The sequence below is a fragment of the Pelodiscus sinensis genome, chromosome 5, assembly GCF_052426305.1.
Source record: "Pelodiscus sinensis isolate ZL-2025 chromosome 5, ASM5242630v1, whole genome shotgun sequence".
Classification (NCBI taxonomy): Eukaryota; Metazoa; Chordata; order Testudines; family Trionychidae; genus Pelodiscus; species Pelodiscus sinensis.
In genome coordinates this window covers 62866857-62938173 of record NC_143056.1, presented here as the reverse complement: position 1 = coordinate 62938173, position 71317 = coordinate 62866857, and the positions used below count along the sequence as shown (strand labels likewise).

The 71317-nt window shown below is 47.2% G+C and overlaps 1 protein-coding gene and 1 long non-coding RNA gene across 3 annotated transcripts; one reads left to right on the top strand and one right to left on the bottom strand.

Annotated features, from left to right (window-relative positions):
- Positions 1-27981: 27981 nt before the first annotated feature.
- Positions 27982-63928, bottom strand: SPINT1 (serine peptidase inhibitor, Kunitz type 1). 2 transcript variants are annotated; one of them, XM_089778481.1, is made up of 11 exons: positions 63860-63928; positions 62886-63370; positions 40584-40735; positions 39113-39248; positions 37940-38110; positions 37255-37281; positions 36770-36895; positions 35386-35436; positions 32588-32758; positions 31615-31671; positions 27982-30467 (listed from the first exon to the last, which is right to left on the bottom strand). In XM_089778481.1, the coding sequence occupies exons 2-11, from the start codon at positions 63319-63321 to the stop codon at positions 30271-30273; spliced, it is 1524 nt and encodes a 507-aa protein (XP_089634607.1). In that variant the 5' UTR covers positions 63322-63370; positions 63860-63928; the 3' UTR covers positions 27982-30270. The 2 variants fall into 2 exon arrangements, with proteins under 2 accessions (XP_089634607.1, XP_075783233.1); XM_075927118.2 differs by having other exon boundaries at positions 63524-63922.
- Positions 63929-64691: 763 nt separating this feature from the next.
- On the top strand, positions 64692-67742 carry LOC112546721 (uncharacterized). Its single transcript, XR_003090437.3, has 3 exons — positions 64692-64747; positions 67089-67210; positions 67504-67742. It is a non-coding gene; the product is annotated as an uncharacterized LOC112546721 (long non-coding RNA).
- The last annotated feature ends 3575 nt before the right edge of the window (positions 67743-71317 follow it).

Here is a 71317-nt window from a genome sequence, read left to right as displayed (position 1 = left end):
CTTAGCCTAGTGTTGCCAGAGTTCACCAACAAATTAGTTTCCACAGCTCACCCTCTATAAGGGTTTGGCTTTATTGGTAACTCAAAAAAAAACTTCAGCCTAAAGTTTCCTCCCACACTTAGCTGAACTTAAGGGTTTCCTACAGGTGCTCATCTGTCATAGCCAGCTCTGTGAGAGGTGCCAGACCTTCTCACATCCTGGTTGGTGCTAACAAGAGCTCGCCAGCATTAATTAGCTGCAATTACTTCTGTATCTTTGTGCAATATTCCCAAATCTGAAGTAAGCGTGACTCAATGCAAGAGTCCTGTCTTCTTGTTACAGAGGTCCATGAAATCTCCTTTCTCATCACGAAAATCTGAAGCCCCTATAGGTCGTCCCATGCTTGAGAACAGCCTGGTTCCCACCACTTTAAGCTGTGGGTCAAGCTCCAAAGTGCCACTCAGCCTTGTGTTCCTCTCTGGCAGAACAGCATGACCCCATGGAGTCTGCAGGTGCTGGATGCAGGAGCCTTCCTCCATTTTATCTGAGTCCTGGCTCTCTGCATAGATTCGCATATGAACCATAATCACCTGAAGATCACATACTTCGCATACCTCATGGAAGCTTTTCAAATGCTCCAGCTCAAACTTTCTTGTTCCCCAAAGAGCAGAACATTCTATAAAGTCTTTGTCATGTTTGCAAGCAGGTTGGACGAGGTGCCAGCCCTGATGAGCTCTGGAATCTGTCTGTAAGGAACTGTGGGAATTTTCCAGGAGAGAGTAGGGGTTTATTCACTCCTCCCATAATTCTCATGCGCCTATGGAGATATTCCATTTTGCTTATTGTGATGGATTTGGAACTGTTCTGTAATAATCTATGAAATCTGAACATTCATGTGGCTATTGAGATATGTATTATATGAATATATATAATTTATTAGAGGGCTATCAGGAAAAACAAGAAGGAAGAAAAAAGAATGACTCTATAAGCTCCTTCTCTGCAAGTAGCTAGCGGTTGTTACAGGACAATGCATGAACAGTTAACTTTAAAGAGTTTACTCTTTCCGCTGCTGCCGGCAAAACTAATTTGGTCCAGAAAGGCCACTCCCATCTGATTTATGGTCTCCTCCAAGAGGCCTGTGGGGCTGCTTTCAAAGAGACCAAAAAGGAGACAGAGGTACAGCTAACTCTGTAGCCATGACAACTAAAAAAAAAAATCTCCCAGAACATACTGAATCTGGAAGCTGTGCCAGTGTAAGCGGGGGAATGATCACACTATTGAGGGGGACTTTCCTGGCTTATATATTACCCTGGTGAAATTGGCTAGTGAAAGGGTCTGAGTCCTTTTCCCAGAAGCCTGCCTGACCTTCCAGGGTTCCCCTTCCACTCTCCTATGTGGCAAAGTCCTTGTAACCCCAACAAAGCTGGGCCCAGGATTCCTGGGGGATCAGCTCCCAATCTTATTGTGGTCACTTAGGGCAGGGATAGGCAAAATGTGGCCCATAGGCTGGATCCAACCTGCCAAAATTTGGATCCAGGCCCTCTTGGCTGCTAATGTCCTATGACCCAGGGGTGTGTGCAGGCAGGCTGCTTGCCTGCCATAGCCCCACACGTGACTCAAAGCAGCCAGCTACCAGGGCAAGTGTGTGTCTGTGTGTGCACCCCTTGGAGCAAAGGAAGCAGTGGGTCTCCATGCCCTTCTCCTGCCCCCAGCATCCTCATCACAGCATCCATTGGCTAGAAACCAGATGCCTATGGTAAGCACCTCCTGGCCAGAGTCTGCACCTGGCACCCTAACCATCTGCCCCAGGTCACAACCCCCTCCCTGCACCCAAACTCACTCCCTGACCCTCCATTAATAGTAGAAAAGAGCAGCCTGTGACCATTCACCAAATACTTGGAGTGGTCCCTCTGCGAAAATTAATGCCCATAGCTGGGCTACCATGTCCTCACTTCGGGGTGCTCTCTCCACACTGAACACTTCCCTAGCCTACTAATTATTACGTATGGTTCAAACAGGGGCAAATTGGCCCCGCGGGATACCGGGAATTTCCCGATGGCCTGTCGTCCCGTGGGCCATTGTGTGCGCACACCGTTGCCCCTCTGAGCAGCTCCGAGTCTGCACTTTATGCAGCACACAGAGCCCGATCCGCCACCTGCGCCACGTGCCAGATATGACGCAGGGGGCGGGGCTTGAGGGGCACGTAGGGGGGATGTCATGGGGTGGGCCATTCTCAACCCATTTCCCGGGCCCATTTTGATTGCCAGTACGCTCCCGGGTTCAAAGCCAATACACTTTATTGAACAACAATTAAACAAATAAATGGGAATGGCTGGGGGACATCACAAACCTCAGTCACTGGAAGGCAAGGACAGGTCACAGTCTGTTCCACACATGTCCCGGGCCTCCTGCGTAGGCCCTGGCTGTGCTGCAGGGATGCTGTGAGGCAGACACTTGCTCTGGCAGTGACCCAAACACCTTCAGCTCTAGGTGGCAGGACTCTTCTTGCCAGCATCCCTTCCCCCACTTCGAGGTTACTATCCCCCTCCAGTCTAGCCTGAAAGGCCTCTTGTCTGGGGTGTCTCCTTGTGCTGGGCCCACTGCCCAGAGTACCCTCTCATGCTCCCCAGTTGCTCACTGCACCCAGATTGCTCCAGCCCCAGCTCTGCTCTGCCTCAGCATTGCTGCTGCTTGGCCTCCAGCGCAGCCCCCAGGCCAGCTCCTCTGGCTCTGACTGGTGCAGCTCTGCTCAGCTCAGGTTGCTCCTCTGGCCCTGGCTGCTGCCAGGGACTGATTAATTTTCGGCGGGCTTGGCATCAAGCACACTTGTACCCTCCTGGAAATGACTGTAAAAAGCAGAAACTGACAGGGTGATACCACCTGCCTTCCCATAAATGGGTGCAAGGGAGGGAAATAAATTAAAAGGGTTGCATGGGCAGAGGGCTCAGGAGTGAGGGGCACCACAGTGTGTGGGGAGAAGCCCAGAGCTTGGAATGCAAGAGCTGCCTGGGGCTGGACCTTGGAGTGAGGCAGAGGCTAGCTAGGGCCAAGAACACAGCAGCACATGGGCGGGGCAGGATTGGTCCCCAGCTGCAGCAAGGCAGGGGCTGGGGGCACAAGCACAGCAGGGTGGGGGGCAGAGTCGGTCTCTGGAGTGAGGGAGGGCACAGGATAAGCACAGCAGGGCTGGGGAAGGGGCAAATCCCACTTCCAACCACCCACCCAGAACTGATGCTTACCTTTCCCACCGGTCCTAGCCTGTTCTTTGTCTCTCTCTCACTGAGCTGCCCCTCCTGCAGCAGCTTCCTGTCCTCAGGGCTGGTGGTAGGGAGTGGGGGTGGGGTAGGCTGACTGCAATCCATTCCTGTAACAGGACTTTTAGTTTCCGGTCAGCACTGCTAACTACGGGTCTACTCTCTGGCTCCTTCTGTGGCTTTGCTCCCTAGGCTGCTTCTCTGCAGTTTGTTGCTGCAGCTCTGCTCCCAGCACTGACCTGCTCCTTGGGCTGCTTCTTTGACTCTTTCTGGCTGGCACAGCTCCGCTTGGGTCCCTGCTCTCTCCTTAGCTGGGCTGCACACTGTCTGACCGAGGCAAATCCAGCTCACATCCCTAGCCTCCTGACTGCCTCCTTCGCCTGCCCACATTGTCCATCAGGCTGAGCTGAAGCATTGGCCTCTCCCCACTTCTCATGACAGTCTCGGGGCCCTCATTTTCCATCAATCCTTCCCCTTCCTTTTGGTGATGGGAGCTAGCCACTCCACCCCCCTCCTCCCCACACACACCCCCCCACACACACATATATGCACTAAGTTTTAGTAAGGGACCAACAGTCCCCTTACATCAAGAATGGTGGGCTATGTACTCAGAAATATTGGGCCTAGATGGATCAGCGGAGCAGCAAAGAGATGCCAGGCAAAAAAGCAGATGTCTTAGCACAAAATATTACAGCTAGCAATGATAGGCTCAAGTGTTTGTGCTCCAATCAATGCAAAACAATTGATTCTTGTATAGAGAATTGAGCTCCCCAGTGAACAGGAGACAGAGTTTGCTCAAAGGGCAGAATAGAAAAATGAGATGCGTTTTGTTAATAGAAATACTTTTTGCTAATTTGGATTGCCAGCTATGGAAGTGTTTGGGTTTTTGTTTGTTTGTTTTGGTCAGAACAGCCCTTGTTTCTTGTGGACAAGATCTTGATTTTGATCTCCTTCTAATAGGCATCACCTGGATGTTGGGAACTACTATTTGTCTTGTTATAAAGGAGGCAGCCTGTGAACACTAAGTTTGTCTTACAGCACTAACACATCTATCGTGACAGTACTTGGATATGTAACACCACATTGCAATATACATTGGTCCAATATCATTGGGTTGAATCAAAGAGCCATTGCAGTGCAGATGGATGTTGTGTCAGACCGTGATCCTGGTGCATGAAAGCCCCCGTTTACGGAAAACTTCCCCACCATTGTTAACATCAGTTCAAAGGAACGTAAATTAGCCATGATGGGAGCCCTGTTGCAGGCAGCTCACCAACCACAGATCCAGTTATCTGCACTGCATCAGTTAGACTTGTTCCTGCATGGGACTAGAGGATAATACAGTGACATGTTTGTGTTATGCTGTGAATCTCTTTGGGGCTGTTTGTTCTGTGTTCCTAGTACAATAGGATCCTGGTCCATGTGCAGGGTTCCTAGATGCTACTGCAATACTAATAATAATGATGGCAGCAGCCATTGGGCTCTCCAAAGATCCAATCCTGATTGTGTGACTTGAGGCTGAACCTGACAAGATGTTTTACAGCAGGAGCAAATATAGGGCAGGGCGAGCGGAGCGGCCGCCCTGGGCCCTGCGCTTCGAGAAGCCCCACGCATGCGCCGTGGCACCACCGCGCATGCACCGTGTCAAAGGGAGGCCCTGCGAAATTGTGCTGCCCTTGGCCCTGCAAAATCGTCATCTGCCCCTGTTTTGCAGGCAGTAATTCCAAGATCTGCTGGAACTTTGCCTGGGGGCAGAGCTTCCTGCCATCATCAGGAGGTTCCAACCAAAACTCTTTTCAAACTTCATTAGCGGACAGGTCCAGCCAGGCTAAGAAAACATCTTGATGCTGGAGTTTAAAGGTTCGCCTTTCCTTCACTCCATTTGTACTACAGCTAGCAATTGACCAGCCATTCAAAAAAGGCCATCAAGCGTGCTAGAACTGAGCTCAGTGCCTGCCTCCACTATTCTAGGAGGAAGCTGTGGTTTCTTTGAACTTTGGGGACAGCTTTGTCATTTTGTTTTTAATGGTTGCGCTAGTCCAAACCTTAAAGAGGACTTTCTCAAATCTCCTTCCATGTGAGACCAACAAGGGAAGCACCAGACTGCTGTCTTTTTACCACTGGGTCATCAAATCTTGCAGGGTTAGAGGACTTGGGGGCAAAATACAAGTGGCCAGGCCTGGCTATACTAGTAAGTAGCAGAGAAGAAAAGGAACAAGTGGAGAGAATTGGAGAAAGTTCTCAACACAGACATAGCCAGTGACTATTTGCGATAGTGGATAGTGTGGTTTTGATGGTATGGCTTCTGACTGTGTTAGATGGAGGACATAAATTCTGTCTACATGTTTGAAAATGGTTTCAAAGGCCTAGTCTACCTTACAATTATAGGTGAGTAGAGAACACACCCAAGGTCTTAGCCCACTTGTGCAACACTTAAGGTCCTACCACATTACAAATTTGCCCCATGTTGTAAGTGACATCCATGACTTCATTGTAATTGCAGCATAGGCAAGCAGAAACTTGATTACAAAGCCTAATATGGATTATTTCACTGCTAACCTCTGCTCTCCAGCTTTCAGTGGCTGATTGTATAAAGTTCCCACGTGGGAGCTCTTGGTTCCTAAGGAGTCTAGTATCATTATTCCTAACCCTTTTCACCTGGGAAGGTGTGGGACGCAGGCAAACTAAACAACGAGTTATCTTTCTGGCTGGCTGCTTGGCCTAGGGCAAGATCTCTGCTGCCATCAGTTACTCAGGGACATTTAGGTACTGAACAATTAAATTTAACCTTTAAGATAGGCTGACAAGACAGTCCAGGAGGTAAGGATTTAGGAGAGGTGGGAACATCATCTGACCAAATGTGTGTGTCAGATCACAGGATGGAGTTGTGAGGAACATTTAGAATGCACCAGGATTCTGTCCAGCGGGTCACTTGACTCTCCATTCTCAACAATTGCACCATGAGGAGGGTGAGTGCATGTGCACCCCAGCTTGGAGCACAAGGGAGGGAGGAGGGCACGCGGCCCAAGTCTCCCCAGCCCCAAAGCACAGGCAAGACAGGCGCTCCGCAGCAGCAACACTCCCCTTCTGTACACCTAGAACAGTCATTCGGGGGGTGGAGTGTGGGTGGGGTCATGCCTGACAGTTTGGGAAAGCCATGCCTTCCCCCACCTAGGATATTGGACACCCATGAAAAACAGTGAAAACATACAAACTCAGTCTTGTGGTTAGTAATGCTCTGAAGGCCTTTTTGTAAGGAGGGCTCACCCAAGTGCTCGAGCACATTCCAGTGTGGGTTAATTGCATTATGACAAAATTCTCCAACCAGTTCACACTGGAGAAATCAGTTTTCACTTCTCCTGAAACCCCTATATAGCATTATGGGTGCAGAAAGTGTGCTGGGTTTGCTGGCTGCACTGCTATGGTGTCTAAGGTGAAGAAGCTATACAGAAGGCCCCTGACTTGCGATGCGATTGGTTCTGGGGGAAGTGTTGCAAGTCGGGGGCATTGTAACTCGAACCCTCATTTACGAGAGGCACTGTGCGCCATCGTAAGTGCGGGCCAAGGTCGTAAGTCAGGGGTTTTTGGCCCCTTCTGCACTTACAAAAATGGTTGTAAGTACGGGGGGCCGGAACCCAGGCAGTCGCAAATCAGGGGCCTCCTGTACCTTGTAATGTGAGTGAGATCCTTCAGAAGGAAAGGTGCTGCACAACTAAATAGTGCTATGACATGCTCGATTGCACTGAGCACTCTCTGAATGGTTCCAGACTTCTGGGTGGCATATCAAAGTTCCCTCCTCCTCTGGGAAAAAAAACAAAACATGTAAAGGGAGCCGGCAAGTCAAACAAAGGCAGAGTACATGAGAAAGTGAAGGGGAGAGGGGGAAACAAGGGAAATAGGAAGCTATATTTTAAACAAGCCCAGTCATGCTCCGGGTACCTGTTTTACCTGCCCTAAGTGTGACCACAGCTCAGTTTGCCCAGCAACTGTCTTAAGAACTGGGACAAACCAAGAGGAGAACAAAGATTAATTTGCTGGGTGACATCACTGTGGAGCTGAGCTGGCCAATCTCCTGTGTGATGAATGCATTAGTCATCTAGCAGCTCTCACCAAAGGTCTCTGGGTTGGCACTACACAGGAAAGGAAGCGATTGTTTACACATGACTTCTATAGAAGCTAAGTCTTTGCAAATGACTGATTATGGGGGAGATGAAAAGAGTGAAGTTAATACCCTGCATCCAATCTACTGTGGCATCTATCTGCACAACCCTACAGGCACAGCAGGTGCTTGTGCAAGCAAGCCAGCACTATTTCAGTAATAACCCAGCTGGCCCATAGATTATTTTCACCTAAGGGAGTTTTGAATCTGCTAGGAGCTTTTGGACAGAGTGATCTCTCTGGCTATGTCTAGACTGGCATGATTTTCCACAAATGCTTTTAACGGAAAAGTTTTTGTGTTAAAAGCATTTGTGGAAAAAAGCGTCTAGATTGGCATGGACGCTTTTGCACAAAAGCACTTTTTGTGGAAAAGAGTCTGTGCCAATCTAGACGCGGTTCTGCGCAAGAAAGCCCCAATCGCCATTTTCGCCATCGGAGCTTTTTTGTGCAAAACAGTCCTGAGCTGTCTACGCTGGCCCTCTTGCGCAAATACATTTGCACAAGAGGGCTTTTTCCCTGAACGGGAGCATCATAGTATTTGTGGAAGAACACTGACAATCTTACATCAGATCGTCAGTGTTCTTGCGCAAATTCAAGTGGCCAGTGTAGACAGCTGGCAAGTTTTTGCGCAAAAGCAGGTGCTTTTGCGGAAAAACTTGCCAGTCTAGACGCAGCCTCTGAGTTTTGGGAGAGACAGAAAATACAAGAGAAAGACATCCTTACAAAGCAGCTGAATGCACATTGTCTGATCTTGGGAGAAAACTGGAGAGAGATTTTTGTGTCAGACCGAAAAGAGCATTCCTGGTCATGTGAGCAAATGAAGCAGTTCCCTGCTATTGATTCCTTCTGTGTTCAGAAATGCTGCACTTTATACATTATTTGTAAGTAAATAAAACTGTCAGAGAAGTAGAGGACCTGGATCACCTCTATTTTCTACAACCAGCTAGAACACACAGGGGCCCTAACAACATGAAGTTATTTAAGGAAAGGACTGAGTCTTGGTATATGTGTATTCAACTCCTAGCAAGGAAAAGTTAGGGAAAAGGAATTTGAAGACTCTACATTCCAAGGACCTTCCCAGAGCACTAGGATACTTGGATTTCTAGCTATCATTAGGAACAAGAAGTCTGTGCAGAAACATTACTGTGGCCTAGTGTTTTTAGCACAAGGAATAGGGGGCCTGATTCTCCACTGCCTTGAACCTTGTGTAGTCATTTATGTAAAATGGTATTACTAGTGTAAATAAGGGTGAATTCTGACTTGGTAGCACTTCATACTCATTTTATGTAAGTGCAAGTGACTTAGCCATGGAACAAATCAGAAAGGAGTCAGACCATTGGCAGGTGAGAACACCTCAGTTCTGTTCCTAGCTCTGCAGCTGACTCACTATATGGCTTTAGGGAAATACATTCAAAGGCGGTCTTTGATTTTGATGTCTCACAATTGTGTACCGCAAAATCATGCTGCCCAAAACCAGAAGCCACTTCTGAAAATATCAGCTTTAAACCTTACTGCACTTCACTTTTCCCATCCATAAAATTGTGATTCTTTAATATATAAACTTTTCTTACAAGAATATGAAGAAATGCTGCGTATCAAGTTTTAGTTATCTGTCTGCTATGAGGATTTCAGTAAAAGCTCCTTCTCAAAGGGTATGTCTACACTACAAAGTTAGTTTGAACTAACGGACGTTAGTTCGAACTAACTTTCATAGGCGCTACACTAGTGCTCCGTTAGTTCGAACTTAATTTGAACTAACGGAGCGCTTAGTTCGAACTAGGTAAACCTCATTTTACGAGGATTAAGCCTAGTTCGAACTAGCTAGTTCCAATTAAGGGCTGTGTAGACCCTTAATTCGAACTAGTGGGAGGCTAGCCCTTCCCAGCTTGCCCTGGTGGCCACTCTGGCCAACACCAGATTATTTTCACCTAAGGGAGTTTTGAATCTGCCCCCATCCCAGCCCCGGAGCCCTTAAAGGGCCACGGGCTGGCTACACAGTTTGTGCCAGTTGCAAGGCTGCCAGCACCCAGCCAGCAGACCCTGCACCTCCCACAACATGAGCCAGCCACCCGAGGACACCCAGCCCTCCATTGCTCCCCAGGACCAGCCTGGCGGCTCCCAGGAGCCTGCCCGGGGACGCAAGAGGCGGGCGCCCGCTTGGTCAAGTGCAGAGATCGTGGACCTCATCGAGGTTTGGGGGAAGCCTCCAATGTCCACGATCTCCGCACTAGCCACAGGAACGCGGCAGTCTATGGCCACATGGCTGCCAGCCTGGCCGCCAGGGGCCACCAGCGCAGCCGGGAGCAGGTGCGCTGCAAGATCAAAGACCTGCGGCAGTCCTACTCCCGGGCCTGCCTGCCAGGGGCCGACCCGGAGGCGTGCCCACACTTCCACACCCTGGACCGCCTCCTGGGGGCTCATGCCGTCCCTGCCCCCCGGGACGTGATAGACCCCGGGGCAGAGGGACCGCTCCAGGAGACGGAGGAGGAGGAGGAGGAGGGCTCCGAGAGCCAGGAGCCTGCCGGCAACCTGCCCAGGACCCAGGACCCCCGAGGCACGCCACAGAGCCGCTCGCCTGTGTTGTCCGAGGCCGGGGAGGCGTCCACCTGTGAGTACCATCGTGCTCCCCTTATGTGTACAGGGGGCTGGGGCAAGAGGGAGCCCCGGGACTGTGCGCCTGGGCCTTGCCCACCACGGAGCAGCAGCTGGGGATCCTGCAGGGGCCCTGGCCTTGCAGAGGGGAGCTGGGTTTCACACACCTGGGCCCCTGGGGTAATTGACCGCTGGTCTTGTTGCACCACAGCCACAGCACCTGGGCCTGCAGGGTGCACCACACCACCTGCAGCAGCTGCCCGTGCCCGGGCAAGCAGGAGAGCCAGGAATGAGGAGGACTACCAGAGGCGGCACCTCCGGTTCCTGGATCACCAGCTCTGCACCCAGGACCACTGGGTCCAGGAGGACCTGAGGCTGCGCCGGAGGAGTTTGGAGGCCCTGGAGGAGCAGGGCCGTGCCCTGCGAGGCCACCTCCAGAGCCTGCTCGATCGCTTCCCAATTCCTCCTGCTCCTGCTCCCCCTGCTCCTCCTGTTCCCCCTGCTGCTCCTGCTCCCCCTGCTCCCACTCCTGCTCCCGCTCCTGCTTCCTCCACACCCCCGTCCCTCCTGCCCCCCCCCCTCCACCATTCCCCACCGACGCCCTCGGACCCGCAGTGTGGCGAGACGGGAGAGGCAGCCGGACTCCCACCCCTGAGCTTTCCTTTCCCTTCCTCCCTTCCCTCCCCTTCCAGCTCCCTCATCCCAGGTTTCCCCCTCCCCTCTCCCACCCTCATTCCTCCCTTCCCCCACCCCAGTTATGTGAAATAAACATACGTTTTTGTTTGAAAAACAGGTGTCTTTATTTTACAGTAGGTGGGGAGGGGAAAGGAGAAGGGGGGTAGGGTGGAAGAAGGCCCCAGTGGGGCATGCAAGGGAGAGGTCAGTCCTCCTTCTCCACCTGGAAGCTCTCCCGCAGGGTTTCCCGGATCTAGACGGCCCCCCGCTGGGCTTCCCGGATGGCGGCGGTGCAGGGCTGACTGTAGTGTCCAGCCATGTGGTCAGCCTCAGCCATCCAGGCTGGCAGGAAAGCCTCCCCCTTTCGCTCACACAAATTGTGGAGCACACAACATGCTGCCACCACGGGAGGGATGTTGTGCTCAGCCAGGTCCAGACGGGTGAGGAGGCATCGAAAGCGGGCTTTCAGTCGCCCGAAGGCCCCCTCCACCACGATGCGGGCCCTGGTCAGCCTGGCATTGAAGGACTGGCAAGAGGGATTGATGTGCCCCGTGTAGGGCTTCATCAGCCACAGCTGCAGTGGATAGGCGGCATCCCCCACCAGGCACACGGGCATGTCCACGTCCCCGACCCTGATGTGGCGGTCGGGGAAGAAGGTCCTGGCCTGCAGCCGCTGGCATACGGAGGAGTGCCGGGCGTCGTGTGCTTTGCTGGACCAGCCCACATTAATGTCCGTGAACTGTCCCTGGTGGTCACACACGGCCTGCAGGATCACAGAGAAGTACCCCTTGCGGTTGACGTACCGGGACGCCTGGTGTTCCGGGGCACAGATGGGGATGTTCATCCTGTCGATGGCCCCCCCCGCAGTTGGGGAAGCCGAGGGCGCCGAATCCCCGGATGACGGCGTCCGGGTTGGCGAGGCAGACCACCCTGCGGAGCAGCACCCAGTTGATGGCCTTGACCACCTGCGGAGAGAGACACAGCAAAGTGCCAATCAGTGGGGCACCCAGGTGGCTGGGAGCGTTCGTGCCCTGGCAGTGCCCCGCGCCCCACTCCCAGAAGCAACCCCCCTGGTGGCGTGTAGTATGGCCGGGACAGCCCGACCCCTCCGGTGCGGGGCGCTTTCGCCTCCTCCTGCCCCCCCTTTGTCCCTGGGGCGGCCCATCCCCTCCTTGCAGCCCCACTCCCCCCCAGCTCAGTGGCTGACGAATGCCATACCTGCATGAGCACCGCTCCGACGGTGGATCTCCCCACGCCGAACTGGTTCCCGATGGATCGGTAGCTGTCCGGCGTGGAGAGCTTCCAGAGGGCGATGGCCACCCGTTTCTGGAGGGGGATGGCGGGTCTCATGCGAGTGTCCCTTCTGCGCAGGGCAGGGGCGAGCCACTGGCAGAACTCCAGGAAGGTGTCCCTCCTCTTCCTGAAGTTCTGGGTCCATTGTCGGTCCTCCCAGCGCTCCAGGACGATGCGGTCCCACCAGTCAGTGCTGGTGTCCAGACGCCAGATGCGGCGGGGCACACCGGTGCCGGGGCGCCGCCGCGGCTGCTCCACGTCCCCCAGGGTGGCCAGGCGGAGAGGCAGGGGGCTGACGTGCACCAGGAGGTGCCAGGCAGCCTCGAGCCATTGGTGGCAGGCTTGCAGCAGCAAGTCCAGAAAGTGCACCAGAAGGTGCAGGGCGAGCCGTGGCTCCATGTTGCCACCTGCGGCTGCCCCCCCGAAGGGAAGCACCGACACAGACGGGCACAGAGACCAACGCTTTGCTGTCCCTCGGCGAGGTTGGCAAGGAAGCAGGAAAAGCTGAGAACCGGCTGTCCAGGGGGGTCCCTTTAAGCACGAGCCTCAGATAGCCTCAGACAGCAGCCACACAAAGCAACTACTGACCAGATGCCCTGCCAGAACCGGTTTCAGCCGCCCTTAAATGTCCCCCTGCGTCCAATCAGTGTGGACGCGCTAGTTCGAATTAGCTTAGTTCGAATGAACTAATTCGAACTAAGTTAGTTCGAATTAGCGCTGTAGTGTAGACGTACCCAAAGTCATTTAGATGCATTCTTTGGTCTGGGATTGCTTTTGCTCTTCCAAGAGTAGAGGAGACGGTGTGGCTGGTCTAGGCCCCAACTCCAAGAAGCAGCGTCAGTCTGCTGTATGTAATTTTTAAAGTTATTTTCCTCATTTTCAACTTCATTTCTGTGTCTGTGCCCTTCACACCCAGCTGTCCTGGACTGTGGAAATCCAAGCTGCCAATAAAAAGCTCCCATGTGTCTCTGAATCAGCTGGTCTTTAGCTCCCTCTCCACCATAGTTTACCCAGTGATTTCAACACACATCTTTTGGAACTGGGCTGGCTTTAATTATAGGTTTCAGCCCATAGCCAATTAATCAAGGAACAAATTAACACAAACCAACTTCACTGAGGAAAGTGAAGGCTGGAAAACCCCCTTTTCCTCACAGCTGGATCAGGCACTTTACAGAAAGTCCAGGCCAAGGAGTTGGGGACAAGGGGATCCTTCCTGCAGTTGTTGCTGGACTCCATATGGAAGGAGGGAACCTATGGCAATTTCAGAAAAGTTTTTCATGTGGTTTCAGCTCCACTGCCATTGTCAAAATCAGGAGTTTCCTAGGACAGACATCCTGTCAGCTCTCACTACTATTTGAAACACTGCAGGGGAGGCTTTCAAATATAAATGTCAGTAATAATAAATACCTAGCTATTGTAGTGTACCTAGTGTACAGCACTTTTCATCCCGAGACCTCCAAGTGCTTTATCCCTATTTTACAGATGGAGAAACTGAAGTACAGAACAAGGAACTTGCTCAACTTCACTCAATAGGCTGCTGACAGAGCCAGCATTAGACTTCCACTGTCCTGAATCTCGGTCCACTGTTCTCTCTACTAAGCCACACTGCCTCACTTAGGCTATGTCTAGACTGCAAGCCTCTTTTGAAAGAGCGTCTAGACTACAACAACTTGTACTTCCGAAAAAGCAAGCTACTTTTTCGAAAGAGAGCACTCAGGCAGCCTAGATGCTCGCTTTCAGAAAAGCACAGTTTGCATTACATAGCACCTTTTTTCAAAAGTGCACTTTCGAAAAAAGGCATTCTTCCTCCTAAAACGAGGTTTTCCATGGTTGAAAAAACTGCTGTGTTCTTTCGATTTACTTTCAAAAGAACGCAGCAGCAGTCTAGATGCAGAGGAAGTTTTTTTTGAAAAAGGCTACTTTTTTCGAGAAAAAAAACCCTGTAGTCTAGATACACCCTTAGTTTCAAAGTCAGTTTACCCCTGTCTCAGTCAGATCTGGATGAGCAGGGTTACATGGCATAGGCTACATCTAGACTGCAGGCTTCTTGCACAAGAAGCTTTTTGTGGAAGAGATCTTCCGCAAAAACTTCTTGCGCAAGAGAGAGTCCAGACTGCATGGATGCTGTCTCGCAAGAAAGCTTTGATTGCCATTAACAGAATGGCCACCAGGGCACTTGTGTTTCTTTCAATAGGCTGTTTTGTGCAAAAAAACCCGTTTCCCATCCACACACACCTTTTTGTGCAAGAGCTCTTGTGCAAGAATAACTATTGCGCAAAAACCCCTCTCTTCTTTTGATTTACTGTAAATTTTCTTGTGCAAAAACGTGCTTGCAGTGTGGGTGCTCCGCCAGTTTTTGCGCAAAAACTCTACAGTCTAGACGTTGCCCTAATGATAAAAATGCTGTTGGGAACGGCGTAGCCATGTTTGTTTGTTTCAGCAAAAACAACTAGGAATCCAGTGGCACTTTAAAGACTAAGAACGCTTATGCCTCTTTGTTATGAGGCTGGAAGCACAGCTGGGCCAATCTCAAGTGACACGCTGACATCCCGAGTGCCAGGAAACAATGCTTAGAATGGGAAGCTGGGCCCAGTCTTGTGAGACAAAAGCCATCACTATGTGGAGAGCATAAGGAATGGTCATTCTGCAAACTCACCCATGAGTGCATCCCACTGCTGTGGCTGTCGGACTTGACCTTTACCTCCCACCCCAATAAAATGATATAACACAAAATTCCCAGAAAATAAAATACAAAAATAAGAATTTCACAGGGCTCTAGTGATAAGTATCAGCCAAAATGGCTTCATCAAAACAAATCATGGCAAACCCACCTAATTTCATTCTTTGACAGGGTTACTGGCCGTTTTTGACAGTGTTACCGGCCATATGGCTCTATTTGTAGTATCTCTCAATTTTAATAAGGCTGTTGACACATTCCAACGTGAGCTTCTCATAAGCAAACTGGTGCAGTGCAGTCTAGATGAAACTACTGTGGTTGAGCCTATAATTGGTTGAAAGACTATACTCAAAATAGTAATCAATGACCACTGTAGTCAGAGTAGTAATCAAAGTGTGGGAGGGTATATCTAGTGGGTCCCACGCGGGTCAGGCCAAGGCCCAGGTTCTTAATGGCTTGGCTAATGGAGAGAAGAATATGCTGATAAAATTTGCAGATGACTGGAGAGGGGTTGCAAGCACTCTGAAGGACAAGATTAGAATGCAAAACGACCTTGCCAAACTGGAGAATTGATCTGAAATGAATAAGATGAAATTCAATAGAGATAAGTACAAAGTACTACACTTAGAAAGGAAAAATCAAATGCACAGCTACAAAATGGGGAAAAACTGGGCAGGCAGTAATTCTAATGAAAAGGATAATATGGTAGCAGTGGATCACAAATGAACATGAGCCAACCATGTAATGCAGTTGTGGAAAAAAAACAATATTTTGGGTGTATCAGTAGGACTGTTTTGTGTAAGACACAGACGGTATTTGTCTTGCTGTATTCAGTATGAGGCTTCAGCTGAAGTATTGTGTTCAGTTTTGGGTTCCCCACTTCAAGAAAGATGTGGACAAACAGTGGCAAATCCAGAGGAGAGTGAAATAAAAGATCTGTAAAACCCGACCAATGGTGAAAGGTGAAAAAAATCTGGGCCTCTTTTAGTCTTGAGAAAAGACGACTCAGGGGGGACCAGATAAGTCTCCAAATATATTTAATGGCTGTTAAAGAGAACGTCAATCAATTGTTCTCCATGGCCACTGAGGGTAGCACAAGAAATAATGGGCTTAATCTGCAACAAGGAAGAATTAGGTTAGATATTAGAAAAAACATTTCTAATTGTACAGATAGTTATGTACTAGTTTCGAAGAGAGGTTGTATAATCCCGGTCATGTGACATTTTAAGGTTAGGTTGTACACACACCTAATCAGAGATGGTTGTTAGAAAAACACTGCCCCACCCCAATAAAAAGTTTGGCCAAGCCACTCTTGCTATAGTGGGCTGCAGTACTCCTTGGGAGAAATCGGCCGCACCCTTCCTGCATACCATTGCCTTTAGAAAAAGGGAAGGTGTGAAAAGGGGAAAATAGCCTCAGACTCTACCACCCGTCACCTTGGCGTGAGAACTGCGGAGCTTACCTGGTTGCATGAAACCTGCAGTTTCGGCCCAACCCCTGGGACACAGACCCCCACTTGGTGACCATTGGGCCAGATATGATAATATGCAAGCACAGGAAAGCGATGTGCAGATTTGGGGATAAGTACCCATCGCTCAGTTCGCTCTAGGAGGTCTTTGCAACACACGTACCACTGTGCGTGTGCCTTCCCGTATACTTCAAAGTGCTGCCGGCCTGATCAACCGACCAGCCACCTCCCCCGACTCTCGGGCGTAATCAAGGCCTTCGCAACCGAACCGATATCTTTGAAATGTTCCGTGTGCTGTGTAAGTTGGTATGTATGATTTGTTTTTTTTTTAATTGTATAAGCTTAGTGTTGTAGTTGTTTTGAGTAGTACATAGAGTTTGTAGTTATCATTTATTTAATTAGTGTAGCTGGATATTTTTAGACTAGAGACTATTCCCCTTGCCATTCCCATCCTTATAGCTCTGACACATTTAACTAGAAATCATAAAATAAATATAATAAATACTGTAAATTCATTATTAACACGGTCTATTAAAAATCTTAGAATAAATACTATAAATTCATCATTATCATAAATAAATTTTTTTTTTGCTAAAACAGTCCACCTGGTTCTGTCCTTCCCCCCTTGGGTATGCACCATCGGACTGGTGATTCTCGCGACAATGGTCTGGGTTTACTTGGTCCTGCCTCTGTGCAGGGGGCCGGAATAGATGATCTCTTAAGGTCCCTTCTAGTTCCACTTCAGCGCTACATGTCTATGATTAGTTGACAGGATACAATTCAAATCCACAATCAGGAACAGTTTCTAAGCTAACAAGAACTAGTTCAAACTGGTTCAACAAAAACTCCACCCACCAGAAACCTTTATCAAGATCATTAGGATACAAACCATCACATCCTCAGAACCAGTTGTTATTGTCTGATTCCTGATCCAGAAGGCAGGACACACTTCTGAAGGTATCTGGCTATATGATTAACTCTTTCATGTGTACCCCATAGGCACATCATTATCTATGGATGTTGACCTGTGGTGACCTCTGAGCAGGAGAAAAAATGGTTGTACAATGAGGCTTCAAATGCATTGGTGCCAGCTCTCACAATTTTATCAATACTTGTTTTTCTTAAACCCCCAGCTCTTGAAATCATGTGATTACATGAGCATTTCACATTCCCTCTAAAATGAAGAAAGTATGGTTCCAAAGCTCACAGGCGCAGAGGACATCTGGAAAATGCAACCGCTAAAGAAGGTTCAAAAGCCCAAAAATCCTTAATATATGTTATTTTTGAAGTCTTATGATTTTTGGAGTCTGACTCATGATCTTTGAATGTGCTGGGCTTGAAAATTGTAAGGCCGTGGCTACACTACAGAATTTTGCTGATGCAAGTTAACATAATGTGCAAATCACCACCAACCTGGAGAATGGAAGGAGAGGAGGTGCAGTGGTAGCAAAGTGCAAGCCTGGGATTTGGGAGACCTAAATTCAATTTTCTTCTCCACTCTAGAAGCATATCCTGATTTTGGTTTTTCTCTGTCCTCTGAAGCATCAGGGAAGACCATGGCTGGAGATGTGACATTGGGCCAGGTAGGCTAGAGAGCTAAGGTGGCACCAAGCATTCTCTCTTTCAGGTGTGCTTGTCTGGCTGCTGTCTCCTGCTCAGGGTCAGGAAGGAATTTTCCCACAGGTCAGATAGGCAAAAAACCTCCAAGGTCATTGCCATTCTCTGCAGTATATGGGTGCCTGTCAGTTGTCATGTTTTCTGGGTACATTTCACTTAAATAATTTCCCTGGTGCATCTCAGTCCCTCCTGTTCTCTGCCAGTGGCACATAAAAGTCATGTCTCCTGGCTGTAGGTCTCATTTCCAACGTTGAGATTACTGGGCAGGTAGTGGGTGGTGTTGATGGCCTGTGATACACAGGAGGTCAGGTTAGAATGATTGAATGGACCCTTCTGTTCTTAAGCTCTATGACTTAGGGTACATCTAGACTACAGAGCTTTTCCAGGATACCAGAGGTATCACGGAAAAGCTCTGCCGCACCCAAGAAACGTGTCCACTTTTCTAAAAAAAAGTCAGAAAAGCGGATGCGTTTTGTCAGCATCCCTGTAAACCTCATTTTACGAGGAAGAAGGGATGTTCTGAAAGAGGGTTTTTTCCCCTACATATGGCACCATGTAGACAGGCCCAATGTCAGAAAAGCCTCTTTTGGAAGAAAAGTAGAAAAAGATATGCAAATTGTGAACCACAATTTGGGTAATATTTTCAAACTTTTCTTTGTAGTGTAGACATAGCTTACTCTCTGTGCCTCAATTCCTCATCTGTAAGATGGAGTAATAGCAGTTGCCTACCTCACAAGAGGTGTTGAGAGGATAAATACATAACACAGGGTGGTGTGCTCAGATACTATTGAGAAGCAGACTACATAAATACTTCTGTTAGAAAGAAGGATGCAATAAGGGGGATGGGTTGGAATGAGAGATTGTGGCTCCCTGAACCTGAAGAGATAAAAGACTGCACTAGTCTTCATTAACCCAGGACCTGCTGGGTGGGGAGGTGAGTTTCCCATAGGCTAGATTCGGTGTAATGAATGGTTGGCTGGAAGTGTATGTACATACAAATGACAGAACAATTTGCTGTAAAGAGCAGAATTTCTGGTTTGGGGAGTTCAGAAAACTCCAATTCTCAGGCTAACAGAATAAAAGTTTATCTTCAAAAATGTTTGTGTGTGTTTTTCAACAGACCAGAGCACCAGGGAACTGCTTGGGTATACCAGAACTGAAAACAAAGACTTAGACACTTTACACAGAGGTTTGTGAAAGTTTCCTATAATTTCTGGAACACTGATGTGGCTCCACCACTAATCAGGGTGAGGGGAGCATCAGTGTCCAATATTTACTGGCATTTAAAACCATCATGTTCATAACAACTTCATAACCACTGGATCAACTTAGACAACACACTGGTAAAACAAACATGGGGATGTTTTCATGAAAACCATGTTGTGGATGCAGTCAGAAATGGGCATTTCTGAGTGACATTCAGTGACAGAGGCTCATAGGGACTCCAGACACACCTAGGTTGGCATATGGCCATAGAAACCCAGTCATATTTAACTTTATTAATGCTAAATTTAAATTATGTAATAGATTAAGAAATGAAGTTTCTGTACATCTGGGTATTATGCCTAAATTATCCAAAAGTACAAAGGTTGATATAAAGCCATATAATGCATATACTGCATAACATATAGTACCTCAAATTGAGGTTAATAAACTCTGTGATACAGATAAGTAGTAGCATGCAATTATTCAGCTACTCCATTGATAAAAGGTTATATACTAAGAGTAGCTTGTGGAAAACAAATATAGCATTGAATGAAGATTGTCCCTCAAGTAACTGAGAATTTAAAACAAACAGGTTGTATTTTTTTTCAGTCACAACCTATTATGGAAGTATTTGAGTTAATTTCCCAACTTTCCTTGTCATTGGTACTCCAGCTCATCTCTCCTGGCATTGCCAGTGTTCTGTGATGTGTTCTAGATAGGTGTTCCTCAACTACCTGATAGTGTCTGACACTACGAGTAGCCACATCTGTTAAGCATGATTCTGCATTCCCAGAGTCAACCAAATCCTTCCTTGGTAAAAGATACTCTGATACTTGATATGGGCCAAAGTGATAATGAACTGCAGAATTCTGTAGCTTCTTTTTAATAGAAAAACCCACCCTATATTATATACTAGCACATTTACCTGGCTTGCTCGGGTCTTTAAAGAGGGACTTAGGACTGGGAAGTGTGGTGGGTGCAGAAGTCAGGATTGGTGGGGGGTGAGAAGCTCTGGGCAGAAGACTCATATGTGTAGAGGGAGGATGGTGGGCCAAAGCCGCCTCCCCTCAAGATTCACACCAGAGCTACTTGTTCTTCCCCTTCTTGTCTCTGTCAGGGAGCAAAATGCACAGCTCCCCTTCCCCCTGTGCTCCCCTGCCACAGTGAGGAATGCAACAAACTGTGCACTTTCCCCTTGATCCCTGACGAAGGGGAACAACCAGCAATGTCCCTGTATGAATTTTGGGGAGGAAAGCTTCAGTCCCCTGATCTCCCTCAAGGGCAACTGGGGGCAGGGAGGCTGGGGACTGAGGCAGTCCTGGATGAGGTATGTGTGCCCCTAGATGGCCCCTTTCACCTGCCTGATGATTCTGTCTCTTTTCTGTATGGTTTTATGAGAAGCAATCCCATTTCAGGCACACCCCATTTTCCTGGCACAACCAAACACATACCTTGCTTTAAGTTATAAGAGGAAACTGTATACCAAATTTGGTGGTCCTAGCTCTTACCAATTAGAAGTTATTGAACAATTAGACAGACAAATGTATCCACCATATATGTAATGACACACAGATCTATTCCTGATGACCAGGGGGGCAATATTTCTAAGCATTTTCTCATCACTACGGGGAATGAAGGCTTGTTGTCTGCATAGGGGAATTGATCAGAAAAGTTCTGTGTGTTGACACTTATTCTGGAATAACTTCCACATGCAAGCAATCCCTAAAATAAATCACCAAGAAATAAGGGGTTTAAGGTGCAAATTAGCAAAAAACACTCCTTCAACATCATTAAACTCCAGCTCTGAAGTCACTGACAGCCATATATTAAACCATACCCTGTTCAGTAACCTCACTGATATTTAAACACCACAGTACTGAATTAAAGAGATGGACAAGAAGAGCAAAGTAATGGGTGGAAGATGCCAGATGAGTACCACACCCTGAAGAGGGCTTGTCCAAATAACTGAGTCCCCTAACTGATATCCAAACTCACAAGTGTGCAGTCAATATGTTACCACAGCTGAGAAAAAACAGGAGCCTGATGAGTCATGGTTTGACCTATTGGTTAGTGAAAGTACATCAGCATCAAAGTACATCAGCATCCTCTAGTGGTTGGAATCAGATTTACATAAATGTGTCATAGACCCTACACTGCTCACCACCAAGACAGATTCCTCTTTAGCTCCAGTGATGGATGCCTGTGCTTTTGGAATCCATCATCAGGAATCTCCAAGTAGTGGACATTGTTTTGCTTTCCTCTGTACTTTTCTCCAAGGAAACTAACATTACAGATCCCTGTAAGTTAGCTTCCATCCCACACTGGACATGTCTACACTACAATTTAAGGCCAGGGTTCAAACTCAGGCTCACACTGAACCCCTGTTCCATTTATACAGAAATCTTGCTAACCCGGGGCTTGAACACAGAGGCCCAGAACTCCATGAGGATGGAATGGCCTGAGTGAAGCTGGGATCTAGGTTCAAGCCCTATTGTTTTTGCCATGTAGGCAGAGCCCCACTGGCCTCAGGCTCTGGGAGTCTGCCCAAAGTATTCTACAACCGGCTGGCTGACTTTCATTGTCCTCTGAACAGTCGTGTGTGGTGAACATTCCATTTGTCTCACATTGAACCATGGAAAAGGCTAGAGCAGCCACATTTTGGGAAGGCACCTGCCAGCCTGGGATATGGGTGGTACATTGTAGGTGCTAGTGCCACAGTTTGGGACTCAGGTTTCAAAAGTTCCTAACCTGAGGTTACAAATGTGTGTAAATGCTTAAACACAAGGTTAGCAACCCCAGGGACTCCGGCCTCAAGTTCTACTCATCTCGCTGAGATAAGAGAATTTCCAAATCACTATTCCAAGCAAAATGACCCTTTTCATCATTTCCCCCAGTGCTGAGAGAAAAGGGGTTTTCTTTTGTGTTCATGACTATTAAAAAGGACAAGCCTGAGCTTGTGCCCTTTTTTGCTCCTCTGTGTTGGCTGAAGAAGGCCTGAAAACCTACACCTTACAATTCTTTTCCCCTTGTAAATTCAGGTCTTCTCTGTCAGATTTTCTGGGGGAACTAACAGAGTTATGCCATCACACACACACACACCCAGTTGCTTGAAACTCTGCTTTTGTTGACATCTCTTTTACTATTGCACTGTGACAGATTTAAGACCTATTTCCATTCAACCAAGAGCTAAAAATGTTCTCAGCTCAAATATGAATCATCCCAGGAATGCTTCCTCAGAAACAGGCAAAAATGAGCCTCTGAATTCTTAAAATTTCTAAAGGTAAACACACAGAGTCTAAACAAACATGATTTTCAGACCTTTTACAAAGGGCCAAAAAGAACATGGCATTCCCCTTGCCCTTGAAGTCTAGCGAAACTGGCATCCACCTTGAAACCAAGAGATGTTTGAAGAGTTAGACATCTAAGTAGCAGGTCAGCTTAGTTGTTTCCCCTATTGCAGTGATGTTGTAGCCATGTTGATCTCAAGATACTAGAAACACAAGCTGGAGCTATGTCTACCCTACGGGGTTTTTCCGGGATACCGGAGGCATCTCGGAAAAACCCCACCATGTCCAGGGAACGCATCTGCTCTTCTGCTCTTTTTTTTTGCAGCAGAGCAGAAGTGCTCTTTCGGAAGCCCTGTTTCCCTCATTCCATGAGAAAGAAGGGCTGTTCCAAAAGAGGAGGTTTTTCTGAAATTTGGCCCAGTGCAAAAGTCTCTTCCAAAAAAACTATTGGAAAAAAGTACACAAATTGCACAGCACAATTTGCGTACCTTTTTCGAATAAATCATTGTAGCCTAGACATAGCCTGGGTGAGGTAATACCTTTTAACAAAAGCTTGTCTCTCAGCAACAGAAATTGGTCCAATAAAAGGCATTACCTCACCCACCTTGTCTCTTCTCAAGGTGAAACCCTCCCATTGTCATAGGACGGTTTGCTGGTTGGTTTGTTTATTTGCATAGCCATTATGCAATAGGGAATTCAGACAGACTTAAGCACAGAGACTTACACAGAGAACAGGTGTCCCTCCTCAAGCAAACTGATTTAACTCACCTTCTCCTCTCCCCACTGCAGTGGGACTTTTCGCCCACTTCCAGCAGAGTAACCCACCAGGACAGGGTTAGACTGTTTTGGTGAAGCACCATGAGCAAGGAGTTTCAATTCCTCTCATTCCAAGAAGGCACAACGCCTCTAGGCCTGGGAGAGGTTGAAGTTCATTAATGGAGCAGGGTGGGGAAATCCAGGACGGACGGAACCAGCAGACAAATTTGCCTCACCACAGCATAGTCACACCATATTTATGAAACCCTGTTACATAAAATACAAGATGGTTTCTTTAAGATTAACTGGTGCCTGACCCTGCCTAGAGAAATGGTGACAATCTTAACCCACAGTGCATACAGGCCTTCATTAGCCAGCAAGGTCTGGAGGCCAACTCACAAGCAGTTCCAGATTCTACCACCCCTTCCAGAACCAAACAGAAAACTAATAAGCTGCGACTCAGCAAAGAAGATTCCTTAAAACACGGTTCCGTTTCCACAGCAGTACTAACATAGCTCACAGTCAGAATAGGTGCAAATCTGTCTAAAAAGTAACATGAAAGAGAAGGTAGGTGAATTCTCTTTTATTTGGGCCACCTTCTGTTGGTGAGAGAAAGCTTTCAAAGGATCATCAAAATTGAAATATTTTATAAGAATGTGTCAAAATGGAAGTAGAAATTTTGGATAGGAAAAAGGTGAAATGAATTGTTTCAATTTCCTCATTTCAATAAGGTCAAAATAAAACATTGCTGATTGTTTTGAAGTTTAGAATATATTTAATATTAATTTGAAAACATTAAATGTTATGCTTCAACATTATCAACATATTTCAGTAGTTTTGAATCAAGTTTTCAGAATTTTCATTTCCCAGAAAGTTTAGAAAGGTTTACTTTTTGTTCTACTGTAGAATGAAAAACAAAATGTTGGGATTTCCCCACAAAACAGAAAATCGAATTTCTAAGCAAGCCTACGGTCAGCTGCTCAGAACAGTACAGCTATGTGAGAATGGCAGAAAGATGTGATTTCATCGTTCAGAGAGAATATCTAGCTCTCATGAGAACTCAAGTCATGTTTACTCTAGAGGTGCTACATTTGCAGCTATGATGCTGCAAGTAGTGTAGTGTAGGCACTGTCAAGAATTGGGGCCTGCAGTGGCTTCAGTCTCCAGGCAACCTAGTAAGTGCAGCTGGCCTGTAGTAGACTGTCTACCTGGCTACATTGCCTGCTTTTGGAAGAGTCAGCAAATGGGCTCTCACGCCCAGCAGCAGTGGCAGTTCAAGTGGCTTCTCAAAGCATTTGCCCAATGCCCATGGATGTGATAAATCCTGCCCTTGATTGGTCCCAACTATGCCCCCGCTGCCTATCTCACTCCAGGTAACTCAGTTTTGATTCTTGGCTCTGATCCGGTCTCTGACCAGTAGGGATGACTGCCCACATTCCAGTCACTGACACTTTCTTTATATTGATGGAGGGGTTTTCCATGGATGTAGATAATCCATCTCTGCAAGCAACAGTAATGAAGTGGACACCAGAGGTTAGGTTTTTCTTAACTAGGGTGCTCAGGCATGAGTTTTCTCCACACCCTGAGCAATGCAGTTAGATCAATCTATGCTTAAAAAGTTTAAGCCAGGGCTCAGCAATTCCTGCAAATACAGAAGTTACTAAGCCTATCCCTAAAAAGGTCTATCCTGTCATCTGAAGAAGTGGGTTGTGCCTACAAAAACTCAGGATACCATCTACATGTTTGGTTAGTCTTTAAGGCGCTACTAGACAGAGTATTTGGGTTTTTTTACATTTTTCCTGTTACAGACTAACTCGGTTACCCCTCTGAACGTAACAAGACGGTAACTTCATGAGCTCCACTGGGGACACTGCATGGACAAACTGGGAACTGCAATATTCTGAAGCTTCTCCAGGCCTGGGCCAACAACAGTGCCTGCCCATTTCTGAATGCTCAAGAGGACTGGGTTTCACATGCTGGAAACCCACAGCTCCGGCTGAAATCAAAGGGAAGTAGAGGTGCGGAGATCTGCTAGCTCATCAATCTTGCATGCTCTATAAAATTCAGTGTGCCACAATTATTTGGTGGCCCTTTCCCCATGTCCCCTCTCTTCCTAGCTGCGGGGAGGAAATAGAAAGGATGTCTGCTGTGCTGCTTATGTGCTCTCAAACGTAAGGAGAAAGTATTTTATGTGCAATGAGGGGTCCCAGACATGGGGACTTGTTCTAATCGGAAGAAGACTGTTCAGACATGGCAAAGCCGGGGACAACATTAGCATTTGGGGAAAGGCCTTCAAAACACTTTTGGCATCTGCCCCTCTGCCCACAAAACCAATTCCTAACTTTCCATGGGAATTGCAATCTCCTACCTCCACAGTCAGGGCTTGCCTGAGCATTTAGAGAAGGGTTAGTGAAACTATTTGGGGGGCTCCTCCCAAAACTTGGATGCCCCATTTAATATAGGCAGTGTCATCGTAGCCGTGTCGGTCCCAAGATATTTAAGAGACAAGATGGGTGAGGTCACATCTTCCATTGAACCAGTTTCCTGAAGAAGAGCTCTATGTGGCTCAAAAATGTGTGTCTCACCAACAGAAGATGGCCCATATAAGTATTTAACATGAGGGTGTAAGAAAGTTCAGCTTTCAGGTAGCTATAGGGTTCCCATTTACCAGTTTTTAAATGCATGTATCCTCAGTTGCTTGCCAGAGACACACAAGAAGTCTACAGTAAAGCAGGGCCTTGAAGCCAGGCCTCCCAAGTCCTAGGCTAGTGCCTTAACCACCAGCTCATCCCTCCTCATCTCCTACTGCTGGAAAGGGGCAGTCCTGCCACTTGTGCTGGTGTCTGTGCAGTTGGCAAAATAAGCCTCACAAGAAAAAGTTATTCAATGAGCCACGGGGTCTGTTGGGACATGTAACATGAATACAGGTCTGGGATGGTGGTAAGGATTTCCGCCACAACAGGCATTACCCTTGGACATGCTCTTTTTGCAGCCTTAAAAAAAAATAAAAATAGAGAAGCATGCTCTACTGCGTTGTGGCTTTTGCTTATCCTTATTGGTGCTGTATAAAACATTTTCAGGGTTACATTTCTTGTAATCTCTATAACCTGCTGATTTAGAAAGTGTTGATTAAATTAGAAATTCTGTAAATAGTAATTAGGGGTGGGTATAATTGTATTTATTTGCTTATTAATATTAGCTAACATTACTAAATAAAGCTGTAGAAAAAGTAGTGATAAACGTGTGAATAAACATATTACAATAGATAAAAGGATTTAACTAATGCTAGTTTATTGCCACTCCAGCTCCCATCCCACCTCCCTACCTTCATGGCATCCCGTATGCTGTCTTACTCCATCTCCAGAGCTTGTGTTCAACACATTGTGTTGAATGTCAGAGGTAAACGTGTGTAGGCAATAAAGCAGTTCTTTTTATCCCAGCCACTCCTGGGTCACAAGTTTCTTCTCTAACAGGGTCTATATGTTTCTAGGCACTCTGTGCACTGTACTGAATTACAACATCTGTAAAGTACTGCAGAAGTAACTAGTAACCACACGGTGGCAGGTGTGTAAGCTCAAAACTTGTCACTCACCCCAACAGAAGTTGGTATCGTACTAGGCCATCTCACTCTCCATGTCATCTTTGTTCAGTTTCAACTTGTTCTTCCTTCTGTTCCACCCTTGACCACCCCCCTTTCCCACCACAGAGCGCACTACACAAATGTATTTTCAATGGGGCAAGTATGAGCACCAGTACCTATCTTACTCACGGGTCAAAGCGCTGGCTTTCCTAGCAGGGTTTGCTCGCTTGTCATGTGCCATGGCTTGGGTATGTCTACAGACTAGGGGAGGGTGTAATCCCAGCTCTCTGATGGCCCATTGCCTAGGTCAGCATTCACTAATGACACATTTCTGCCTCCACCATCCAAAACAGGCACCTAAGGCTCGCTGGGGTTGCTAGTAATTACAAGGATCCCCAGCATACCTGGATGGCTTTAGATTGCCATGCTTTTTTGTGCTGCTGCTTCTCTTAATAAAACAGGAATCTCAGGGGTGAGAAATAAAAGAGATCAGTCTCTCCTCAAGAAAAGGAATTGAAGGCATGTAAGAGTGCACTTTGCTGGGCTGGATTCCAGCTTCTTCCTGGCACATCTCTGGCTCCCAAATGACAAAGGAACTAGCAGACAGGAGCCCGGCAGTCTTGGGAGGCAGAATCTAGCCACTGGCACATGTGATGAGCAAGCAAACCACAGTAAGGAAGCCAGTGCTTTGACCCGTCAGTGAGGTAGGTAGGTAGGTAGGTGCTGCATATTTGCAAAGTGTAGGACCCATTGAAAAGAACACTTGTGTAGCGTGCTCTGTGGTGGGAGTGACAAGTTTCGAGCTTATACAGAGCTCTTTGAATTGGGGGCAGACTAGCAAGAAACATTTGGAAATCCGTGCAGTCTATTGAACTGTGCCATGCAAACCACATTTCCTGACTGCAGAGATACTGAACCTTAGAGCCTTAAGAGATTAGTGTGTGACAAGGTGGGGGAGCGTCATTTTGGTTTTCACACACATCCATCCCAGATAAGCAACATTTCCATTACAGTGGCTGACTGATCAGCAGCCTCAAGGTACAGGTAGAACTAACTACATGTGGGGAAAAAAGCATGTTTGTGTTTGGTTTCAAAGACCCAAAACCAGTCTGACCAGCTGGAAGCTCAGTTTCAGGTTACACCCTTCCCTTGCTCCCCCTGTGTGTTAATGGGAAGCAATCTCATTCCCAGAATGCCTGGGACCTAGTCATTGTCTATGTAATGAAGCGTTTCTACTGCATTCAGCATTAGAGTATTTTGCACTTACCACCCCCCTAATTGTGTGGGATCATTCCTCCCCCCCATGCAGATACCACAGAGCCACTTCAGTCTCAAGCCACTACCACCAGAGCAGGCAGGCTGGTGCTGAGGTGGCAGAGGGGAGAGACTCCTCATGGACAGAGAGGACAACATTCCTCAGACACTTCTCTCAAGCCAGATAGAGATGAACAACATTTTATTAAAACCTGCATTTACAGAGGGAGCAAAATCAAGAGTGAAGGATTCTTACACAAGCATGGGGCGGGGGGGGGGGGGGAGTGGGGAGTAGAAAGGGACAGGCGGCTGGGCAGGGAAGAGATGTTGCAAGGCAGACTAGAAAACAGAGTCTGGCATTGGCAGACACTTAGAAAGGTGTCTGCCTGCCCTATGCCCAACCCTTCAGGGGGCAACTGTGGATATCAACTCTCCAATCAGAGCACCAGCAACTTGGGGAGAGTCATCTCCAACCCCATTCATTAAGAGGCAGCCCTGCTGGACTCACTCCCCAGGGGTATGTTACTCCATTTGAGAAGAGATTATGATCACAACCGTCCCCGGGACATCAACTAGCACCAGCCCTCCACAGCCACAAATCGCTGGGGTTAGGGTCCCACACACTTGTGTGCAAACATAAAAAAAATTCTGTACATACATTTAAACATTTTTACAATTCATAAAAAGAAAATGATCCAGGTTATCACTTCATAGTGACTATTTTCAAAGCAGCAGACATGGGGAGCGCAGGCTCCAATCCCAGTATTAACCAACAACGCTTCAGAAGCATTTCACAGAAGACGGATCCTCACCCAACTAGAAACACAGAGCTGGGTTCTGTTCTAAAAGCAGCATGGACTGTTAGGTGCAGTGGTGCATGGCTGAGGTGACAGGGCCCATCACTCACAGGGAGAAGCAGAGTAAAGGGCTTAGTCTCAGCCTGGGGTTGGGACTGCATAATCAGCAACTCAACAAGAATGTGAGCAAGTACAGGGATTAGTATCCGGGTAAATTCTCCGAGCCTCCCGGAGCTGGCGCTCGACTTCACTGCTAGCAGCTGGACTCACCTTGTTCCAGTCAAAATAGGGATGGGAGAAAAAAAATAGCATAAGAAAGAAAGCAAGGTAGTTTTGCTTTCCTCTGCACAGCCCAAATTGGGGAGCTCTCGGGTACATCAATCAGTAGTGGGGCACTCTGGCATTGCGTGGGGTGGTCAGCCTCAAAATATTAAATAAAAGAACATTCACAACAAAAGTTACAAGCCAGCAACACTGGGCTGCTCCAGATAGCCCAGCTCTGCCACTGAGGAAGGCTATCACCTGGGCAAATCCAGAGGCACCTGAGCAGTTTCACCAGAGCTGAGGCTGGTACCCTCTGTAGTTTGAGACAATAGGCCAACATACTCGCCCATCCTCCTTCCCTCAATTTCACCACTGTCCATCTTTGGGGCCTGGGTGGGAAACTGCTCGTTTCACCCTGTATCCTCTTCCTCCAAAAACCTAATCTGCTACCTTGGGCTGCACGGACTGGCCCCTTCCCTATGGTGGAATTTGCCATGAACAGCCAACAGGTGGCAGTAGCTCAGCACAGCTGAGGCAAGGCTAAACATGCCAGGGTGGAGGTTCCATTAACTCCCAGGCCTCACTAGAAAACTAGGGACTCCTCATTCACTTTGAGTAAGAATATACCTGTTTGCAAAGAGTGTTCAGAGACCAAACTGTCCTCCTGAGAAACAGACATGGGGCAACCCTTGAGGAGGGGAAAACAAAGAAGGGCGGAGGTAAAACTTACTGCAGATCATTTGGGAAAATGTTAGCTGCACATTTCTGTAAGATCTATTCAAAACTCAAACAGCAATGGAAACAGATGTTCCACCCTCTCCTGTCATAGGAAGAGCAATCATTTGAAAGTGACAGTTCACAGAACTGACTGGGCTAGTCATGTGAAGCATACAAGCCCAAAATCTGTCAGTGAGACCCCCGAGTTTGGCATTGAGACAGGACCAGCTAAGGCAAGTGGTTTGGGGGTGGGGTGGATGTGAGGAGGTTGGTGAATAGACCCAAAGCAGGCAGATGTAAATGTCACAGGAAAATTAAAATAGCTCGCCCTGAGTGTGCTGGTGGAAAAATTAATGCCACACAAAGGTCAAAACAACCCCTTCAGCAGATACAGCAAATCCTTTCAGTTAAAATGGAAGGCCACTCTCACAGAGTGGAAGGCACAGAAACATTCAGAGCTGTGTCTAGATTGCTTGAGACGGGGAAGAGGAAAAAAGTCAAAGGGTGAACTAAAATCCTTCCCCATACCTTCAGCTTCAGGAGCAGACAAGCACATGGGGCTTGGCTTGTGCCAACTGCCACGCTACAAACATCTTCTAACAGAAAAAGAGGTGAAGAGTTCTTCAGGCTTAGGCCTTTGTTTCTAACACAAACAGTATATGGAATTGTGCCCGATGAGTGGGAAGTACTTGGGGGTCAGATGGGTTTGGTTGTACTGTTGTAAACCAGGTGCTCCGTGTCCTCTGTAGTAGAGAGGGTTGAGTTGGTAGCAGTGGCAGGCTGGCGTCGCCGGCTGTTCTTCTTTCTGTTCTTCAGGAAGAAGTAGCCAATGATGACCAGAACTATCATTATGCAGATACAAAGGACCACTGCAATAGCCACCTCGAAACCACCTGCAAGGGGGACACACAGTTACAAGCTCTACTGCTTCTGTGGTGGCATTAACAGGCAAAAATGAGCAAGAAGTACAGAGCTCCTTTGCCTGGTGATGGCAAAGCAGATTGTATCAATGTTCAATAAGGACAGTGGGATATTCAGCTCCAGAGCAGGTAGAGGTGAAGAAAAAGCATGATCAATAAGGGGCTGGTCAGACCATACAGAGCTTTTCACTTCCAGGTCATGGTTCAAGTTCCACTGAGTCAGCTCTCAAACCTATCATCATCTGAAGGCTGTTCAGCTACTTGGAGGTTGGGCATTCATATTAAACAACCAAGCCTCTCCTCAACATCAAGGGGAGTCTCTGCGGGGAGGCTAAGTAATGACTGGGCTTAGAGAAGGAACCCCAAAGGGATAGTTCCTCCAGATAAGATAGATTGGCAGGAGAGTGTGAGGAAACCTGTAGTGCTACTGCCCAAGCTATAGCTGTTCTGTGTATCAGTCTCCAGTGATGCTAATGTAACCAGCACCGAAGTCAGTTAAGTGTGGCGAATTTGAGGACAGGGGCAAGTCTGAAAGAAACAATTATTCTGGGGGCCTTTGGAAATGGAGAAGAGTCATTTTAGGAGCAGTTTACTCTGGTAAAAAACAGTCAGCACAGGTGTGGGATGGATGAACAGGCAAATCACATTAAAAACAGGAGAGTTGTTTAAGACACTTATCTTCAGGCTCATTACAATTGTAGGGAGGAGCTTTAGTATCACTGAACACATACAACCCCGCCCTCACATCAACCAACATTATTCAAATACCCAACTGTGTCTCACCTATCAGTTATCAAGGTTACAGCATGACATTCCAGCCTGGCTAAGAGGGTGGGCAGAGAGGCTTTCCTGCTGTTGTTTGAAGCCTACAGATTATAGGGCTCATGTCTCTTCTTCCTGTTTCACCCCTGTGTAACTATGGAGGTCAACTGAGTCACACAGGAGTGAGAGAAGGGAAGCAGTTGCATAGATCTTTTTCCCTTGTCTTATACAGACCACACCACTTCCTATGTTAGATGTGTTGTGCCTCTTTTCCCCCATAATGAAGTGAAATACACGCCATGAAAGTGCGAAGGAAAGGTTGTGACAAATATGACACTTGAGTAGAATTATTACTTACTCAAACCAACTGGATCGTTTACATGTGCTCCCCATCTCTGGCCAATCACGTCCGCCTCTGCACAGGGAAAAAAAAACCAACAACAGTCTCATAAGAGAGCTGGGATCATGGAGGGAAGACACCAGCCTCCCAGGACAGTCTCATGCTGGATTCAAATTGCATACCTGAGTATTCCTTCCAGCACCCCCTCAACCCAGGTAGGGCATAACTGTCCATTCCTTGCTTCTCTCTTTCTCTACAAATACATGGTTCTAGGGAGGGGAGAGAGTCCCTTCTGACAGCCTGTGTAGGGGAAAGTGTACTCTTGGACCAGGAGGTATTGATCCACCCAACACTTCAGAGAAGTGGCAGAGCAGGAATCTCTCTACCAGGAAGCTGCTTCCTTACAGACACAGGCTAGTGAAATCCCTTCTTTGGGCCCCCCACACTCTGACAAGACACAATCTGGACTAGATCATGTAAAACTCTAGATGCATGTTTTAGCACATCTGAACCAACAGTCTCTACAGAGAGGGCCCAGAGTTTTGGGGCATGCGTCTCCGCTACCCAATATTTCATTTAGCCTCCTGCATCACTGTATCAACATGATGAGCCTGAAGAGGGCAAAAGAGATACAGTTGCCAGACCACTTTATTCCAACCTCAAGAGCTATTGGAGTTTTCTCTGGCAGGCCAGCCAAAAGCCAACACCTTGAATGTCAATACCCAAAATGCTCTTCCAGTTCGCAGCAGTAAAGGAGCTCAAGAAAGGAGGGTGTCTGGGTAGTTTTTACTACAGAGTATTATTTTCTGGGTACTCTGTGTGAGCAATCTGACAGAATGAGGTATTTTGTGGAGAGAAGCCAAGATTAGAGAGCAAGGGTCCAACTCATGTTTTGCAGAACTCCGGCCTATTTGGAGCCATAGAATTTAGCTTAGAGGATTTCACAGTGGCAGAGATGCTGGCTCCCTCACCCCATAAGATCCCTGCTTACTTGTGATGCCTTCACAGGATTTCAGACACTCCTCTTCTTCCTCAAAGTTATTTTGGTTGCCTTCACAACCCCCATAGGTGAAGCGGTCACATTTCTCAGTGAACGGGTTGTAGTACCAGCGGGGTATGCTATCTTGACACAGCCCAATGTCTGGTAAATCCACACAGCGACCTGGCAAAGCAAAACAGGTGTTGGGCTCAACCAGCACATTTATACAGTACAACTCCTCCAGCGCCCCATGTGCCACTGCTCAGTCTCCAAGACACTTTGTGGCACCTATTTCTTAGAGCAGGGGTTGGCAACCTTTTCAAACCAAAGAGCCAAACTACATCAAAATTCAGAACAAGTGGTCCACAAAGAGCCGTATAAGAATACCCATTTGCATGATTAAAAATATACAACTTAATATTATTGATAATGATTAATAATAGCATAAATGAAACATTGTATTCACAGACTAATATTTAGTGGGCCTTCTGTTGTTGCATCTTTTCATGCATTTCCTTGAAGTTTATATCGTAACTGGTCAAACCCTGCTTGATTCATGCTGTCCTCTGTTGTTCTTATGGCAGGGGACTGGGGTTGTTGTGGTGCAAGAGGACTGGGGATGTGGCAGTATGAGGAGCTCAGGGCAGGGGGTTCAGGTGTATGATGGGCTCAGGGTTGGTGTGTGGGGAGTCCAAGAGTGTTATGTTACTTTAGGCAGATGGGGGCTGGGCCCCAACTGGGGGCTTGTTGGCCAGGCTTCAGGTTTTAAATAAGGTAAAATATTATGTCCAGCACAAAAGGTTTCAACATTGTCTTTATTTATGGCAGTGGTGGGGAATCTTTTTGGTTTGGGGGCCACTGAATTTGGGTGAAAGAGGCAGTTGTGGCCTGAGACTGGGGTGCAGGAGTCTGGATTGTGACCTAAGGCAGGGGATTACAGTTCAGGGGTTTGGATTGTGGCTTAGAGAAGCAAAGGATTGTGGTCTGGGGCAGAGGATTGGGGTGCAGGGTCTGGGAGGAGGCATGGGCAGAGGAAGGGGGCACAGGGGATGAAGGGAGGGGCTGGGTGCCAGAGCCAGGCTCTGGCAGGGAGACTTACCAGTGAGACTCCAGAGCAGCAGTCCAGAATGTTTCTCAGGATCCTGGCCTGGCCTGGCTCCCACCCCAGGCTGCAGGGCTATGTGCTCTGTGAATAGGAGCCTAAGAGGAGGGGGATTGGTGCTTCGCGCACTGTCTGTTCTTGAAACACGCAGCTTCCATTGGCCACAAACTGGCCAATGGGATTGTGCTGGGCATGGGAGCAGCCGTGAAGCACCACTCCCTGCTCCCTTCCTGGCTCACAGTTTGTGGAGCACAAATGGCTGAGCAGATGCTTTTCTGAGTGGCATGCAGGGGCAAGGCAAGCAGGGGAGTCTGCCTGGGGGCTCCCTGCTGTGACCATGGGCTGGATTGTTTTGCCCAGGCCTGCAGTAGCACCAGCACAGGGCTCCCTGTTGCAGGGGAAGCCAGGGAAGAGGGATTGGACTCAAGCTTCAGAAGAGCCCTGCCTCCCTCGTGAGCCCTATTTGGCTTGTGACCCATAGGTTGCCAACCCCTGTCCTAGAGTGAGCAAAGGCCATCAACATCCGATTCATATAACTGACAACCAATTCCAGCACTGGCAACTCTCATAGCCCAGGGAGTGGGGGAGGGAACATAGCCGATTAGGGCATTTTAGCAGAGGCAGGAAGGAGCGAATGGGGCTCCCATCATAAGAGAGATTCCAGTGCCCCCTCCCCTCAGTAAGGACCTGACTACAAAAGGAACTGACAGCAACAGCTACTCCAGAATAGCTCTAGCATGTTAAATTCACACCCCACCTTATTCTGGAATCACTTCCCTGTGAAGACAGCCCAAAGCATGGAGGCTTAAAGAGGGTAACTCTCCCCTTTCCACAGAGCAGGAGAGCAACCACTGCAATGAGCAAGAGCTAACAAGCCCAAGAGCCGTGGCTGGTAGGTTAGAATGGATATTTGAACACAAGGAAGGGGGGGGGGGGAGAAAAGAGTCCAAAGTTAATCTTGAGGTTCTCATCCATCTAACATTGCACCAGGACCTGGCTGCCAAGTGTTCAAAGATCACTTTATAAGAAGGACATTGCCAAGCAGAACTGCCACACGTCCATAAGTCTCCACAGTAACTAGATATAAACACCAGAAGGCATAGGGCTGTGGTCTAGGCATCAGGTGTGGTACTAGAATCACACACTCAAATTCTTGCAAAGTTGAGCATGCAATTAAATGTCCCAAGTTTAGACAGAGATGCAGCGAGTGTCTTGCAACTTACTGAATGGGGAGAATAGGGTAGGAGTTTTTTGGAGGAACATGGCACTGCTTATTTTGTTTAAGGCATTTTACTCTGGTTATGCCTCCTCTGTACAGTTAGGGGGTAGGGATGGCTCATTGGTTTGAGCATTCGCCTGCTAAATCCAGGGCTGTGAGTTCAATCCTTGAGGGGGCCATTTAGGGATCTGGGGCAAATCTGTCAGGGATGGTACTTGGTCCTGCTGTGAGGGCAGGGGACTGGACTTGATGACCTCTCAAGGTCCCTTCCAGCTCTATGAGATTGTATATCTCCATATGTTATATTCAGGCAAATGAACAATGTTGAAATAGATTCAGAAAACAATTTTAGATCCAGTGTCAATGGGATTGGTCAGGCAGTGACTGGCTTATGCTAGGCAAGAGTCCTTCTCTGGGACTAGGTAACTCCCCACTATGCATTAGGAAAATACATGGAAGAAAGCTAAAGTAACATTTCAGGATACATACTTTGCTCAGTCGTAACATTGATTTTCCGTAGTCTATTGAATTCCAATGCATCTGCAAAAAGAAAGAAACAGCTCATAGGATAGAAATGTGCACTCTCCGGCTCAAATATGAAAGAAACTCCTCTCAAGGTATGTGAAGAGAAAGGTCTTGGTGGGACACTACCTAGCTGCTCTCTTTTCCCTTCTGCTGTTATCATATATAAGGCATGAAAAGAAGTTATAAAGCAAGGGCCACACATATTTGAAGATAATTTTAAAAAGTCAAGCTGGAAGAGGAGTTATGTATGGAATTGTGACTAATAAAAATAATGGGATCAAGTCAAGGAAGGGAAAGTTCCTTATCAGGAAATATGACCTGACAGCAAGTTGTATTTTGCTATGGAATGGCCTCCCAAGTGAAGGTGGGGAGGGTGAGGGTCATGTTACTTCAGGCTTTTAAAATCAATACTTCTTTCTTGAGCATCTCAAAGTGAGGACCTACAGAATATATGCAAGCTGTAGGACAGGAAAACAGAAGAGATCCCAGGAGTTATCTATCATGACCAAGAAGCAAGGGGGAGGTTAAGAAGTTCAGTGTTGTGCCACATCTGTTAGCAGGACATCTCTGCAATGTTTAAAAGACTAAAGCTACGTCTATACTACACCTCTCTTCCGCAAAAGCTTATGCTTAAGCTTATGCTTAAGCACAGATTAGCATATTGCCATGCTTCATTTGCATCATTAATTAGGGGCCGTTTTTGAGCAAGAGGCTTTTGCGCAAAAAACCCCTCTTGCACAAGAGCCGTTCTTCCTCATTTTTTCAGGAAGAACGGCTCTTGTGCAAGGGGGTTTTTTTGCACAAAAAGGAGCGGTATACACGCTCCTTTTTGGGCAAAAGCCTCTTGCGAAAAAAAGGGTCCCTAATTAATTATGCAAATGAAGCACAGCAATATGCTAATCTGTGCTTCATTTGCATAAGCTTTTGCAGAAGAGATAGTGCAGTATAGATGTAGCGTAGGAGAAGTCAAGGTGACAAAGAATATTTGGAGGTTGTACATGAAACCATGAAACCAGGTTGCTCAGGGATAAGATAAGGAAAAAAAGGACAGGACAGAATATTGTGGGTCCCAGACAAAAGTGTAGACTGTGAAGGAGAGAGTGTGAGGAAGAATTCAGGTGGTAGGAGAGTCAAGAACAGTGTGATCAGCAGTGTTGGAACACAAATACTAGTGACTGGGCAGTGTTGGGAAGATGTTTACCGGTGAGGGATAAGACTGAGTTAGCAGACCAAAGTACTACGCTACAATGAGCATTAAGTAAATGGGATCCACAAGTGTCAAGTGAGATGTATCCAACTTCAGGCACTAAAGTCGGGAAGCTCTGGCCGCAGACATCCAAGTACTTACACATCTCACAATCTGCTTCATCTGATCCATCGGCACAATCTGAAGTTTCATCGCATTCCAGATAACTATCAATGCAGCAGCCATCTTTGCATTTGAAGTGGAATGGCTGGCAGCTCCCATTGCACACTGTATACAAAGAAAGATTATTGGCTTTGGAGGAGGGGAGGTTTACCAGAAATCCCTGACCTCCTGGCACCCAGATACCTTGTGAAGTGCTTGTGCCAACCTGGGAGTTTCCTGGTGCATGGGAAGCCTGACAGTACTTCCTTCAAAGTCCATCAATGCCACTCCCAAGGAAGTCAGTGTGGAATGAAGCAAAATACCATCTTTTCCCAGGAAGTAAATGTGTTCCCCTTTCAAGACTTGGAAGTGCTAGCCATAAAGCCACAGAGATGAGATTTTAGCCTCAATCTCCTCCCCTGCCTACCCCCTCATTCACACTTACTGAACAAACTGCACATTAAACAGAGGTATGAGAAACCTACCTGGCTGGGCCCGCTCTCCAGAAGAACCTGGAGAAAAGAATAAAGTTACATCATTTTGGTGAATCAGAGTCTGTTCTATATTGTCTATGCCTCACCCAGGAAGTAAGGCTACCCTAGCGCAATGGCTCCCTGGAACAAGCATATACAGTTTGATTGTTTACCAGAATCCTATATTGCATGTTACAGGAGGGCCAAGGCCTGTGTGGGGAGGGAAGCTGGGAAAAGTACTGACTGCTCTGAAGTCCCTCCCATCTCACTCCTTCCCAAGATGGTCAAGCTCTTTCCTATCTCCATTCATCTGCCCCTTCCTTAAGCTCAAAGGCCTGGAAGAGGCACCATGAATTCATCACATTGCAGGCTTTGCTGATTGGCTCTTAAAGGCTGTGCTACTGCTATCGGGTGTAAGTAGAAAGCTGAATTTTATGGGAAAGAGGAATTTCTGACTCCTCCATGCCAAGTTATCTTGTTCCATGGCTACATGTAGAGGTGGCAGAAAGAGGATTTTGAAGGCTAGTCAGTGGCCACAGAAGTGTAGTAAACAGACCTTGAACGAACTTTTTCACACCATGGTGAAGAGCACTGGACTATTAGATACAAACCTCAGACTAACCAGCATACCAAGTGCATGCCAATCAATGGAATCAACTCACACTGACCTCGGGGGGTTTTCTGTAGATGGACTCACCTTGAACATTCTTGCAGGCAAGTTTACACGCTTCTTCCCAGACATAGTTGTTCTTGTTGGCCTTGCAACCACCAAAAGTGAATCTCTCACACTGCTGAGACTCTGGATTGTAGAACCAGCGGGGAAATGACCCACGGCACCGACCCACCTTTTTAGGTGCCAAGCAGAATTCTGCAATGTAAGAAAGACACCCCAATGCCAAAAGGCTGCATACGAGGCCAGGGCTTATTTTACTTCAACTCCATAGCTGGAATATGGATGCTTGGACTTGCTGAAATATCAGGAGATGAGCTAGACCAGCAGTGATGACTGCAGGTTATGCTTACTACCAAGGACCTTGCTAATTTGGCATCAATTCTCCCATCTCCATGGCCACAAATGAAGGGCAGGGACTGGCACTGGTGGCTTGTGGGAAGGCAGAGGAAAGAGTTCTCCCAAAGTCTGCACATATCTTGAGCTCAGTCCAAGGAGGTTCCTCCTGAAAGTATTTTCCTGTCGGCATTCTACAGAAATGTGTTTACTGTTGTACGGGATTGGAGGGAGGAGACCTCTGCTTAACACACTGGTGCCAAATGGCCACCAAGAACTCACACTACCTTGTTGACACACAACTCTGAACAGCTTGCTTATCAGACACAATGCTTTGTAGCAAGTATCAAATCCATGGCTATTTAGGATTTGATAGGATAGCTATCACTATGCTGCACGCACACTAGGGGAACCTGGCACTTCATAGACACCTTCCCTCCCCCACGTACTCCTCCTCCAAAAGCACAAGTTCTTACTTGCGCTAAAGGAAAATTGCAGCTAGCAGTCTAAGGCCTGTGATATAAAGCTGAGCAGTTCCGGTCCCATCCAATAAAGGGCAAAGTCACACACACAGTCAGTTCATTATCACATGTTAAGTTTTGCATGGGGATTGGAGAAACAGAGACAGGCATGGTGGATGGGAAGATCTTACACTAATGAAGTTAAGACATGGTGGGTTGAATTTTCATCTGAAAAAACATACAGTAATCCTGCCTCCAGTCCCCCTAACATATGGTATTCTTGTCCATCATCCTCCACAAGAATGCTGGTAACATACTTTGCTGCTCTAATAGATTATCAGCAAGCTAGCTTAGCTGGGACCTCTGGAGATTCTAGTTTAAAGGTCTATCTGGGTAAACTCACCTTCGGTCTGTTCAGCTGTCAGGACCGTGATGGTAATGTTGGTGGAGTCCTGTTGGTCAGCACTGTCTGTGACAGTGAGCTGGAAGACGTACACACCTTCTTGCAGGTTGGAGAGCTCTACTTCATCATTATCTTTCTTTGAGAAAGAAAAACAACGTCATACAAGGAGCTAGCACATCAAACCAAGGGCGGGGGGAGGGGAGGAGTGGGGGAGGGAGGGGGAAGGGAAGGGAGAGAGGGAGACAGATAGCAAGTGAGTGTGTCCGCCTGTCCATCTAACGGAAGGTAAGAAGACACCGACTCCCCTTCTGCAGCATCATCAGAAGAGCCACTTAGTTACACCTGAAATAGGCTTCCACATACTGTCATCTTGTAAAACACTTTGGGATTCTTTACCTCTATGGGCTAGATTCTGGCTGCTGAGGTGCTAGGGGAGGGAGATAACACCAGAACCTCAGCACCCTAACAGGCCCCATCTAGATACTGGTGTCCTTGGGGCACTATCCTTGAGATTTGCCAGTACTGTACTCCTAGTAGTGTTACAGGCCCTGAAGATCTTCTAGCCAAACAGGAGTCAGGAGGCATGGGTTCTGTTCCCAGCTCTGCCATGGATTTGTTGTGCAGTTTTGAGAAAGTCAACCCCGTGCCTCTGTTTCCCCATCTGTAGCATAGTGATAAAGCCTTATGTAAAGAATGCCTCAGTGACAGACATTCAAGTGAGCAGTTGTTGCCTTGCATTTACTGGTCTCTGGGCACACCAGCCAGCACATCTGAAAGCTGGCATCAATCGGTCCTGATCCTTGGCTTAAATTAGCTCATGTAGCCTTTCAGGATTCGAACAGGGAGAAATACGTATCCAAAACAGTGATGAAATCAGAGAACAGCCCACTGAGAAGAGGAGCAGTGCTTTAGGGAAGTGCCTCAGGGATACGAGCGAGCCCATTTGCAGGGGAGAAGGCTAGCAATCAGGGTATAGGAGAACCGAACTATGGGTCAGTTACCTAGCTCAACACCACACACTAAGCAGCAGGGGTAGTTATAGCATTTTAGATATGATCTTCTCTCTCTCTCTCTTCCAGCCAAATAGAACAGACATCACACAAACACACAGCTGGATTGTTCACTGCCTGCGCTGAGAGTCTCCTGATAGAGAGGAGAAAATTTAGCTCACGAACTGATAACAGCACCAAGTGAAGACAGAGGGGAAACAAAATATAGAAGATGCACAGGAAAGAGGAAGAGATAAAATAGCATATGGATAGGAAACTGCCATTCTGATGCAGCTTCTTTCCTCCACTCCTCTGTCCCTAACTCAGTCCAAAGAGAGGCAAGATAAAGAGCAGACATTTAGCTGCAATATCAGAGGGAAGGGAAAAGTAAGTGACTCATAAGATTCTGATACTTGCTGTCTACACCAAAAAGGTTGCATGACCTTCAGGGAAAGCAAAGCTGCATTGATTCTGTTCCCTACCTTCAGCACCACAGAGGTGTCACCAAGCAGAAGTTTCCAATCATAACGGACAATCCCATGGTCATCTGTGCTCTCTGCACCTCTCAGTAACACTGGCTCCTGAGGCTGCACTTTCATGTCCATCCCAACCCGGGCTATGGGAGGCTTATCATCTGGAGAAAAAAAGGCAAAAAAAGGGCTTAGGTAAGAAGCAGAGGAACTGGGGTCTTGTCTCAATCTGGAAGAGGATGGGAGTGTCTCAGACTGAATAAATACAGGTTCCAGTCACTAAAACAGAAGATTTTTTTATCATAATATGTTTGTAAGCAAGTCACTCTAAGACAGCGAAATAGTGCACACGAGGAACGCCGGGTCAGTTTCAAGGGTCTGGAGCAGAATTATTTCTTTTACCTCAACTATCTCCTCCATTATTAAATGTGACGAGTCAGTAATCCATACTGCAGTGTCCGAGCCAATTGTAACTACTTAGAGAGAGTCTACCTGTAGGAAGAAGCAACAACGGAACTATACCTACAGCTGGGGAACATCCCCCTCCCACACACACACACACACGTGCGCACACAATTTAATGTTGGTGTCAGACAAGGAATCAGTTCAAATCTTATACCAATTAATGCCCTTCAATAACTGTTTTGAAAAAGGTGATATAATTCACGTATTCCATGCTTCCATTCAAAACTCATATTGTCTCCAATATAACCTCCCTCCTTGAAAAAAAAAAAAAAAAAATCTTGCATAGAGTACAAATGCCATCCCAAGGACCTCTTCACGTCACTAACACAATCCGGATAAAAAAGGCGACTCTGGGAAGTGTAAGAGACAAAAGTAAATCCTAACCCTTAGAACAGGCCCTGTAAAAACAGAATGCAGGCCATAAAACTTAACCCAATAATTTATATTCAAAATCAAACAATCTACGAAATCATCCAGTCTTGATTTATAATCCAGCTAGAAAAGCCTTATACAGCCGGTCCCTGAGTTGTGGACGGTCGACTTACAACCATTCGCAGTTACGACCAAAGCTGTCGTAAATGGCGGACCCCGAGTTACGCATGCAATCCGCACTTACGAACAGCATGGTCATGTGTAACTCAATGGGGTCCGACTTACGAACGAACTGACTTACGACCAATTGCTTGGTCCGTAACCAGTTCATAAGTCGGGAACAGGCTGTACTGTGTTGTAAATGGTTACTACAGAGGGAGGATCAGGCCACCAAATCACTTAGTAATCTATTCCAATGGTTAATCACTTTCACTATTAAAAATTTACACCTATTTTCAGTTTTTTCTAGATTGGAGTTTCAGCTATTAGATCTTGCCATGTCTTTTGCGGACTAGATTCAATTAAATATTCCTTTGGCATTAAAGGCATCTTCCTCCTGAGTAAATGTTTCTCATGACCAAGTCATTTCTTGGCCGTCTTTTCAATAAGTCAAATAGAATCAAGCTCCTTACGTCTCCCATTGTGAGATGCATTTTCCAGACCACAATTCGTTTCAGCTCTTCTTTGAGCCATCTCCTTTTTTCCCCTCCCAACATCTTTTAAGAGTGTTGACAGAAAAACAGGACAAAAATATTCTAGTAGTCTCTGTGAACCTCTACACTGCCACTATCACCTCACCACTAAGCAATCCCCTGTTTAAAAAGCAAAGCATCACATTAACCTGTTAGCCACAGAATTACAATGGATACTCAAGTTCTTTCCACCACCACATCCAGTACTTATGGCTCACATTCTTTTTTCTTAGACATAACACCTTGCATTTGGTGGTATTAAAATATTTGATGGGAAATTGAGCACAAAGCCATGCATAGCAGTCTGGATAAGTGACACTGACACATCCCTTTAGTCAAATGCACCACTCCAATTTTATTCCACCTAATATTTGATAAAAATAATTTGTAAAAGTGTGAGGTTGGAAGGAACCTCAGAAGGTCAGCTAGTGCCATTCCCCTATTCTGAGGCAGAATCTAAAGTAGCTGGATCACCCTATCAGACAAGGGTTTTGAATCTCCATCATTGGAGGTTTTAAAAACAATTTATGCATATTCCTTGGTAGGCTATTCCTTTACTTAACTATCCTCAGATAAACTACATCTAGATTACAAACCTCTTTCGAAAGAGGCTTTTTCGAAAGATACTTTTGAAAAAGCCTCTTTCGAAAGACAGCATCTGGACTACAGCCAGTACTTTAGAAAAAGCGAGCCACTTTTTCGAAAGAGAGCACCCAGGCAGGTAGTCTGGATGCTCTCTTTAGAAAAAGCACAGTTCGCATTCAATAACACCTTTTTTCAAAAGAGCACTTTCGAAAAAAGGCGTTATTCTCGTAAAAGGAGGTTTTCCATGGTCGAAAAAATTGCCGCATTCTTTTAATTTACATTAGAAAATGCAGCAACAATCTAGATGCAGAGGAATTTTTTTCGAAAAAACCCTGTAGTCTAGACCCACCCATAGTGACAGTTTTCTCACCTAATATCCAACCTAAATCTCCCCTGCTGCAGAGTAAGCCCATTATTTTTTCCTCCAACCTTCAATGGACATGGAGAACAACTGATCTTCATCCTATTGGCTGTAACATATTTGAAGACTTATTGAGGTCTTCCCTCCCACCTTAATCTTCTTTTCTCAAGACTAAATATTCCCAGTTTTTAACCTCTGGACTTAAGTCAGGTTTTCTAAACTTTTCACCGTTCTGGTCACTCTCTTCTGGACTTAAGTTTGGTACCCAAAATTGGACCCAGTATTCCAGCAGATGCCTCACTCATGCCTAGTACAGAGAAACTACAGGCGACCCCCAGCTTACAACCTTTCAACTTACGACCCCCCTACTCCAGCCCAGCGTGGTCTCCGAAGCCCACCTGCACAGCGAACCACAGGGTCAGCCAGTTGCTTGCAGCCCCGGCTGGCTCTGGGCACAGCTCGCACCGCTGGCTCCAGGACACACGGAGCCGCCTCCACCCAGCACAGTCCCCCATCCGGCTCTGGGCCCAGTGGGCTGGGGACTACAACTCCCAGGAGGCAAAGCGGGCCAGGAATGCAACCCCCATTTATAACATTGCGTCTATGGAAAATAAGGGTTCGACTTATGATGGCCTGTCTTACGATGGTTCTCCAGGAACCAGTTAGGTCATAAGTGCCGGGGTCATCGCCTGTACCTCAATTATTCCCCATTTTGCAGCTATGCATTTGATTTTTCCTTCCTAACTAGAGTACGTTGTCGTCACTAAATTTAATCCTGATTGCTGACCAAATCTCCAATTTATCAATTTAGATCCTTTTGAATTCTAATAGGATCTAATAGTTTCCTTCAATGTGCTTGCGAACCCTCCAGCTAAGGGTCATCTACAAATTTTATGAGCATATTCTACACTTCATTATCCAAGTCACTAATGAAAATATTGAGTAGCACCAGACCAAGGATCAAGGGTGAACCGTAGGGATGTAAGAGTGAAACCACTAACTGATAATGCATCAGCTTATCTGTAACAGTTAGTTACATACTGGCTCCTGGGGAACCAGCTGCTGCCCCAGGAGCCAATTTATACTATAAGCTGGCTGCTGGCGAACTTGCTGCAGTATGGGCTCTGCAGAATAAGCTTTATGCTGCAGAGCCTGCAGTGTGGGTAACTGCTAGGATTTTTAGGAGTTACATATTTAACCGTGTTTTTGCATCCCTAGTGAGGATGTAAAATGTTCCTTTCAGGTAGAATGAAAAAACCAACTAGTTTCCTGTCTGGCTATTTGTAAGGCCATGCCTCAGCATGTAGGCCCATTTGCATACAGAGCCTTAGGCAAAAGGACAGGAAATCTACAGACTACACAAACTAAAGACTGGGGGCAGCACTAGCCTTAGTGCTGCCAGGAGCACTGCGTTGTGCTCCAGCAATGATTTAGGGCCAAGGGCTCCAGTCACTGCCGCTGCAGCGACTGCTCTTCCTGCTCTCCAATAGGGATGCAGGACAATGTAGCACTTTAAAGACTAACAAGATGGTTTATTAGATGATGAGCTTTCGTGGGCCAGACCCACTTCCTCAGATCAAATTTTTTTATCTTTGATCTGAGGAAGTGGGTCTGGCCCACGAAAGCTCATCATCTAATAAACCATCTTGTTAGTCTTTAAAGTGCTACATTGTCCTGCATTTTGCTTCAGCTACCCCAGACTAACACGGCTACATTTCTATCACTATTCCAATAGGGATGTAATAGTATAGTTGATTACCAGATTAACCAATAAGCAAAAGCTTATAAATTAATGCTATAGATTACACGCATTTCCCTCTCCCTGCCAGCAAATTCTTAGCAGGCTGGCCAGCAGCCTGGCTCAGTTTTGGCTTGTGACGGGTCCGGGACCTACCCCTGCTGCAGCTCTGCATTTAAAGTGTATTAAGAGCCAGGTGGGCAGGCACCTCAGCTCAGTTCTGGCTCTGGGAGCTCAGACCCCCGTAGACAGGGACTGCTGCAAACTGTTCCAGTTAACTTTCTCAGCTAGTGTGATATTTCAGCTTTTCTTTAAATGTATTAATGGGGAAAGAGTCATTTCTATTTTGTTTCTCAGTTTTTGTATTTTCTTGTAACAGAGTTCTCTTTAAGTGACTTATCTGAGTGGTTAATTAGTTAGCTGTCTGGCTAGTAGTGATCACAGCAGAGGAAGAGTCTGCCTGGATTCCAGCTGAGGCTTCCTACAAGCAACAGGAGGGAAGATGGTTCAGATTCAGCATATTGTGCAGATCTGGTGAGCAAAGACACTCAGGTGAACTAAACCTAAGCTTTTGGGTTTCCTCAGTTTCTTCTTACTGAATTTTGTGTGGACTGAACTGTTCAAATTTTACTTTTGGTTTTCTCTTTATTTATGTGTATTGTAACTGTGAAGATAATGTCTGTGGGCTATAAAATATCTATGTTAGGTTATAAAAAAAATAACTTTTTAAAATAAAGTTATTTAATTAAATCAATTTCCTTAGTTCCTTTTGGAACTTGAATGTGGGGAGGCTGACCCTGTGCAATCCTTGCTGAAAATCCTTACAGACTGAACTCTGGGTCTCCAGCTACTTTTCTATGGGAGGTTTTTTTAAGGCACTGGAGAAGGGCAATGAAGTCTGGCCCACCCAAGGTTACACAAGCATTTTGGGTGAGCAATACTTGGTTTGTTTTTTAAAAGAACACTTGATTTCACTGTAAATGTATCCAAGTGCTGTGTATTTAGCAGAGCAGTTCTCTGAGGTGGAATGGGAAGAAGGGGTGCATTGTGTCTTTGGAAGCAGTGAATTTGTGAATGGAGGGAGTGTCCAGGGGACCACAAACGGAATGTGAGCACTGATCTGTAAAACAGCAGCAGAGCCTGCAGGGTTTCAAGGGGAGTGCTTATACTGCCTGTGGAGTTGCGACACTGACAAGGCTACCTCACTCTAAGGGCAGGTGGCATCAAGATGTTTCACAACTCTGGGTAACCCCGGGAAGAGTCTCACCCACCTTGCAGCAGTTTCATTGAGACCACATTTTCCTAGTTTGCTTATGAGAATACCAAGGAAGGCTGTATCAAAGCCTTGTGTAAAATTATATATCTATCTACGGCTTCTCCTCTATCCACTCAGCCAGTCCCCCTGCCCAAGCTGGAAATCTGTTCTTGACAATTCCCTGTTGGTTATTATTTAGCACCTATTATCCTCTAGGTGCTCCCAAGGCGATTGTACTAAGGATGTAAGCAAGTAGTTGACTTCCTGATAAGCCTAAGTTGTATCTATCAGAGGCAGCTGTATCTATCAGAAACAGGAGCCGGTACTTTGTGGGGAGCCCACTTAAAAGCCAGTTTCCCCCAGCATCATCTCCGCATTGCCACCTGCCTTCTCCCCCCCTCCCCCCGAGCTGCTGCCTCGGCTCCTACTACATTTAAACTGCAGAGCTGCAGCAGGGATAGCTCCTGGACTGGCGCAAGCACCTCCTCTTATTGACTAATCATGTAGTTGATACAAATTGTATTGACTACACAATTAGCCAATTACCTGCCTCTTAACATCCTTAGATTATACTTTATAAATTTGTATTGGGCTGAGAACCGATACTTGTGGAACCTCACTAGAAACAGCCCCACAAATTGAAGATTCCCCAGTAACAAGTCATACGTAAAAGATATTGGACTCTCAGCTAGACTGAAAAAAAATGTAGCCAAGATGACTAACTAGTGGTATAAGGCAAAAAGATATTTGAGCTATTAGCCAGGATGGGCAGCCTCTGCCAGAAACTGGGAATGGGCCAGAAGGGATGGATCACTTGATTACCTGTTTGTTCTGTTCATTCCCTCCAGGCACCAGGCACTGGCCAGTTGGAAGGCAGGATACTGGGCTCAACGGACCTTTGGTTTGACCCAGTATGGCCATTCTTATGTTCCTATTATGAGAGTGTACCCAGAGTCTTCCATGCTGGCAGGAAACACAGTCACCTTCAGAACTTCACTGGGCTGCACACCGTAAGATCCACGTCTTTCCAACTGATTTTAGTTTATTCTAGGAACTATTCTTCCCCCAGAGACATGAAGGCTGCCATGGGATAGATAGATAGAGGTGCGTAGAGGTCTAGAAGCCACTTCAATGGCATAGGTCCCATGAACAATTCAAATAGGCAAGTCTTTGCGCACAGCCTGTAAAGCTACTGAACAAGAGGCAGGTCACTGCCAGCAGCCCTCCCATGTGCACTGTAAATGCACTGGGCACGCTTATTTTGGAGATGATTTCTCACCACCTCCCCCGTCAACATAAAGGTCTGGTTGATACCCCCACATACCGATCAGTAGCTATTAGGATGAGACTATTCCTACAGACTCACATCCATGGCAACACGCTATGAACTTGCAAAGACATGGTATTGTAAGCCAACATGATCTCAGAGTTAATGAGAGTCTTAAATAGCCTCCAGAAAAGCATCTGCTGGTAGTTATAAGCCAGCCAAGATGAGGGCACTTAGTGTATTGCCCAGCCACCCACAGTATAAGAACAGCACTTGGTCAGAGCTAAGGTTGCCGATTTTCTAAATGCTCAAAACCAAACATCCCTGTTCCCCCTCCAAAGCCTCACATCATCCCTTCTCCCTCCATTGCTCACTCTCTCCAGTCCTCATTCTTTTTCACAGGGCTGGGGCAGTGGTTCATGAGGACTCCATCTGAGGGTGCAGGCTCTGCGAGAGACCAGAAGTGAAGGGTTCAGGATACAGAAGAGGGTTCTGGGCTGGGGCAGGGGCTCCTGGGTGGGGCCAGGGATGAGGGACTTGGAGTGTATAGGGAGTAGGGTTGCCAGATGGTTTAACCAAAAATACCGACCCCCCCCCCCCCCAAAAAAAAAACCAGGAAAAAATTCTGTTGAGAAAAAAAAGGGGGGAGACCAAAGTTGTTGAGCAAATAATAAAAATTAAAAAGGGACCCCGATTGTTTAATACCTAACAAAAAAAATTAAAATTTTAAAAAAATCAGCGTGGCCTCTTTAAGAAAAGCCTTTGAGGCTTTTTGCTGGTGGCCATCTTGTTTTCCTGCTGTGAGCCAGAAGACAGCTCCCCTGTGGAACCAGGTAAGGGGGAGGGGGGGCTGGGCCTGGTTGCTGAGTTGGGGGGAGGGGGGGGCGCAGAAATCAGAAAATACCAGGCATTTTAGGTATCCAGTATTTTCTGAATTATTTTTTTTTACTGGACAGGATGTGAAAATACCAGACTGTCCAGGTCAATACCAGACACCTGGCAACCCTAATAGGGAGGCTCATGACTGGGGTGCAGGGCGTGAGCTCCAGGAGGGGACTCTGGGCTAGGGTAGGGAGTTGGGGTGCAGGAAGGGGTGTGCACTCCTGGTGATGCTTACCATGGCTCCCAAGAACTAGCTGCTAATCCCTGCGGCCTGGGAGGCTCCATGCACTGCCCTCACACCCACAGGGGCTACCCCTGCAGTTCTTACTGGTTGCAGTTCGGAGCTATGGAGCCAGTATTTGAGGGTGGAGCAGAACGTGGACCTTGCAGCCAGTATAGGAAGCTACAGAGCCAGGGCAGGTAGACAGCTAGCCTTAGCCCTAGGTCCCTGCTGTGTTGCTGACCAGCAGTGCTCACCAGAGCCATCAGGATCCCTTTCCAACTGGGCATTCCAGTCAAAAATTGGACTCCTAGCAATCCTAACTGGTACTGAACTTTTCTCCTTGAGAGACGAGATACGTTGGCATGCCAATGGCACTGCAAGGGTTTCTGCCATTCTGGGACAGACAGAAGGTTCCTGCTGCCATTTGATGAGAGGTCAAGGTTTGTTTTGTTTGAGGGGTGGGGAAGAGAAGGAAGTCATTATCTGCATGTCCAGTCGGTCTTTGCATTTGCCAGGGAAATCTACTGAAGGCCATTCACATACCAAATATTCCATTAGTTTAGCACTTCTATCCAACTCCCCCCAGGATTCTGGGAAAAGCAGCAGCATTTTCTCCTCTTCAGGTCACCCTAACTAATAGGGATGTTAGATAGCAGGTAACTGAATAGTTGTGTAACCGCAACAAAGTTTAGCAGTTACAGTAACTCCTCACTTAAAACGTGCCCACTTAACACATTTTCATGATAGCACGATTTTTTTTTCCTTTTTAAGGGAACATTTTTCAAACAACATGACCCCATCCCTGCAATAACATGATTTTCCCTAGGGCCGGCCGGTGGCCAGCAGCTGCGTGACGCTTCCCCTGTCTCCCTGCAAAGCGGCGTAGGTTTGCCACTCTCCACACAGTTCCCCGGTGACCCCCTCTGGCTGGATGCAAGGCATCCGGCAAGAGGGGGTCACCGGGGAACTGCACAGTGAGCAGCAAACCTCCACTGCTTTGTAAGGAGGCAGAGGAAACCCCACGCAGCTGCCGGTGACTGGCCAGCTGGAGAAAACCAGCCGCCAGCTGCAAGCCCCCTCCCCTCTCCTTCCCTTCCCTTCTCCAGAGCCAAACACCTCCCCTCCCTGCTATAACCCATTCCCCTTTCTCCCCCAACCTCATGTCCCGGTCCCAGCTGCTAACACATGCAGGCTGGAGCTGCGACCGCATGTGCGCTTGAAACGCAACCCCCACCTTTTCCATTATTTTCAATGGGAAAATTGACCCCGCATAACACGTTTTCACTTAGCATGATCATTTTCTGAAATGTATCTACCGTGTTAAATGAGGAATTACTGTACATGACTTATTTGATAGTCCCGGGTAGCAGGACCAGCAGCCAGTGTGCTCCCAGCCCCACTCCCAGGGAGCCCCCTACCACCTCACACTGCAGCCTCTCTATCAGTTTAAAAGTCAGCTTCCCGCACAGACTGGCTCCTGCCTGCTGCCTCTGATATGGAGGCAGCAGTATGGGGTGGCAGCAGCCCTTGTCCACAGGGAGCTTGGACCCCCCCCCAGACAGAGGCTGCTTCATGGGATGCCAGAGCACTCTCTGTCCAGGGGGAACTTGGACCCCTCTCCCCCCATGGACAGGGGCTGCTGCCGTGGAGCAGCCTCTGTCCATGGCAAGCCCAGCCTCCCCTGCCCTGCACCTACCGGGGGGGGGGGGGGGGAGGGCGGGGGGAGAGCAGGTAGCTGGAGGGAGCCAGCTGTAGGGGAGCCTGGAGGTGGCTGTAGGAGGCAGCAAAGGGCCGGCACACACAGCCAGCCAGCTTAAAAGCCAGCTCCCTTATGAGTATGGGCTCCTGCCTGCCCCCCTCACCATCCGTGCTGCTGCCTCTCTATGGGTATGTGTACACTTGCACCCTCTTTCGAGAGAGGGATGCAAATTTAGACATTCGAAATTGCAAATGAAGCCGGGATTTAAATATCCCATGTGTCATTTGCATAATTGCATCCGGATGCTATTTTGAAATAACAGGCGCAGTTTAGACACAGTTATTTCGAGAGAAAACCCTTCTTTCGAAATAACCCTTACTCCTCATAAAATGAGATTTAACAGTTATTTCGAAAGAAGGGTTTTCTCTTGAAATAACCGTGTCTAAACAGAGTCTGTTATTTTGAAATAGCCTATTTCAAAATAGCGCCAAAATGCAAATAGGCAAATGAAGTGCAGGATATTTAAATCCTGGCTTCATTTGCAATTTCGAATGTGTAAATTTGCACCCCTCTCTCCCAAGAGTGCAAGTGTACACATACCCTATCAGAGGCAGTAGTGAGGGAAGGTGGGAGGAGGCCACTGGCTCCGGCCTCCCCTTCTATCTCCCTCTGCCCCCCTTGTAACGGAGGCAGTAAGGAAGTGTGTGTAGTCTACAGAATTAATCAGCCGTATTGGTTAATCTTACAGTCGTCTAGTCTAAACATTGACGCCCCTACTGACTAACAGGTCAGATCAATTCTAGATTCCATCTCTATTATTCAGCAAGTCCCCCTACCATCAACATGTCACCTCCAAAAATAAATTAAAAAAGAAAAATGCCAATCATATGCATACAATCTAAGTCTCCAAGAAGGAGTTTTACCAGACATTCAGGCTCTGCTTTTCAGAGTGTTCCTCCATGGACTTAAATGGAATTTATGACTACCCTACACCTTTGAAAAGAATATATATATTTTTTTATTTGTTTAGAAAGAGCCTTAATGTCAACCCAAGTGATTCAAGCAGGAACTGGCTCTAACTGGCACTCCCACAGGCTATAGTATTCTTTACCTGCAGCTGGGTGAAATTCTCTCTTACCTCTAGAATTTGTGTTTGCTTTTAAGTCATTTTCCAGCTAATCTTTACAACTAAACACTCCCTGAACTGGAATAAATGTCAGCAACAGGAAGTGACTTTTAGAAGATTGGTTCACCTAGGTGAACCAATCAGCAAATAGAACTCCACAAAATTAAGATAATTGGATACTTTCACCTTCAGCAAGAAAACTACTGGGATGTTTAGTATTCTTCTGACTATAGAAAGTTTCTGTACATAAACAAGGAGATTAAAGCTGCTGTCAATTCTCATGAGTCTTATGATAGCTGATGTTTTTCCAAAAGGTCCAGCCTCCAAGGATCATGCACTTATGCAAGAATCTCAGCTTAAAAAGTTTTTAACCTAAAATTATATTTCAGAGAAAAGCTTGAAAAAAGAAAATCATAGAAAGTTTTTTTAAAAAGCAAAAACATTTAAAAAAAAGTTACTCAAAACATTTTTTTAAAATCTCATTCATTTTAAGCACGTTTCATGATTTCTGAAATTGCGAGACTGGCATTGCCTACACTTAATTTATAGCACTGTCTGAAACTGTGGCCAAGTCAGAAGCACTGGGAGAGAGCGCTATGTAAACCACCTCTGTGAGGGGAGTAATTGCACTGTACAGCACTGTAGCCTCGTTTGTACTGGTGCTTTACAGGGCTGTAACTTGCTGTGCTCAGGGAAGGGGAGGGCTTACACCCCTGAGCCAGAAAGTCACAGCACTGTAAAGTGCCAGTGTAGACTTGGCCTGAGCTTACAGAACAGTACTTAAAGATACCTGAAAAGGATTTGAAATCTGCACTCATCAGAATTAGGAAGTTTTCCCACTAGGAATCTTCAGAGTCAAAAGCCATCCTAACAAATATGCTAAAAAACTGAGAGACTACCAGGATTGTTTATACACATAACCAGGCAGGGACTAACATTGAAGATGTGGACCACTACTAAACAAAAAAACAAACATTCTCCATGCAAAGTACACAACTCTTTGATTGCTTCCCCAAGGACACTACTCAGAAGCAAGTAATCCCCTGAGCATATTTATTCAGCCTCCCCCATTAAACACATAATTCTCTCTTTATAGAATTCATGATGTTGGCTTGTTACTATCTGGCAAACACAATGTTTCCATTCAATGTGAAGTTGGATTTCTCTAAGAAAAAAAATGCTTCTAAGGGTACGTCTACACTACAGCGCTAGTTCGAACTTAGTTCGAATTAGTTAATTCGAACTAAGCTAATTCGAACTAACGCGTCTAGAACTAAAAACTAGTTCGAATTAGCGTTTTGCTAATTCGAACTAGCAAGTCCAAATTGAGTGGACTCTGAACAGGGCTTAAGGATTGCCGGAAGCAGTGCCGGCAGGGCATAAAAGGAGGACTTAGAGCATGGAGATGCTGTCTCAGGCTAGCCGAGGGCTGCGCTTAAAGGGTCCCGACCCCCACCCCGGACACACAGTTCTAAGGGGTGCCCCGCTTGCAAAGAAGTTCTGGCTTGGAGTGCCCGGAGTACCCACACTGGGCACATCACACCACTCGGACATCAGCCCGGCTGCACTTGCCGCAGGCTGCCATCTGGGGAGAGGGGGCAATTGGGGGGCTGCAGGAGAGCTTCCACCCCCAGAAGCCCGCAGAGCCAGCCCAGTCGTCCCCATCGGGGGCTCGTACCCCATTCCTCCCTCACCTCCTTCCACTTACCCTTCCCTAGCCCCCCTTCTTATTGATGTACAAAATAAAGATAACGTTTCTTCCAACATTGACTCTGTCTTTATTGAAAAAAACTGGGGGAGAAGGGAGGGCAACTAACATGATCAGGGGTTGGGAACAGGTCCCAGATGAAGAAAGGCTACAGAGACTGGGACTGTTCAGCTTAGAAAAGAGGAGACGGAGGGGGGACAGGATAGAGGTCTCTAAAAGCAGGGGTTGGGTGGAGAGGGTGCATTCAGAAAAGTTCTTCCTGAGTTCCCATAAAGAAGGACTAGAGGACACCAAAGGAAAGGAATGGGTAGCAGGCTTCAAACTAGTAAGAGAAAGTTGTTGTTCTTGACAAAGCAAATAGTTAACCTGCGGAACTCCTTGCTGCAGGAGGCTGTGAAGGCTACAACTAGAACAGAGTTTAAAGGGAAGTGAGATCAAGTCATGGAGGTTGGGTCCATGGAGTGGTATTAGCCAGGGGGTAGGAGTGGTGTCCCTGCCCAAAGTTTGTGGAAGGCTGGAGAGGGATGGCACGAGACAAATGGCTTGGTCACTGTCTTCGGTCCATCCCCTCCAGGGTCCCTAGGGTTGGCCGCTGTCGGCAGACAGGCTACTGGACTAGATGGACCTTTGGTCTGACCCAGGACGGCCATTGTAAGCTCAGGGCTCAGGGTCGGGGGTCTCAGTGGACCCCCTTGATTTTCATGCACACCTGCTCCTGGGTGGCCAGGCTGGCAGCTCTCCTGCCCTAGCCGGCCACTTTCCTGTGCCTAGTGCGGAGATCGTGGATGAGGTCCACGATGTCCGCACTAGCCCAGGAAGGTGCCCGCCTCTTGCGGTCCAGGGCAAGCTCCCGGGAGCCGCCAGCCTGGTCCCGGCAAGAGGGAGTGGGCTGGGGGGGCATCGGGTGGGTGGCTCTGTGCCGTACCAGGTGCAGGGTCTGCTAGCTGGGTGCTGGCAGGCTTGCACCTGGCACGGGCACCGTAGCCAGCCCGTGCCCCTTTAAGGGGTCCGGGGCCGGGAGGGGGGCATAGAGTTTCCCTGGTGTTGGCCAGAGTGGCCACCAGGGAAACCTGGGGAGGGCTAGCCTCCCACTAGTTCAAACTAAAGGGCTACACAGCCCTTAGTTCGAACTAGCTAGTTCGAACTAGGCGTTAGTCCTCGTAAAATGAGGTTTACCTAGTTCGAACTAAGCGCTCCGTTAGTTCGAATTAAGTTCGAACTAACGGAGCGCTAGTGTAGCGCCTAGGAAAGTTAGTTCGAACTAACGTCCGTTAGTTCGAACTAACTTTGTAGTGTAGACATACCCTCAAGGAGGTGGGGAAAATATAAACCAAAATGGGCTGGAGAGAGGAAAGATGCAATATTTTCTTGTTTGGAAGCAATTTCTTAGAAATACCTCCTATAGATGGTATCAGAAATGAAAGTTATTATAAAAAGCATATAAATTAATAGATAACCCGATCCCTATTAAAGGAGCATTAGCCAGGTTGGTTTAAAAGTGCTGAAGAAAGATTCTCATTCAGCAATAACTTTCTAAAGAATTTTAAAGGGTGCTCTCTGCAATTCAAGCCAACTTTTTATAATCCCAGGGACAACCCAAGAGGGTTTCAAGCACTTCCTCCTTCCGCAGGCCAACTAAAGTGGTTTCTCAAGGGTCACTGCTTTAGAATAAAGCAGCTAGCCACACTGTTCAGGGTTTGTGATAAGGCAAATATTATTTCCTTTAAGCACAGAAGGGATTCCAAGGGAAAAATCTGTTGATTTTTTTTATTATTATTGATTTTTTTTTTTTTGGTTTCATAGTTTGGAATCAATTTACTACTGTGGTTGGAGTCTTAAAAGCACACAGCACCAAGCTTTACCTTTAACCAGATACATGCTCCCAGCATTGTTGGTCAATAGTGACTACATGAGCATGTGTGAAGGCAAAAAGTGATTGCAGGAGAACTGCTTATGTTGAGAATATAGCAATTCTACAGCAAGTAGAGATCATTTTAATAGGCAGCAGGTTTAAAACAAAAGGAAGTTTTTCTTCACTCAGTACACAGTTAATTTCTGGAACTCCTTGCCAGAGAATGCAATGAAGGCTAGAACTTTAACAGGGTTCAAAAAAGAGCTAAATTGATTCATGGAGGTTAGGTTCATCAATGTCTATTAGCCAGGATGGGTAGGAATGGTGTCCCTAGCCTCTGTTTGTCTGGAAATGGGTGACAGGGAGGGATCACGTGAGGATTACCTGTTGTGTTACCTCCCTCTGGGGCATCTGGTATTGGCGACTGTCGACAGACAGAATACTGGGCTAGATGGACCATTGGTCTGACCCGGTATGGCCATTCTTATCTGTATACTGCATGTTTAATTAGAGAGCAGCTCCACCACCTGATGCAGGGTCACTTTCTGCTGAAAAAAATGCCTTATGCAATAATCTTAATGAACAGTCTGACTTTGTAGAAGCCAGCATTATGTATCTCAGATTGGGGTCATCACTAGAGGCAGGAGATAGGTGCCTGCTAGATAGGCACAGTTGTGCTGTCTATTACAAATGAAGTTATTCCAGAGCATCTGGGTTGGATGTCAGCTCAGAGAAGTAGCCTACAGTTTGGATATATATTGATCTGAGGAAGTGGGTCTGGCCCACGAAAGCTCATCACCTAATAAACCATCTTGTTAGTCTTTAAAGTGCTGCATAGTCCTGTCTTTTGTTTCAGCCAGAGCAGACTAGCACGGCTACATCTCTATTGCAAATACAAGGTTTAGCTAGTGATAGAAATGTAGCCGTGCTAGTCTGGTGTAGCTGAAACAAAATACAGGACTATGTAGCACTTTAAAGACTAACAAGATGGTTTATTAGATGATGAGCTTTCGTGGGCCAGACCCACTTCCTCAGATCAAATAGTGGAAGAAAATAGTCAACCATATATACCAGAGGATACAATTAAAAAAATGAACACATATGAAAAGGACAAATCACATTTCAGAACAGAAGGGGGATGCGGGGGGGGGGGGGGGAGGAAGGTAAATGTCTGTGAGCTAATGGTATTAGAGGTGATAATTGGGGAAGCTATCTTTGTAATGGGTAAGATAGCTAGAGTCTTTGTTGAGACCCCCACGTAGAGTAATAGCTCATAGAAGTAGCCTACAGTTTGGATATATATTGATCTGAGGAAGTGGGTCCGGCCCACGAAAGCTCATCACCTAATTAAAGACTAACAAGATAGTTTAAGTGCTACATAGTCCTGTATTTTGTTTCAAGGTTTAGCTAGTAATTCTGGGCTGGAAATTTAGTGAGAACAGGCATTTCCAGAGTCATGCAGGTTAACAGTCATGCACCACAGACTGGAAGCAAATCAAGTATAACCAAGTATTTCACAATATTAACAAAAGATTCAGTTCTAGAAATGGGCAAAGGTTCAGCGAAGTTATTTTCCACTCCCAAACTGGTTTGCCTAGCTCCAGAGTAAACCCATGTAGTGGTTACTTAAAGTTTGTGTTCTATTACTGCCAGTAAAACTCTCAGTGAGCCCTGCTTCTCCCACATGAGCCAGAGAAAACTTAAAAAACGCTTGTGCTTGAAATGTCAGAGAAGCACATGCTCTGCCTTCAAGGATAAAAATATGACCAGTTAGACTGCGTGTCAGAAGGAACAGTGATGGAAAGAGTCCAGGCCTGTCACTGTTACCTTGACAGGGGACCCAGATAAACCTCAGCCTCCCAAAAGAACAGTGAACATGCTCTTAGAGGAGAGCCAAAAGCTGTATTTTAGTTGTATCCGTGTTGCCAACTCTTGCAATTTTATCCCGAGTTATGATTTTGGTGTTTTTTCTAAAAGCCTCAGCTGCTGGAATCACAAGATGGCAGGACAATAGCTTAAAGTTTTAAAGTTTCTAGCCTTCAGTATGGCAGAGAAAACCAAGAAAAATGTAACTTAAGTGCTGAGTACAGACTCACAACCCAGAAGACAAAAAAAACAAAAAAAAAAACCAAATATATTTTAAAGTTCTCCCAATCTTTATGCCAGGCGCATGATTTTATTGGGGCTTGACACACAATTTTTAAAGTCTTAGGAATTAGATTGGCAATAGTGTGCTGCATTCTAGAAGTTTAGCATGACGACTGTAGTCCAACTTGTGAAGACTGCATGGTCTAGTCTCTACTGCGGGGCCATACCGTGGAATGTCAGTATTATTATTAAAGCAGTAATATTATAGCTCCCCTGAATGGTCATTTTTTTCCTTTAAGACAAGTTTCCTGTTCAGTGCCAGTTAGGTGTGACATTGCCTCGGCACTCTGCTGTCCCGGAAATACACTCTTGCAATCTTGCTCCTTTCTGCCATGCAGTGGAAGTGATGCATTCACCTCTCCTGCTAAAACAAGTCCTTGATTCTATGCTGAATTCTTCTTACACTGACCTAGTTCTGTCATCATACTAGGGATGTAAGAGTGTAAAAGCTTATAAGTTAATGCTATAGACTACACGCATTTCCTCCCACCGCCCGCCAACAGCCCGACTCACGCCAGGTCCAGGACCTACCCCTGCTGCAGCTCTGCATTTAAAGGGTATTAAGGAGCCAGGCAGCCTGGCTCAGTTCTGGCTCGCAACGGGTCCAGGAGCTCAGACACACCCCCCAGGCAGGAGCTGCTGCCACCCTGCACTGCTGCCTCTGTATGAGAGGCAGCAGCACGGGAAGACAGGCAGCCAGTTTTAAATTGGGTCCCTTTGCAGACCAATCCCCACCTGGCACCCCGCACCCTCTGATAAAGGGGGCTCCTCGGGAGTGGGGCCAGAGCTCACTGGCTGCCAGCCCTGCCCCCAGGTACTATAGAATAATAAAGTAACACATAAGAATTAATGAGGCTACTTTACTATTCAATTAACCGATATTTAACATCCCTCCATCATACTGTGGAATACTTTTTGTCTCTGAACCAAAAGTTCTAAAATGTTTAAATAATCTTACTGCAAAATAGGGAGCATCTAATACAGTTTTATTAATCACCCTTTATTATCCACCCGTCTTCTCAGGCTCATTAGTCAGTAATCATCCTTCAGCTCTTGCTAGCAACCCTTCTGTTTTGCTTAAGGTAAACTGCAAAGGCTTTGCTGCAAGTTAAAGATGGCAAGAGGACAACATGCTTGCCATCCAAGAGTGGCACCAGCGCTATTGTCTCATGAGGATGCTGAGGAAATAGGATTGGAAATTTCCTGGTTTCTGTGCTATAGGTATGCAGTCACAAGCACCAGACATATAGAAATGAAGAGGTGGGGGTGCTGGATGAAATGAGTTTTTCCAACATCCATATGGTGTAAATCCAGCTAGGGATGTTACATTTCCAGTAATAGACTAATTGAATAGTTGATGCAATTTGCATCGACTATTTGATTAATCAGTAGGGCGCCTCCACCTGTCAAGTGCAGCAACAGCCCTAGGGCTAGTGGTACATGTCAAAAGCAAAAGTGCTGTGAGGAGCACAGGGCCAGCGGGGCAGTCCCCTGCTGGCCCCGTGCTCCCTGCATAGTTTCAAAGCTGCGGTGCCGCAGGGAGCCCGGGATCAGCTGGGGACTCCCCTGCTGGCTCTGGGCTCCATGAGGCACTGCAGCTTTGAAATGCCGTAGGGAGCCCAGCGTCAGGCTCTATGTGGCACTTCAAAGCGGCAGTGCCACACGGAGCCCAGAGTCAGCGGGAGAGTCTCCAGCTGATACCAGGCTCCACACAGGGCTGGATTACCCAATAGGCAGACTAAGCACGTGCTTAGGGCACCAGCAAAGCAGGGGCGCACAAAGAAAGAGATTTTACAGTATAGTATTGTTTTTATTTTGAATTACATATGGGGGGGCACCATAATCTTTTCAGTGCTTAGGGCCTCTAAAGGTCTTAATCTGGCCCTGGCCACGTGTGCTCCGGCTTTGAAATGCTGCATGCAGCCTTGTGTCACCCCAGCTGGCCCCAGGCTCCATGTGGCACTGCCACTTTGAAATACCCCTTCTTCTTTCCCCACCCTTGTTGCCTCTGATAGAGGCAGCAAAGGGGTGGGGGGAGCAACTAGACAATTAACTGTTGACTATCCGATAAGCATTTTCTTATTGGATAGTTGACTAGTCGGTCACATTCCTAAATCCAGCAAGAGGGAGGAGCTGAACACCCTATTAAGCAGTTTTTGTAGGATAATCCCAACAGAACCCTTCAATGTTTTTCACATCTCTAAAAATTCTCCTTAGTATTTCCTGTGCCCATGGAGGGATCCCAGCATACATTGTTCAGCAATGTCTGAACAAGAACCATCATACAGTGAGGCTTCTGGCATTGTTTATTTGGGGATAAATTCATTGAACTAACGAGACTTAAGTGCAGAGGATAAGAGGATAGAAGATAACATGTAAAAGTTAGTTGAGATTAATGTCTGTGCCCCACACCCTGGTTTGCAGAATATAAATTGCAGAGAAATGGGTTTAACTCAGTCTTTGTTTTTGAGATGGAAGGACCTCAGCTTGCAATCAAAGCATAGGAGAGATCCTTCAGAGACAAACAAGAGAGGTGGTTATAGTTACCAGATGATTTCAAAAAAATATCAGACACACTTGATCTCAGATGCAGGGAGCCAGCTGGGAGGGGAGCGGGGCTGGCCAGAAGGAGGTTGGGGGGAGCGGGGCTGGCCAGGAGAGATTGAGGGGAGGGGGGTGTACCGGCCAGTGGGGAGCAGAGCTGGTCAGGAGGGGATCGGGGAAAATGGGGGGTGGGGAGGAGGAACCAGCCAGCAGGAAGCAGGGCTGGCTGGGAGAGGGGTGGGGGAGCAGGGCTGGCCTGGGGAGATCGGGGTGGGGGGGGGCGCGCGGGGAGGACCAGCCAGCAGGGAGCAGGGCTGGTTGGGGGGAGTAGAGCTGGCCGGAGGAGATGGGGGAGGGGGGGCGGGGAATCTGCCAGCAGGAAGTAGAGCTGGCCAGGAGGGGCGGGGGAGGAGGGGGAGTGGGGCTGGCTCGGGGGGAAACCGGCCAGCAGGGAGCCAGGCTGGCGGGGTGCACACAGATCCTGGGCTGATGCCCATCTCACACACGGTCCCGGCGGGGCACACAGGCGAGTCTGGCTCTGGGGATTCCATCCCACCCCGGCCCAGCCCCGACCCTCACCCCCCTCCTCTCTACTGTGTAGTTGCATACTGCCTGGCTGGTATACACGCTCACACAGTGTGAGCATGTCTACCAGCCAGGCAGTACACAACTACATACTGATACTCATGATAATAATAAATAATAGGTATTTTCTCAATTTGTTTCCCGGAGAGAAAGCTCTAATACCAGACTGTCTGGTTCAACACCAGACACCTGGCAACTCTAGAGGTGGTAACTGATGTGTCTATTTACAATGAAAAGAGACAGACATCCTAGCAGTTGTGAGAAGCAATGAGAGGCTGTAACATTCAAGGCCCAGCATGGGATGACTACTAGTAATTGTTTAGGTAGCTACAGCCTCTTGAACTCCTTCCTCTGCCTTGTCTCATTCAGATAGCAGACCAGTCAATTCCAGATTTCCCTGCTCTTGCACTTCTATTTCCAGCATGGGGTGCTTTTGGTATTCCTGCAACTTCCAGTAAGTAATCCTGGCATCAGGGATCTCTCAACTCACCCAGGAGAGCCCGTAACTACCTGCCTATACAGCTTCCACACTGGTACTCTTAATAGAGCCACCCCTTCCAAGGCACAGCAGTTTTGGGAGGGGAGAAAAGGAAGAGCAACATAGTCAACCTCAGAACAGCCTCTTGAAATGTACCAACTTCTTGGATACAAACCTCATAGATTAAAAGCCAGTAGTGACCAGAGACCTGTCCCAACTATCAGACTCCAGCACTGTAAGATATTTGGGGGTTGAAGATGAGAAAGAGAGGCACCAGTCCCATAGCTATGTACAGGGTTCGCCGAGCCACGGCGAGTCCCGCTCGCCAGCCGCACTGTCCGGCGTTCTGCGCATGCGCAGATCGCCCGAACCTAGCTCTTCCAGGATATAATCTACTCGCCATGGACGAGTAGATTACATATATTGTTGAACCCTGGCTATGTATCTTAATACTTGCACATACTTTGTCCATAGTACCTTTCACTTGGAGACTTCAAAATGTGTTACATGAGGCCAACTATAGGTGATTTTACTTTATGAAAAGTGCTTCCCATCGAGTGCTCTGGGCACAGATATAACTTTATAAAGTCTTCAGTTAAACCAGTGGTTTTCAAACTTTTTGGCCAATGGCCAAACCCCACTCAACACAGACCTTTCCACAGACCACGAGGCTGGGTGCAGGAGGGGTGTGTGTGTGTGTGTGTGTGTGTGGAGATGATCAAGAGGTTGGTTGCAGAAGCAGGCTGGGGCTAGGTCTACACTATGGGGTTTTTTCCAGGATACTGGAGATATCTCGGAAAAATGCGGCCGCATCCAGGGAACACATCTGCTCTTCCAACATTTTTTGTGGAAGAGAAAATGCACTCTTTCAGAAACCCGGTCTTCCTCCTTCCGCGAGGAAGAAGGGCTCTTCCAAAATTTGGCCCAGGGTAGATGGGCCAAATTTTGGAAAAGCCTCTTCCAAAAAAACTGTCAGGAAAAGGTACGCAAATTGCAGAGTGCAATTTGCTTAGCTTTTTCCAATAGATCAGTGTAGTCTAGACATAGACTGGGTGTGTGTGTGGTCTTAGAATGAAGAGCTGCATGAGGGGATGCTGCTTTCAGGCCAGTGGCGTAGTGAGTGGGGGGGGAGGGAGTTGCCCCCACGTACCATTGCTTCTGGGTGCCATGCTGGGGGGGCACCCCTCTTCCACTCACCAGCTGGAGACCCCTCTCTGCCTCTCCGCCCCCAGCCTGACTCTTCTCCATCTCCACTAGAGGGTTAGGGCATGCAGGATCCTGGCCTCAACCTGGAAGGGGTGGGGGGAAGACGCAATATAAGTCGCCCCCTCCTCCCAGGGTCGGACTCAGCCATGCACCAGGTTCTGGACCCCACCGTGGGGGGGGGGGGGGGGGAAGGGGGAAAAGATTTTGCCTTTGCCCTTGGTTGCATAACAAACAATCACTCTCTGCTGCTCCCATTGGCTGTGATGCTGGCCAATGGGAGCAGTGAGACAAGCCTCCAGATGATTGGTTCCATGTGCTGTATTCCCCTAACTAGGGAGAGGGGGAGCAGCAGCTCACAAAGCTGCTTTCTTCCTTCGCATGCCGGATCTGGCCCACAAAGCTCCCCCTATCCACGCAGCAGGAAGTTGGAGCGCCAGTACAGGCTCCCCCCTCCAGTGGAGGGGGAATGAGCCCTATGCACACAGCCCACCTGTAAGAAGGTCGCAGACCACATTTGGAGAACCACTGACTTAAACAGGATCCAAAATCTAAATAAAAGCCCCTCTGAAATCCACCCAAGTCAAGTTCTCCCATCCTACCCACCCAGCTACTAGTTTGCTCCTGCCCTCAAAAGCCAAAAGTCTAGAAAAATAGAAGCCTTACCACACACGAGTGGTTCCAAGACAGTGGAAGTGGATTCCATACCTGAGAACGCCTTCACTGGCAACACCCTGCCCCCTTCACAATCCAGCTATTAGTGAACCCTGCTTCAAAACATTACAATGTTTGGATGTAATGGGATTTCAGTCCCTAATCTAAGTTCCTTGTGAGAAGGACCAGGTCTTACTCTTTTTTGCTGCCACACCAAGAACATTTTTGGTTCGTTATTAAGCCCCTTCCGCACAGTACAGCGTTACCCCATCTCTCCTCCAGTAAACGGAGGCACAGAAGGTGAGCATCTAACTGAAGTTGCAGAGAGAATGAGCAGCAGAGGGCCTTAACTCTCAGACTCCTACTCCAACTCCGCCAACACGGCCGCGCTGTTCGCAAGGGAAGGGGGAGAGGAGGCCGTAGGCGGAGATCAATAAAAACACCCCCAAGGCGTTAGGTCCCATGTTGTTTGCTTACCACCATGTCCTTCTTCCCGCATGTCCACATAGGCATCGTACACTTCCCTCTTGACGTAGTTGAGAAAGCCCTCCTTCCTGGCAAACTTGCAGACAAACGTTTGCTCGTAGAGGCAGTCCAGGAGGAAGCAGGCCTGGATGCTGTCCTCCCCCCCGGCAGGGTCCTGCTCCACCAGGGCCAGGTTGCAGTGAGGGTGCTTGCAGCAAGCCCGCACGCACTCCTTGCCCCGCTTGTGAGGGGGGGATAACAGGAAAGTGGCCCCGTTCTGCACCGAGGCGTCCGTGTCCAGCACGAAGTCAGCCATCCCTGTGGTGAAATGGGCCAGGCAGGTTTCGCCAAAGGAGGCTCCCTCCTCTCCTTCTTCCTGCCCCAGCACGGCGGCCGTCAGCAGCTGGATCAGCAGTCCAGCCTGGAGCAGGGCTCTGCCGCTGGCCATCTTAACTCTTTTCTCCCTTCTGCAGGCTCCGAGCTTCCTGGGTGGGGCGCTAAGAGAGGAGGTGAGAAGAGGAGTTAAAGGGCTGCCCAGTGACTATTTCTCTGGCTGGATCTTAGACACGCTACTGCAGTCTCCCTTTCGCCCCGGTCCTTTGCTCCCTCCCTTTAACTTATTAACGAAGCATCATTAATATAAAACCAACCTTTTCCAAGTGCGCCGGCCCCGGATGTTCTCCTCGCCCCCTAGGTTCCAGGTGGATGGGTGACGCCTCCTGATTCGCCTTCGCGGAGCACAGCCCAGTCCTTTGCCTGCTTAGTAGCTGAGCTAGGGGGCTCCAGCCCAGGTTTCTATAGCTTTGTCTAACTTCCCTCTCCCCTCTGGGGTCTCACTTCCCCCCTCCCAGTAGGCACTGGGTGCTTGTGCTCTGCTTTTCTCTCCTCCACCACCTGGAGAGTTTCTGGTGAAACTGACTCAGAGCCTAGTAGTGTAGGGTGTTTCCCTTTCCTCTGAACATATCCACCTTTAACCCCTTTCCTACCTCCACCTTAGGTTTGCCCTTCAGCAGCATTCAGGCAGGAAGAGACAAAGGAGATCCGGGGCAGGAAGTGAAACCCAACTCCTTGAGAGAAAAAAAATCAAGTCACTCCCCTCTATACCTGACTAAGGGAAGGGAGGGGACAAAAGGGATCCCCTGAGCAGAAAGTAACTGGAGACAAACACTGCCATTGGGAAGCTTCAGAGGATAGCCGAGTTAGTCTGTACGGAAAAAACACTGCCATTGGGGCTAGCCTGGTGAGGAAATTTCTAAGCAGGAGCAGGTGGCCCTAGGATGGGGGAGAGGGAAGTAGGGACGCAGTTCTGTTACACTACCCAGAGACCACCATAACTAGCATGTCACTTGTGAAACATTTGTTTGGTTATTAAATCCAGTCCTTGCTAGATTGTAAACACAGCTGTCTTTCTGTGTGTGCTGTAGCACCCAGTGTCAGCAGTTAGTACTTAGAATATTATTTGTATTTTGGTCAGTTCCTATTTTATAAGCAAAGTATTGTCCAGTTTCCCTCTGTTCCTCCCAAAGCTCTCCCCATCAGGTGCATTTCAATCGAATTAAAAGGTGTGCACCAGTTTTTCTCCCCTAAATGTCTCCATTAGCTTTCAGGCGTTGCCAATTCACTACTGTCCTTTAAAATATAACATATACATCTTAATCTCTGATTCATCCATGGGAGAGGGGTCTTCTCTCCCCCCCCCCCAAATGTGCTGGAACCTTAGGGGTGTAAGAACTCTATACAGCAATTTAACAGAGATTATTTGATAGATTTCATCTCTGCTTGTGATTGTGGCTCCAAGCTTAATTCTTCCTCTTCCTACAGACAGATAAGGAGCCCCTGTACAGTGTATTAGAGGCTGGGAGCCATACCATCCTGTAAGTAGAACATGCCTGCAACCTCTTGCCTACCATTAGTCCTCTGTCTTTATCCCTGTGTTTCTTTGAAGAGCATAATTATGGCCATATTGGGTCAAATCAATGGGCCATCAAGCTCAGTATATAGGATCTTCTGACAGTGTAACTCCAAATGGATCAGAGGGAATGAAAAGAACAGGGCAACTATCCATCCCCTCTCATCCAGTGTCTACTTCTGGCAGTTGGAGATTTAGAGACACCCACGGTACATCTACACTGCAGGCTAAAGTCAAGTTAAGATATACAACTTCAGCTACATTACTTGCGTCTTCCTTCGAATTCCCTTACTCCTCATGAAATGAGGGTTACAGAAGTCGGAGTAAGAAGCCTGTTAGCCCATTATTTTGAAAATTATTTTGAAATAATGGGCTTGCTGTGTAGATGCACACACTGTTATTTCAAAATAACCTGAGTTATTTTGAAATGAGTGTACAGTGTAGACAGAGCCCCAGAGCTTGGAGTTGCATCCCTGAGCATCTTGGTTAATAGCTATTGATGGATCTGTTCTCCTGTGAACTCATCTAATTCTTTTTTAACCCAGTTATACTTTTGGCCTTCACAACATCTCCTGGCAAGGAGTTCCACATGTTGGTTGTGGGTGTTGTGAAGAAATACCTCCTTGGCTACGTCTGCACTGGCCCCTCTTCCGGAAGGGGCATGTAAATTTCACGAGTCGTCGTAGGGAAATCCGCGGGGGATTTAAATATCCCCCGCGGCATTTAAATAAAAATGTCCGCCGCTTTTTTCCGGCTTTTAAAAAAGCCGGAAAAGAGCGTCTAGACTGGCCCCGATCCTCCGGAAAAAGTGCCCTTTTCCGGAGGCTCTTATTCTTAATTCAAAGTAAGAATAAGAGCCTCCGGAAAAGGGCACTTTTTCCGGAGGATCGGGGCCAGTCTAGACGCTCTTTTCTGGCTTTTTTAAAAGCCGGAAAAAAGCGGCGGACATTTTTATTTAAATGCCGCGGGGGATATTTAAATCCCCCGCGGATTTCCCTACGACGACTCGTGAAATTTACATGCCCCTTCCGGAAGAGGGGCCAGTGTAGACGTAGCCCTTGTGTTTGTTTTAAACCTGCTGCCTATTACTTTCATTGGATGACCCCTGATTCTTGTGTTATGTGGAGAGGTAAATAACACTTCTTTATTCACTTTTCCGCATCATTCATGATTTTATAGACCTCTGTCCAGAGACAACACTTGAGGGGGGTACAAAGGGTCATGTCCCCCACTCCAAATGCCATGGGGGAAGGGGCTAGCAGCCAGAAGCACCATCCCTTCCACTGGACAGTTTGGGGCAAGGTCATCCTTGAGCTTTGGGGAGCCCTATGGGACCCTGGGTAGCCTGTGGGATTAGCGGGAGCCTGATGTCAGCAGCAGGGATCCGACCTGCCCGCACACTTACCACCAGCAGCAGGAAGCAGAGTAACCCTGCTCAATCCCCTTTGCTCCCCTAGCTCCCAGCCATATCAATTAGAGGAGGGAGCATGCAGGAAGGGGTGGAACTGCCTCCTACACTCACTGGCAGTGGGGAGCAGAGCAACATGGCTGGGAGCTGGGGGGAATACAGTAGATTGGGGCTGAGTCGCTCTGCTTCCCACTGCAGTCAGTGAGTGCGGGGGCAGGACCACAACCCCTACTCCTGGTGCTGCATCGCTGGTGGGAGTAAGTTTGCGGGGAGCAGTGAAATGGGGCAGGAGTGGAGCAAGGGCTTGGTGGAAGAGGTGAAGTGAGAGCAGAGTAGAGGCAGGGAGGGACAGAGCAGGAGCGGGGGGCTATAAGGAGGGGAAGAGTGAAGGCAGGGCAGGGGTTGTCTTCGGTCCCACACCCTTTTAGGAGAGGCCCTCCCCTGGGCTAGGGGTGACACAGGAAGGGAGCAGTCACATGGCCAGTGCCCCTGATCCTTGTCTACCTCAACCTCTTCATCTACTATTTCATCCACCGGGCTAGGTCTTCTGAGTACTGCCTCCATGCCCTCTGAGGGATCCATGGAGTGGTAGAGGTGAATTCTCTGCTCTCACTACACCTCTTCCACTGAAAATCCCCCCCCCCCTTTTTTTTTGGTCTGCTGATCCCCGGAGAATCCAGTTTGAATTTATATATGGGGAATTCTCCAGAGAGGTGGCTTTGAAGGGCTGATAAGTGAAGGAATTATATTGGCATCCCCCTTCCTACTAGAGAAAGTACATATAATGCCACAATAACAGATCCACAATTGCCTTTTTAATGAAATGGATCCCAAAACTATTAACTCTAATACAGTATGGGTAAATGTAGTTGAATAAAGTTTATTTTAATTCCATAAGGTTTGTCCAGGATATTGCAAGATAGAGTCAGTCTGACACAGCTACGAAACTTACGACTGTTGGAGTCCCCAACTATGCCGCTTTCTACATATATTTCCGTACCACATTGTGAAAACTCAGTGGTAAGAACAGTCCCCTGGAGAGGTCCACTGATGGGGAGGCAAGAGGGAAACTGCCCCAGAGCCTGGTGATTCTAAGGCAGGAGAGTGGGGGGGAGCAGCATCGCGCTCCAGGTGACACTGAAGCCTGTTGTGGGAGGGCGGCAAGGCATGCTCGCTGCCCTGGCCCCACAGCTTCTGTTTGAGGCCTTGCCCATTCCAGGAGGGCAGAGCTGCCCCTCCTCCTCCTCTGGGTCCAGTGTGGCTGTCAGCTCCCCTGCCCCTGGAGATTTAGAATGCCTTCTCTTTTTTCACAGCACTGGCTAAGACACACTGGAGGTTTTCCCCGTCTTCCAGTTTAACTAAATCCATTATTCCCTGACCTCCCCTCAACACATGAAGCATTCTGGACACATGAGTATCTTCTTCCTTCTTAGCCCTGTGACACTCAACCTTCTACAGTTTGTCTGGAACAGAAGTTTTCTGTCGACTCTGGCATTTGGCATCTCTCACCTAAGAAAGCTGATGGCTACTTTTGGGCTTTCCATACGGCAAGCTAAAATAAAGTTTATACAGAGCTGTATGTGGACTCTCTAAACAGTTTACACTGCCCTGTTTGCATAGCTGGCTGGTGAATTGTGGTTTGTAATATCAGGCTTATCAGATTGCCCCGTGTGCTCATTTATCTAAAGCAAACTGATTTGTGCATTTGCACACTCTCCTTGTTGACTATATTCTTCAAGGTGAGACAAACTCTCTTCAAAATAAAAAATTAGGCTTGCGCCCATTACATAATCTGGCCTTCTGTGGAGCTGTGGGATGAAGGCACTGCATCTTTCACCAACTCTGCATCCACCCATCAAGGGTAGTGTAATCTAATGGCCATCTTAGACAGAGCCTAGGAGCTTGCCACTGACTTGATCTGAGAATTTGAGTAGCTAGCTTAACCTCTTGCTGCCTCAGTTTTCACATCTATGAAATGAGGATGCTACTTGTCTATTTAACCTACACACCTATTGGCTCTGGTGTACTATCCCATGTAGTGGTACCATTTACCAGACCAACCCAGCAGCGCCCCAGCTGCTCTGTCCCAGGTGTCCCGATTCAGCCGCTGCTGAAACTGACCAGGGCTGACTCCAGAAAGCCTGGGGCAGAGCAGCTCTGCCTCTGGCTTTCTGGAGTCAGCCGCTGATCAGTATCAGCAGTGGCTGACTTGGGGACGCCTGGGGCAGAGCAGCTGGGGTGCTGCTGGGTTGGTCCAGTAGCGCCGAGGAGCGGCGCTGCGGGACCAACCCGTCAGTGCCACAGCTGCTCTGCCCCAGGTGTCCCCAAGAGCAGCTGGGGTGCTGACGGGTTAGTCTCATGGCGCCAAGGGTCGGCTCTACCGGACCAACCCAGCAGCACCCCAGCTGCTCTGCTGCAGGCGTCCCCGATTCAGCCGCTGCTGAAACTGACCAGCAGTGGCTGAATCGGGACTCCTGGGGCAGAGCCGGACTATCAGAAGGGAGGGCTATGAGGGGGTCTGGGGTAGCTTCCCCCCACCCCACCCCAGGCCCCTCATAGCCCCCCCTTCTGATAGTCCGGCATATTTGATAATCTGGCACCCCCTGGGTCCTAAAGGTGCCAGATTATTGGAAGTTTACTGTATGTCCATTTCCCAAATGGAATTAAAACAATTTTAGAGCTCTCTAGCTCTGCTAGACTTTCCTTACTTTCTACCCATGTACAAATTATCCCATAATTTAAAAAGTATATGTCAGTTTAAATGTATAAAGTGTTTGGAATCCTTTGAGATGAAAGGTGTTATATAAACATTAAATCCTCATTTAAAAACAGACCTAATTTTCTTGGTTTACTGAAGGACAGTGTGATCTAATGAATAAGGTATGGGTGTGGAGTCAGATGATATGGGTTCTTGTCCCAGATCTGGCATTTCAGATAGTCATTGCATTAGGCAAGTTACTTAACTTTTTCTGTGCCTCGGTTTCCTCCTCTGTATAATGAAAACTACAACACCTACCTGAGTAATAGTATTCTCTTACCATCTCCCAATGAGTGAACATAAGAATGACCATACTGGATCAGACCAAAAGTCCATCAAGCCCAGGATTCTGTCTTCCAACAGTGGCCAATGCCAAGTGTCCCAGAGATAAAGAACAGATAATCATCAAGTGACATCTCATATCGCCCATGCCCATCTTCTGATAAACAGAAGCTAGGGACACTTTTCCTGCCCATTCTGGCTAATAGCCACTGATAGACCTATCTGTGAATTTACCTAGATCTTTTCTGAACACTGTTGTAGTCTGGGAGTTCACAACGTCCTCCAGCAAAGAATTCCACAGTTGACTGTGTGCTGTTTGAAGAAAAGCTTATTTTTGTTTGTTTTAAACATGCTATCTATTCATTTAATTTTGGTGACCTGTAGTTCTTGAATTATGGGAAGGACTAAATAATTTTTCTTCATTCGCTTTTTCCATACCAGTCATGATTTTATAGACCTCTATCATATCCCACCATAGTCGTCTCTTTTCAAAACTGAGAAGTCCAAGTCTTATTAATGTCTCCTCATATGGGACCTGTTCCAAACCCCTAATCATTTTTGTTGTCCTTTTCTGAACTTTTTCCAATGCTAACCATGCTAAGATATCTTTTCTGAGATTGTGACCACATTTGTATGCAATATTCAAGGTGTAAGCATACCACAGATTTATATAGAGGTAATAAGATATTCTCTGTCTTACTCTCTGTCCTTTTCTTGATTCCTAACATTCTATTCACGTTTTCACTACAGATGCACATTGAGTGGATGTTCTCAGAAAACTCTACAAGATGGCTCCAAGATCTTGCTCTTGAGTGAAAATAGCTAATTTAGTCCTCATCATTTTATACATAGAGTTAGGATTATGTTTTCCAATATGCATTACTTTGCATTTATTAACATTAAAATTCACCTGCCATTTTGTTGCTCTGTCACCTAGTTTTGTGAGATACCTTTAAAGCGTGTCAAAGTCTGCTTTGAACTTAACCATCTTGAGCAGTTTTGTATCATCTGCTAGTTTTGCCACCTCACTATTTATGCCTTTCTTCAAATCATTTATGAATATGTTAAATAGGACTGGTCCCAGTATGGACCCCTGGGGGACACCACTAGTTACTTATCTCCATTCTGAAAACTGGCCATTTATTCCTAGCCTTTGTTTTCTCTCTTTTATTCTAAGTACACTATAGCCACAGGATCCCTGTGGCAAGGGCAGAGATTTGGAAGAGTAGGGGGGCAGCAGCCGTGCAATAGGGTGTGGCTTGCTTTTCATCCCATTTCCAAGACTATCAGAGAGTGAGGGGAAAGTACTTGTATTCCATGCATACCTCTCACACCTGGCTGGTCTCACACCTGGCTGCTACACCCCATATCCTTGTGCACAAGCTTGTTGACCCCTTGTTTTTCATGCATGTTGGATTCATATAAGCCCAAATGAATAGATTTTTCTCACACTTAGACCAGTTTTACTGTTGGTGTAACTCAGTTGACTTTAACTGAGTGGCACATGATTATACTGCTGTGAGATGAGAATGAGGCATATACTTTTTATCTGGCTAGTTTCCAGATGAGCCCAGGTCTATGAATCAGGAGCCATATTTGACTCACAGACTCATAATCTATAAGGCCTGAAGGGAAATTCATGATAATCTAGTCTGACTTCCTGGGTATCACAGGCCATGGAACCTCACCCACCCACTCTCGCAACGGGCCCAAATCCTCTGGCTGAGTAACTGAAGTCTTTAAATTTTGATTTAAAGACTTCAAGCTACAGAGAATCCACCATTTATTCTAGTTCAAAACAGTAAGGGATTCATGCCCCATGCTGCAAAGCACATGTGAATGGCCACCTGCCATTAATTCATCAAGTTTGGTCTTAAAACCAGCTAGGTTTTTTGCCCCCACCACTCCCTTCCAGAGCTTCACTTCTTGGATAGTTTGAAATCCTCATCTGATTTCAAGCCTAAGCTTATTGATGGCCAGTTTATACCCATGTGTTCTTGTACCTCCTTTCTTTCCCTGCTGTTTATCCTACTAATGCACTTGGAGAAATCAGTCATATCTCCTGTCAATCTTTGTGCACAGTGGGA

Coding starts and splice junctions, on each gene's coding strand:
- SPINT1 (XM_089778481.1), bottom strand. CDS start 63,321: ATGGCCAGCGGCAGAGCCCTGCTCCAGGCTGGACTGCTGATCCAGCTG. Junction 39,249..40,583: donor ACACCTCTGTGGTGCTGAAG/GTAGGGAACAGA, acceptor TCTTTCTCAAAG/AAAGATAATGATGAAGTAGA. Junction 36,896..37,254: donor TGGAGAGCGGGCCCAGCCAG/GTAGGTTTCTCA, acceptor CTTTGTATACAG/TGTGCAATGGGAGCTGCCAG.